Below are 72,089 nucleotides of genomic sequence, written 5' to 3' on the forward strand. Positions count from 1 at the left end.
ATTAATATTATTATTATATTATTATTATTATTATAACTATTATAATTATTATTATTACTACATAAGAATACATTATATCATTATAATACTTTATAACACAAATATAATACTTTAATTAACTAATAATGATTAATATAAACATAACCAACAAATAAAATTATTAATAATAATACATGCACAATTAAATGAATAAATTTACTATTTTAATATACACAATTAATTTACATGCACCATTAAATGAACTTAATATAATAATGTAGCATGCACAATAATAAGTAAAGAAATCCTCACATAAATGAATTTAAATAAACTAAACTCTTTAATAAAATACGGGGTATTACATTCTCCCCCCCTAATAAAGGAATTTCGTCCCCAAAATTCACTACATACCTGTATTAAAGAGCTCTGGATACTTGGCACGGATAATATCTTCCCGTTCCCAAGTAGACTCTGTAGCACTATGATGACTCCACTGTACACGTACTAATGGAATAGTCTTCGTGCGCAGTATCTGATTCCTACGATCGAGAATACAGTAAGGTTGTTCCAAATAGGTTGCATCGGGTTGCAACTCAATTTCACCCACATCAATGTGTTGATATCGATCTTCTTCCCGTAGAAATTTTCGCAGCATAGATACATGAAAAACATTATGTACCCTATGAAGATTATCTGGTAGAGCCAGACGATAAGCTACTTCCCCAATCCGATCTGTAATCATAAAAGGACCCACAAAACTAGGCGATAACTTACCCTTTGACCCAAACCGCATTACTCCCTTCAGGGGAGAAACCTTAAGCAAAACCTGATCTCCAACCTTAAACTCCAAAGCACGAGTTCGACGGTCAGCATAACTTTTCTGTCTGCTTTGAGCTGTACGCATCCGATCCCTAATGATAGCGATCTTTTCTGATGTGTCCTTAATAAATTCAGGACCCAAAAAGCTGTTCTCACCAACTCCAAGCCAACAGACATGAGACCGACACGGTCTGCCGTACAAAGCTTCAAATGGTGCCATACCAATAGTTTTCTAATAACTATTGTTATAAGCAAACTCTGAAAGCGGCAAATATTCCTCCCAATTGCCCTTAAAATCAAGAACACATGCCCGCAACATGTCTTCTAAAATCTGATTAACTAGCTCAGTCTGTCCATTTGTTTGAGGATGATAAGCAGTGCTAAGATAAAGTTCTGTACCCAAAGCCTGCTGAAAGCTCCTCCAAAATCCTGATACAAACTTCGGATCTCTATCTGATACGATGGACAATGGTACGCCATGAAGTTTCACCATTTCTGCAATATACAGCTTAGCATACTGTTCTGACGTAAAGTTTGAACGAACAGGCAGAAAATGAGCGGACTTGGTCAATCTATCAACAATGACCCAAATAGAGTTGTGATTATGCTGTGAAGTAGGTAATCCCTCTATGAAGTCCATGGAAATACTCTCCCATTTCCACTCTGGTATGGGAAGTGGCTGTAACGATCCTGGCGGTCTCTGATGATCAATCTTAATCATCTGACAAGTGCTACATTTAGAGACAAAGATAGCTATGTCTCTCTTCATGCCGGCCCACCAAAACTGGCGTTTCATGTCCTGATACATCTTGTCTCCCCCTGGATGTACAGAGAACTGAGAAGTGTGTGTCTCTCTCATCACAACATTTCTCAAATTGTCAGCTGAAGGCACAATTAAACGTCCTTTGTACCTCAATCCTCCATCAGTCCCTATAGAATAAAAAGGAACATCTCCGGAGGCTAACTCCGAAACCCGATCAATACACTGTTGATCTGAGAGTTGCGCTTGAATGACCTGATGAATGATAGAAGGAGTTACTACCACACATGCCATAAAAGCGTCTGCTAACTCATCAACAGTCTTCAAAGCATCCCACTCTGTTGCAAACAAAGCTGAAAGGCTGACATAGGGTCGGCGGCTGAGTGCGTCTGCTACAACATTCGCTTTCCCTGGATGATACTGTATAGAGAAATGATAGTCTTTCACGAACTCCAACCATTTGCGCCGTCTCATATTCAGTTCCCTCTGTGTGAACAAATACTGTAGACTTTTATGATCGCTAAACAATCAAAAAGTCTCCCCCAAAAGATAATGCCTCCAAATACGCAAGGCAAAAACCACTGCTGCGAGCTCTAGATCGTGAGTCGGGTAATTAAGCTCATGAGGCTTAAGCTTCCTAGACCCATAAGAAATGGGTCGCTCTTCTTGCATCAACACACAACCCAAACCCTTCAGAGAAGCGTCGGTAAATACTAAATACTCGATTCCACTCTGAGGTGTGGCTAAGACAGGTGCAGAAGTTAACTTACTCTTCAATTCAGCAAAAGCAGTCTGACAGGAATTATCCCATACAAATGGTACATTCTTCTTAGTCAGATGAGTAAGTGGACCCGCAATTTTGGAAAATCCCTGGATGAACCTGCGATAATACCCCGCCAATCCCAGAAAACTGCGAATCTCTGTCGGTAAGGTGGGCTGTCCCCACTCCATAACGGCAGCAACCTTGGCTGGATCTACTGCTAACCCTTCTTCTGACACTACATGACCCAGAAATTTGACCTCTTTCTGCCAAAATTCACACTTCTCAAACTTCGCAAACAACTGATGTTCTCGAAGTGTCTGCAATACCGTGCGTAAATGTCTGGCATGGTCCTTCACCGACTTAGAGTAAACCAGAATATCATCAATGAAAACAATGACAAACTGATCTAAGTATTCTCTGAATACTCTATTCATCAAGTCCATAAAGACAGCTGGAGCGTTCGTTAAACCGAAAGGCATAACACGAAACTCATAAGATCCGTACCTTGTGAGAAATGCTGTCTTTGGAACATCTTGTTCTCTGACTCGTAGCTGATGATAACCAGACCTCAAATCGATCTTTGAGAAGTAAGTAGCTCCCTTCAACTGATCAAACAGGTCATCAATTCTGGGCAACGGGTACTTGTTGCGAATAGTGACCTTGTTCAGTTCTCTGTAATCAATACAAAGACGAAGAGATCCATCCTTCTTCTTGACAAACAGTACTGGTGCTCCCCATGGGGAAGTACTCCTGCGAATAAATCCCTGGCTGAGCAACTGCTGAATTTGATCTTTCAACTCTCGCATTCTGTACGGCGCCTTAGCAATAGGCGTAGTGCCTGGAGCTAAATCAATGACGAAGTCTATCTCTCGACTCGGTGGCAAGCCTGGAATCTCCTGGAAGACATCCTAGAATTCCTGTACTACCGGAATACTGTCAAGAGATACCGCAGTCGCTTCCTGTGAGTCCTCCTCAAGAACGAATAAATAAGTGCTAGGCCCTCTATCAGGTTGTGGTACAACAAGAAGATACATTTCCTGTCCTGGTATAGAAAATACAATAGACTTTTCGTAACAGTTAACCTGAGCATGGTACTGAGATAACCAGTCCATCCCAAGTATAACATCATACGAATGCATATCTAACACTAACAAATTTACAAGAAATCGAAGCCGGCCCATATCTATAAGGATATCACCGCTACACTCTCGTAAAATTGCGCCAACTCCCAATGGTGTATAAATATTAAGAGGTTGGTCACATAACTGAGTCGTCATACCAGATAAGATAACAAAAGATCTAGACACAAAAGAATGTGATGCACCAGTGTCAAACAGTATACGAGCAGTTCTACCATGTATAGAAAACATACCCTCAATAGCCTGAGGAGCCTGCGCATTATGTGGCATGAAGTTATAAACTCTGCCGTGATGCAACTGCTGTGGAGGTTGTCCCGGAGGAAATGGTGGTGCTGGAAGTGCCGGAAAATTCTGAACTTGCCCACGTGGCATCGGTGGGGCCGGTAGAGGTAATGGCTGATTAGGTCTCGGCTGCCCAAACTGTCCCTGCTTAGCTTTGGGACACATCTTGGCCGGATGCCCAATCTCTCTACAGTGATAACAACGTCCCGTAAAAGGACCTGCCTGCCTCCTCTGTTGACTTCCCGACCACTGTTCCTGTCCGGTCTGAGGTACCCCACCTTATCTACCCTGATTAGGGACTACATCCCTCTGCACATCTGGGTTTCCTTTGTTTTTCTTCCAAGGTTGATGTCCTTGAAATCTGCCCCGATCATTGGACTTTGTACCACTGCTGCTTCCTTTCTCCACTGTCTGGTAGTCTCGGTTAGCCCGCTTATCTCTCTTGGACTTCCGGTAATCACTCCTCATCTGGCAGTGCTGTAAGGCGGCATTAACCACCTGGATATAAGTAGTATATGCAAGACTACCTATGATCACCACTTTAATCGGCCATATCAACCCTTTCACAAAGCGGTCTCTCTTCTTTTCTTCCGTATTGACCTCCTCTGGTGCAAATAATGACAAATTAATGAACTTCTGTTCATACTCAGCCACAGTCATATCCTCCTGTTGCAGATCCAGAAATTCAGTCTTCATCGCTGATCTTACTGACATAGGAAAATACTTGTCGTCAAAGCGAGTCTGAAATTCAGCATAAGTCAATCTGGTCCTCTCTTCGACAGTAGTAATAGACTCCCACCACTGCAATGCATTGCCTATCAGCATAAACGTAGCTAGCATCTGTTTCTGCACTTCGGTACAGATTACCATCCGAAGATGACGCTCGCTCTCCTGTTTCCACTGATATGCTAACAGGACATCTGTGGACCCTGCAAATGTCGGTGGATTCCCCCTGATAAACGAGTGACGAGTTTTGTCCCATGACATTGGCTATGCCACTGGTTCAGGAACAGGTACTATTGGAGGAGGTTGCTGGTTTCGTAGAGCAGATGCTACTCCTGCTGCTACAGCTCGTGCAATAATATCAGCAACTTGAGGGGAAAATTCCTGATTCTCATTTTGAGTTGGGGAAATACTGCGATGACGGTTCGCATTCCTTGTCCCACGCCGAGACATCCTTCTTTTGAATTCAAAAAAAAAAAAAAAAATCTAACGTCAGTACATTATAATGGACCGACTAAAAGAATACAAAGAACCCTAATACTTAGGCTCTAATTATCAGAATACACAACGCGGAAGTATAGTAATCACAGATCCCTAAGACACTCGAACCTGGAATGCTCTGATACCAACTGTAACACCCCCACATTTTCCACGCATAAGTTGATCAGGCTTATACATGAAAAACGAGGGATATCAAAAACAATTGGCAATATACAAGCATGGAATACAAAATGATGATAATAAAAGAATTTAGACAGGAAAGGAACACTAAATAATACAACATCCATCCATCCTTTATTTAATACAGTACTCCATTACAACTTGGAAATCCTATGTCAAGGATCCCTAAATATAACCCTGAGAGTTCAACGTCAAAAGTAAATAAAAACTGAAACTGAAGTAATACATAAAACTTCTACCCTGAACTGGATCGTAAGAGTAGATGAGTTCGGATGGTGGTCCCTCACTGCTAACCTCAACCTTGGAACGGGTACTGACCGTATCCTGAAATAACAACAATGGTGGGTCAACCCCACGAGCAAATCCTCTCTACTATGACCCAAATCAGGGAATCAAATAAATTAATCATTTATATTCGGATGAGTACTATATCTGTATACATCCTAAGGGAACCATCCAATGTATAACATGACCTCAACCAGAATAGACGGTGATCACTTAGACTCACACTAGGTGGTTAAGTGTCGCCTTTCCCTACCCGGGAAATCAGCTATTGTACATGGTGCACGGTACTGACAACACAGACTATAACGAACTACACAGTGATAACACCTCTCAAAGTACTGATGAATATACTGAGCATATAAATTAGGCAACACATGCCAATAATATTACTAAATATACTGGGCATGTCAATTAGGCAACACATGCCAATAATATTAAACCACATACCCCGACAGCCACACATCTGTCTATAGCAACGAATGCATAAGGTATAAATGAGTCTAAACTTATTAGCCAGCTCACATGGTTCTATATGGCAACACATCCATATAATATAAATGCGACATAATAAACAGTCCATTTATTCCCTGAAATGCACACAGCATAATAATCATGGTTGATATATGATTAACAGTATAAATATCCCATAATATAATGAATAATTTATATGACGATAACCGTGACATTATTATATTTGAACAGTAATAATGAATACCATTTAATAACATAATAATACCATCTATAGTAATGTGGTCAAATGAGTCACATTCATATACGTACGGTAAACGGGCCAATTAAGGTTTAGAAATATTAATCGGCCATAATAATACTTAACGGGTATTAAAATAATAATTTCGTGGCCCGTTAAACCCGTAAATACCAACGCAGTACCTAAAAATCCAAGTTTAAGGTTCTGGAATTTACAAAACAGGCCTTAGGGGTATTCTGGTAATTTCCAGTAGCTGTAGAGACCCCACACGCGCCCTCACGCGCCTCCCAGAGCCTCCCCACGCGCAGCCCAACCTTCCCCACTCTCTTACGCGCCTCCACGCGCGTCTGGCATCAGCCACGCGCGCGCACGCGCTCCCACGGCGTCTGGAGAGTTCCACGCGCGCACGCGCTCCCACGCGCGCGTTGATGGCTTCCTGCTGACGTGGCGTCCTCCGGTTGGTTGGCTGCATCAGCTTTCCTACATGCGCGCCACACAGGATCAATCCACCTTCTCATCACTCAATCCTATGCTCATAGATCCGGGTGTACCGCGGTAACATGGACCGCGGTGCACCGGATCAATCGCTGCTGTTTAATGGTCCAGATGCGCGCGCATACCCTCCTATGGTGCGCCGCATCACACCAGATCACTCCGGTCATCTCCCCCATTGCCAGCGACCGGAAAACTCGCCGGAAGGTCGCCGGAAATTGCAGAAACTTACCGGAAAATTCTAGAAAATTCTAAAAAAAATCCCAAAGGCCATAATAATTATTTTTAGCTATATTTTGATTACATAGGCCATAAAATAATTATCTACCACCTTTAATAATTAAAATTTCCTTTCTTTAATAAATTAAAAAATTAATTTAATAAATTTCCTAGCATGATCTCTAAGCTCTATAATTATTTAAATAATCTAAACAATTAATTTATGGATTCAAAGGGGAAAAGTAGATAATAACTTGCCTTTTTGGATTTAAAATAAATCCGCCGGTTGCGCGTAATCGGGTAAATTCCCTACACCGGTCCAGGCTCCTTTCTTTCTCTCTTTTCCTTTCGGTCTTATACAAGAACTCACTTTTATTATTTCCTTCTTCAACTTATGTGAATCCTCAACTAAAGGGCTAACTTCTATATATAGATAACTTATATAATTTAAATATTACAAATATCTATTTTTGCATTTAATTAACCACATTCCCAACCATCAGGCTTTAAGGCTAGCAAGCCAAGTCAAGCAAGATGTCCTAAGGTAAATCCTATCCTAAGATTTAATTTCTTCATCATTACATTGATTTAATACTATTATTATTTATTATAAATATTATTATTATTTTTATTATTAATAAACTATTATAATTAATATTATTATATTATTATTATTATTATTATTATTATTATAATTATTATTATTAGTACATAAGAATACATTATATCATTATAATACTTTATAACACAAATATAATACTTTAATTAACTAATAATGATTAATATAAACATAACCAACAAATAAAATTATTAATAATAATACATGCACAATTAAATGAATAAATTTACTATTTTAATATACACAATTAATTTACATGCACCATTAAATGAACTTAATATAATAATGTAGCATGCACAATAATAAGTAAAGAAATCCTCACATAAATGAATTTAAATAAACTAAACTCTTTAATAAAATACGGGGTATTACAGGCTCCCACAAGCCTAGTTTTCCAAGGTCATTCATGGAGGCTTATGAGTGATTCCTAAAGGCAAAACAATTACCAAGGAGATGGAGATCCAAGGAGAAGGCATCTTGCTAAGGGATTTACAATAAGTGAGAACATTCACTTTAGAGGAAAGATTTAAATGTTTACTCAGACCTTTGATGTAAGTATTCAATCCATTAATTGAATGATACATCATATTTTATTTTTACATAAAACTTGTCTCTATATGATGAATCAAGATCTGTGAAAGAAAATCAGAGCATGGTTTGATTCATTACTAGAGATCATGATTTTATGAAAATCATCATTCATGGATCCAAAATTATATTCATATATATTTTTATTGATGTATGTTAATGTATGATTTAATATGTTGATATATATTGATATATGATGATGTATGTATAATTGTGAATGAATGATGATGTCAGTTTGGGCCATGGTTGAAGCTTATAGGTTATTGAATGTAATTTTATCTTTGAATGAATGTAATTAAGGCTTTGATTTAACCGTTTGAAAATTCAATGATGTAATTTAATTTTTCCATTGTATTTCAAATTGTAAATTTATTTAAAGCCATGTAATCTTCATCAAAGGATGCTATGAAGCTTCAGGAAGGTTCAAGAGAGTTTATTTTGGCTTCAGGAATTTTCTGGAATTTTTTAGAATTTTCTAAAAAAAATTCGGAATATTTTGGGCCAAATAATATTTTTTTGAATTTTTTACTATTTTTCTGGTATTTTTCGGTGTTTTTCCGATGACCGGAGCATCGCCGGCGGCGAGACAAGGTGCTGGAGGAAGCTGCAATCAAGTGCAGCACAAAACAATTGCATCTGGCACGTGAGGAGCACGCGCCAGAGTGAGGATGCTTGCTGGCGCGTGCTCACGCGCCAGACCAAGCAAGGATCTCCATGCGCGTGGCAACGCGTGCCACGCGCCAATCTTCCTCCCTAGCGCGTGGCAGCGCGTGAAGGCGCGTGCCACTCGTCTAAACCTCTCCCCAGCGCGTGCAAGCGCGTGGGGATGAGCTGTAGCTCCTCCAGGCGCGTGCCAGCGCGTGTGGGGTCCTCCGGGAGTATTCCAAGCGTCGTTTTGCTTCTCCTAGCGCGTACCAGCTCCTACAGGTGTTTACAAGCAGTTGGTGGACGCACGTACAGCAAGAATAGTATTTAAATGTTAAAAGCTGAATCCATTGGCCATTTAAATTGTTTCTGTCTGTTATTTATTTATTTATCTAATGCATGGAATAATTAATTGTTTATTATTATTATTCATGCATTGGATCTATGATATTTATTTAAATGGCTTGATTTATATTAATTAAGTTATGGAAATTAATTGGATTTGATTACTAATTAATTAGAGGGCACTTAATGGGAAACGGAAAAATTATTTTTGTAAATTATTTTTAAGTGTGCCTCCAATTAAATATTAGTGAATCATTTAAAAGTCCAATTATTTTCTAAATTTAATTGGATTAAAATCAAGACGTTTTGCATTTATTATATCATGTAAATGAATAAAATGAAAACCCTAATTATGAATGATTAAAAAAAATTGAGTGGGAGCAGGAATTTTTATACATTGCCCCATGGCCTTCGTTATTAACACCATTATAATTAGATCTTAAAAAATAAGGCCCCACGCATGATTTGAAGAGTCTTAATATTACAAGAATGGTTGTCTCATGAAAATAAAAATATTAAATGTTCATTGTAATTAGATCTTTAAAAATAAGGCCTTACGCATGATTTAAAGAGTCTAGATTATAATGACAAGGTATTTAATGTTTTATTTTTCATTAGAGTTTTAATAACGTTATACACTCAATCTAAAATCAATAGTGTTAGCTCCCCAACGGAGTGGTCTATACTAGGTGATTTTAGAAAGGCTAAACATAATCGAGAATCATTTCATATAGATAGACAAGGCATTGTCTTAAAAGATGTGGAGATGATGGGATTTGCCCGCCAAAACTAATAATGAACTTCGCCAACCGAATAAGTTATTGGCGTATTGGTTATCCGATTTTTCATGCAGTGGTTAAGGGACCCACATATTATTATTTTAATGGAAGTGCTCACCTAATAGCAAATGAATCCCTACAATAGTAATAATGAACTCCTCCAACAGGATAAGTTATTGACATATTGATTGGGTGATTTATTATGCTACGAAGTTGAGGGACCCACATTAATTAAAAGGGATTGTTTCACCAATAATGATAATGATCTTTTATTTGAGATTTATTATATTATGTGGCTAACAAACTCATTTTAATTTTAAATATGCATGATAGTATTAATAATTCACCTTGCATATTGTATGAATGCATTTATATTCAGATTAATTATATCTAATCCATGTTATCTGCTTGCTAACATATTCAATGTATATGAACCTCTTTTATAATAACTGGAAAAAGAATTTAGATATTTTATTCACAACGTAAGGGTACAAAATGTATTTAATACTCCTATATCTAATTCCTTTATTTTAAGATACTTAATGAGATGTTTTAGTGAGATTAGATAGGGCATATGTCTAAGTACTGTGTCAAATTTAAATACCATCAAGATAGCCTGAGGAACTCCAGTTTGATATCGGATTTTGAAAAATGATTGTTTATTATTTAAAAATTGAACTGGAGGTCAATAGGGCTGACTTGAATAGTAAGTTTCAAATTAACATGATTATTGCCTTGTTACCAAATTCGTTCGGCTCTTTCAGAGTAGACTAAATAAGGAATCAATTTGAGTTCCCACTCGCTGATATTCTTATAGAATTAGTAATAGATAAAGGGATAATCAAAAGTATAGGTGTTCCTATTAATCTAACCTAGTCTATACCATCTTCTTCTAGGCCCAAGTGGAAAGGCAAAGTAAAGAAGAAGGATGATAATAGGACTAGGCTAGCACAAAACATGGGTATTCAAAAAAAGGTTAAAGGGAATAAGGCAGTGTATGTTGAGGGCGAAGGAAACTATTTCTTTTGCCGCTAACTAAGATACTCAAGGACGAACTGTCTAAGCAATGACGTGACATAGGAAAATATATATTTAATCATTGAGCCATGTTATGTGGTTGCATCTATTAATTCCTGATGGATAGATTCTGGAGCCACTAAACATGTTTGCAATTCATTGTAACGATTTCAGGAATCCAGAAGCCTTGATGATATGGATATATATTTATCTTTTGACCTGATGCTAAGGTTGTAGTTAAGTCAGTGGGAGTATTACATCTAAAATTAGAGAGTATGAGGATATTAGTATTAAAGAACTATCTTTATGCACAGAAGTTAGACGCAATCTAATTTTTGTTTCACTTGTGGTTTATAAAAACTGTGTTGTTATTTTGTAAAACTGGTTTTATAAAATTGAATAGATATGCGATTGCTTCTGGTGCATTGAAAAATGGTTAATATACTATAATCACAAACTCTTAGGATTTGCAGGATGTAGAAACTAATGTTGCATCTTCTAGATTGAGTGTTAAGAGAAAATTTGTTATTCAAGACTCATTGTATTTTTTTTTTGGTGTCTATTTTTGGGTTGTAATTAATCAAAATGAGATTCAAAGATTGGTCAAAGAAGGTTTATTACCTAGTAAGGCAGATGAGCCTAAACCAAACTTGTGAATCCTATTTTGAAGGATAGATAACTATAAGGGCTTAATCAGCCAAATGAAATAGACATAAAAGACAATTTGAGTCGGTACATACTGACACGTGTAGTCTTATGAACATCCAAGCAAGATTACTCACGTTTTGGATAAATTTATCTGATGCAACACGAGTTTTAAACTTTTGGTATATTCTGAAAGTGTCAAGATTGATGTAGAGCACAGATCAGGTAAACTTATCAAAACACTTCGATCTGATTGAAGGTATGAGTATTTCTTGGGATAGTGCAAATACTATATAGTCAATGAGGGTGTTGTGTACCAGTTTTCCGCAATTGACGCTCAATGAATTGAGGTGTCAAATAGGAATAACAGAATTCCACTTAACATGGTTAGCTCAATGAACAATTATGCCACATTATCTCTTTCATTTAAGAGTTTAGCGTTAATGATATCGATGCGCATTATGAACTGCATTCTATCTTAGTCTATCTCAAGGATACCGTTTGAGCTGTGTTTTTGACTAAATCTTAGTTTAAATCATATGCACATATGGGGTAGTCTTGCACATGTGCACTTGATATGGACAAGTAAGTTGGAAGCAGATCATAGGCATGCTTCATTTGATGGCTACTCTAAATGCACTAGGATGGATTATTTTATGATCTCAATGATAAAAGTTGATTGTTTACATTCACTATTAATCTATAGGAGTATCATATTATGAATCACATACCTAGTAGCATGATGTTAGAGATTATGGTATGAGTACCAAATGTACCTCAAGATGAACACACTTATTATAGAGATTAAGAATAATATATAAATTCCCTATTGATGCATCAACATCATCTAGTACACAGATTCCTGCATCGGTACATTGATGTAGTGGGAGAATTATCATCCAATCGACAGAATCATGTTTTTAGGTGAGACCGTTATGGACATCCCTGTTAAACATGAGTTGGACCTAGTAAGCTACACGGAAGCGTGAACCGATATGGATACAGATCGTTTTGGCGAGTTGCTATGAAATCAGAGTTGGAATCTACGAATTCTAATAAATTATGGGATCTTGTAGAACTTTCTAGTAGGGTGATACCTATGAAAGGCAAGTTAATCTATAAAAAGACAACAGAAGATTTCTTAGTGAATAAATCATGAGTGTCCGAGGGAATGTCATTATTTTTCTGATTCTATATATATTGATGACATCCTACTCATTTAGGATGATGTGGAAGTTTTGTCATCAATAAATAGGTAGTTGTTCAATTACTTTGAAATGAAGGATCTTCAAGATGTAAGCTATATTCCTAGGATCAAGCTTTTGCAAGATCAGGTTAAAAGGAAAATAGGCTTATCTTAATAATCCTACATTGATAAAGTTTTGACCAGGTTTGGTATGCATAACTCAAAGAATGAGTTCTTGCTTTATTGATATGGATTGCTCTCTCTAGTAAGTAGTTTTCCAAGACTAACAGAGGAGATTGAGCAAATGAGACTGGAACTATATGCTTTGGCATATGGAAGTCTCATATATGCCATGGTCTATACCAAATAGGACATCCGCTATATAGTAGGGATAGTCAAAAGATATCAATCCAATCCTGGACTTGATAACTGGTCTGTTGTGAAAAATATCATTAAGTACCTAAGGAGGACCAAGGATATCATACTCATTTATGGATGTGATGATATGGTCCTAGTCAGGTATGCTAGTTCTGATTTTCAATCAGAAGTAAATACTATGAGGTTCATGACTTAGTGTATGTTCACTTAATGGAAGGGAAATCAGTTGGTAGATTGTTAAGCAGATTTCAACTGCTGACTGAAACCTGCAGGTGGAATATATTACAGCCTTAAAGGCGGCAAAAGAAGCCTATTGGTTTGATCTCACTGATTTAGAGGTTGTGGAGTATACTAGCCTGCCTATTGAGCTATGTTGTGACAATAGTACAGAAGTAGTCCAAACCAATGACCCAAGGTTCCATAAAGGAACAAGGTACACTGAGAGGAAAGTATCATGTCGTACATGATATTGTTCGGCAAGAATATGTACTCATGGCTATGACATTGCATTGGAGCACAACTTTGTTGATCCATTTACAAAGGTGTCATCGATCAATAGTTTTGATCAACACCTGGATAACATTGGAGTTAGATGCAATTTGAATTGACTATGAGGGCAAGTGGGAGCTGTTGGGATTTATATGCCCTGGCATAGCAAATTCCTATTTGGATTAAAGTGACATATGTTTCTTACATATCTGAAATATTTATGATTTATATAATTGGTGGATTCAATGTATTATGTTTCAATTTATTTTGGAATTGATAGTGGTCATTTGATTACGAGAGATATTTATATATGTATGTGATGGCGATCAATACATGAATATAAATGGTAATCATAAATAGTTCATAGTCGGTAATTATGGATGGACTTATAATTAATTAAGACTTGAACTGGATCCGCGTTAGGTTGAGATATATTGCGAGAGCCGTCGTATACAATTGCTCCCTATCACCGTCATGACATTTGACTCTTAAGCATGAGAAAATTATAGACTCTTTTATTAATTAATAATTACTTTGATTTGTTCGGCGGATTCTTCGGGATCCTTAGACCGACACTTTGGGTAGTTATGTAATTAATAGTTAGAGGGTTATATTTTCAATATTTGTATCATTGCTACTTGTATTTATTTTGTATTGATTATGGTTGATCACAAAGTAAATTCGAAGGCCTTCGTGTGTTTTTAAACAAAATGTTTTATTATATATTTATTTATTTATTTAAATTATTATTTTTGTCAAACAAATGTTTTATTGTGATCGAGTCAGAAATAATCAATGGTACCAAAATAAATATATTAATTAAGTAGTCGGATTGATGGCTTTATTTATCCGATAACTAATTATGCATAGAGGGGTCAAAGTGCAATATTGACTTAGAAGTTATTTATTATTTAATTAGAGTTCAATTAATTTCTTTTAGTGGAGTAGAAATTAATTTATGAATTGATTGAATTGGGTCCATGGACCGGGCCAATTATTAATTCATTGTAGCCAATAAAATAATAAGTCAAAGAATTCTCACTCATAGCCCAACTTGATATTGGAATCGTATTAGATTTGAGACATGTGAATTAGAGATTGAGAAAGATTAGTTGTTTCCTTTTCTTTACCTTTATGTTGCCTATAAATATACATGGTTTATGTATATTTTAGGGGTGATTTTGAGTAGAAGGAAAAAAGGAATATGTTTTTTCTCTCTAGAAAATTAGGATTTATGTTCTCATCTAATGGAGGCTCCCACAAGCCTAGTTTTCCAAGGTCATTCATGGAGGCTTATGAGTGATTCCTAAAGGCAAAACAATTACCAAGGAGATGGAGATCCAAGGAGAAGGCATCTTACTAAGGGATTTACAATAAGTGAGAACATTCACTTTAGAGGAAAGATTTAAAGGTTTACTCAGACATTTGATGTAAGTATTCAATCCATTAATTGAATGATACATCATATTTTATTTTTGCATAAAACTTGTCTCTATGTGATGAATCAAGATCTGTGAAAGAAAATTCCTCGAAAAGTTTTATAACTAGCACGTTTCCCAACAAACGTACCTCTCTTAAGACTTTGTTTGCATGTGAAATGACCATTTTGCCCTTGAGAGCATACTAGGTCTATTTTTCACCTTTTGCTTTCGTATTTGTTTCTTTTTGATCGATTTTGTGTTTGTTTTCGCTTCCGCATTTCGGATCTATTATCGGATCAATTTTCGAGTCACATTGACTTATCCGGATCTGTGGAAATTCGGATCGTCATAGTTGTAAATATTTTAAGAAAAAATTACATGATTCTGATAGTTAAAAGAAGAAACTGCACAAGATTTTCAATTTCTATTTTCAAAGACAAAAAGCTGTCAAATGATGAACAAGATTTGACACCCTAGATTCCTCGAATAAATTAAATTAAACATATATATTTCTTTGTCTATGTTTGTTTAAAAATAAAAATACATTCGAACATTTATATATTTTAAAAAATTATTATAATATGTTATATAATCCCTCCGTCACAATATTTTTAATTTGTTTCTTGATTTATTGGTAAAATCAGATAATATGGGATGAAGTTGGGGAAAACGACACCGAAAGAAAAAGAATGCTTCTTGAGCTTGAACAAGACACGTAGACATCTCAACATTTTTTTAACATCGTAAATGCATTATGGATCACTGACCAGAATCGGATTTTAGGAGAAGTCTTTGATCGATTAAGCAAATTCTTGGCTTGATTTTTGAGATGAATTCTCACTGTCAGGAATTGTGGATCTTTTCCGGCTTGCAACTGGAGTTACAACTAATCTCTTTGTTTTAACTGTTACATTTAGTCTCTTCCCATATATCATCTTAAAATTAGAAATAAATTTGGTAAGATAACTGGAAAAAGAAAAAAATATTGTTGTAAACATTTATATAAAAAAAAAAAAAAAAAAAAAAAAAAAAAAAAAAAAAATCATGATTTTGTCTGTTAAAATTAAAAAGAAAATAGAATACATTTTATAAGACAAGAAAACTCCAAATGAATGAATATAGAAGTATTAATGAAAAACATATTTATATTCATAAAAATGACATGAAAAAGATAAATCATAAAAAGGATATGAAAAAGATAAAAACTAACGATTGATTTTTTAATTTGTTTAAAAAGGGCATTTTTCATGATTTTGGGGTTTGAAAATGTGATATTTTGCATTGAGCATATTTGGAGGTCATGAACCATTCTCTCATGTTTTAAAATACTTATTATGTTTGCGTGTACAATCATTTTAGCACACAACTTCTTATTTGACCATTTGAACACTTGAAGCAAAGTTGAATTTTTTGTTTTTGTCAAAGCTGAGCATAAGGGCATTTTGGGAATTTCATGTCTAAAATTAAATTTCCTTCCATCATAGTCAACTAAAAAACATGATTTTAAGGGGGGTTTATTCTTTGTGTTTTTTCAAAACAATTCGTTTAAGCCTTGAAAAATGCATTTTCCAGTAACTTCAGTCTAGTTTGGGTTATAACCGGTCGACCGGTTCCCCATTTTAGCCAATCGAAGCACATGGCTTTATTTCGGCAGCACCTCTCTCCCATTTCACCAGCACCTCTCTTCCATCTCGGCTTGCCAAAGTAACTAAGCACATTTCGGCCGACCAAAATGCCCCTGGTCCTCTACTCTCTCTTGTTTTGGGCCCGCCTTGTTACCCAAACTTCAATCAATCATATTTTTTTCATTTTTAACCCAAATGGGGTAACTCTTGAGTCTAAACTCAAGGATTTTGAGTTGGCTTTCCAATGGTATGCTCGGTAGCACCCATAACTTCTTGGAAATTATGATTTTGCCCCTAGGGCTGAACTGGTCCGTTTTTCAAACTTTGCTTCTGCATTTTGCTCTCTTTTAAGTTTCATGGCTTTACGGGAAGCCATGTTAGTGTCTTAGGGATGACGTACCTCCCTTTAGATTTTGTTTGCATGTGAAATGACCATCTTGCCTTTGGGGGCATACTTGGTCTACTTTTCACCTTTTGTTTTCGCATTTGTTTATTTTTTATCGATTTTGTGTTTGTTTTCACTTCCGCATTGCAGATCCGTTATCGGATCAATTTTCGGGTCACATTGACTTATCCGGATCTATGGAAATTCGGATCGTCACTGTTGTAAACTTTAATAAAAAATAAAAAAAAAATTACATAATTATGCCAATTAAAAAAATATATATGGACAAGATTTTCAATTTCTATTTTCAAAGACAGAAAGCTGTCGAATGATGAACAAGATTTGACATCCTATATTCCTTGAAGAAATTAAATTAAACATATATATTTCTTTGTCTATGTTTGTTTAAATATAAAAATACATTCTAAAATTTATATATTATAAAAAATTATTATAATATGTTATATACTCCCTCCGTCCCAATATTTTTAATTTGTTTCCTAATTTATTGGTAAAATCAGATAATATAGGATGATGTTGGGACAAACAACACCGAAATAGACAGAATGTTTCTTGAGCTTAAATAAGACACGTAGACATCTCGACATTTTTTTAACATCGTAAATGCATTATGGATCACTGACCAGAATCACATTTTAGGACAAGTCTTTGATTGATTAGAGTAGATTCTTGCTTTGATTTTTGAGATGAATCCTCACTGTCATGAATTGTGAATGTTTTCAGGCCTGCAACTAGAGTTACATCTAATCTCTTTGTTTTAACTATTATATTTAGTTTCCTCTCATATATCATCTTAAAATTAGAAATAAATTTGGAAAGATAAATGGAAAAAGTAAAAAACATTGTTGTAAACATTTATAAAAATAATAATAATAATAAAATAAAATAAAAAATTACAAGAGTCTATCTGTTAAAATTAAGAAGAAAATTGAATACATTTTATAAGACAAGAAAGCCCCAAATGAATGAATATAGAAGTATTCATGAAAAACATATTTTTATTCATAAAAAGGACATGAAAAAGATATAGACTAAAGATTGATTTTTTAATTTGTTTAAAAAGGGCATTTTTCATGATTTTGGGGTTTGGACATGTCATATTTTGCATTGGGCATATTTGGGGGTCATGTACCATTCTCTCATGATTTAAAACACTTATTATGTTTGTGTGCACAATCATTTTTGCACACAATTCATATTTGACCATTTGAACACTTGAAGCAAAGTTGTATTTTTTGTTTTTGTTAAAACTGAGTATAAGGGTATTTTGGGAATTTCATGTCTAAAATAAAATTTCTTTCTATCATAGTCAACTAGAAACGTGATTTTAAGGGGAGTTTTTTTCTTTGTGTTTTTTCAAAAAAAATCGTTTAAGCCTTGAAAAATGTGCAATCCTGTACAATCGGTATATTATCCAATGGCACAGTAATCCCCTCCTCATTTTCCTCCTCCACATGGAACAAATAGGTGCTACCGCCCCCTTTAGAACGTGGCATAGCTACTACATACATATCCTGACCAGGTATGGTAAAAATAATAGATCTATCAAAACAATTAACTTGGGCATGGTAGTGAGACAACCAATCCATCCCAAGTATCACATCATAAGTGTGCATGTCCAGGACCAATAGATTGGCTAGAATTCTGAGTCTGCCAATATCTAGTGTCACAAGCCCATCACTCTCATTTATAATAGCTGTATCACCCAATGGTGTAGAAATACCCTGAGGTCTAGTGCATACTCTCGTCCTCATCCCAGATAAAGCAACAAAAGTCCTAGCTACAAATGAGTGTGTAGCACCTGTATCAAATAAAACACGTCCATGCAAACATGAATAGGAAACTTACCCTCAATAGTCTGAGGTGCCTGAACATCCTGTGGCATGGGGTTATACACCCTGCCATAGTGCAACTGCTGTGGTGCCTGTCCCTGAGTCTGCGGCGGTGCCGGTAAAGTCAGATGTGTCTGTCCCTGAATCCGTGGAACCTGTGGAGCTGGTAGAGGCACTGACGCCCTCTGTCCCTGCTGCACATACTGTCCATGTCCCTGTCCCTGTCTTGCTTTAGGACACTGCCTGGTGGTATGACCATACTCTCCACAAGTGTAACAACTACCCTGGAAAGTACCAAATGGCCTCCTCTGTCGGTTAGCCTGTGGCTGACCCTGTCCTGCCTGTGGTCCCCCATTCTGTTGCCTCTGAATAGGTACCCCATTCCGATGAGCATCTGAACCACCCTTGTGCTTCTTCCAAGGTTGTTGTCCCTGGAACTTGCCTTTGTCATTTTGCCGGTGACCATTGCCATTCCCCTTTTCAGCTGACTGATTAGTAGAGTCTTTATCTCCCCGCTTCTCACCACAAGCCTGTATGATGTCCACAATCAACTGATACTGTTGTATAGCGGCGTCTACCACCTGAGCATAGGTAGTATAGGCTAGACTACCTGTAATAGCTCTCTTGATAGACCACATCAGTCCCTTGATGAAACTGTTATGCTTCTTCTCTTCTGTATCCACCTCCTCCGGTGCAAAGAGAGACAAGCGTGTGAACTGCTGCTCATACTTCGCCACTGTCATGTTTCCCTGTTGCAGACTTAGAAACTCGGTATTCATAGCTGCCTTGACTGCATAGGGAAAATATTTCTCATCAAAGCGAGCACTGAACTCATCATAAGGCAATGTCATCCTCTTCTCTGAGGTGGTAACTGACTCCCACCACTGTAGTGCATCCCCAACTAACTTGAAAGTAGCAAGCATCTGCTTCTGAACCTCCGTGCACTGAACCAAACGAAGATGACGCTCAATGTCCTGTTTCCACTGGTGAGCTGCTCTCGCATCGGTTGAGCCTGAGAACACAAGTGGACCCCCCTTTGTGAAAGAGCTCCTAACCTTTCCCCAAGAATCCGTCTGAACAACCGGTGCTGGTAGTGGTGCCGGCTGTATCTGAGGCTAATTCCGAAGTGCAGCTGTTACCCCAGCTTCTATAGCCCGAGCAACGAGGTCATTGAGGTGAGGAGGAATCTTTGGATCTCTGACCTGGTCCAGAGTCTGTTGAACATTCTCCTGTTCCTCCTGAAACTGATCCATGTCATTTTGAAACCCAAGCCTTTGCTGCTCTTCTTCCATTTGCTGACGCCGTAGGAGATATTGTTGCCTACGTACCGCTCTCCTTTCCTTCCTAGTTCCTTGCATGTTCTGTCCATTTCTAACGTTAACCATCTGTTAACACGAAAAGACAGACATCAGTACCATTTCTATATGAACTATAAGGAATACAATAAATCTTAACTTAAGCTCTATTCAAGAGAAAACGCTACGCGGAAGTCTTATACGATAGAATCCTAGAGACACTTGAACCTGGAGTGCTCTGATACCAACTGTGATACCCCTCGGATCCGAGACACGGGTTGATCAGGCCCAGGCCCAAACCCGAGGGAATATCTAACAATTAATATTTTATAATGAACACGGAATACAAAATGAATTAAGAAATGAAATTAAAGCTGAAAGGAACTAAAAATAGAATCCGCAAAATATTATAATTATTAAAATCCATCAAACCCAAACTCCAAAACTCTCTCAGTTTACAACTCGAGAATCCATCTCTAGTGGACCCCTATTAAACATCCAAACGGAAAATAAAACAACTGTAATAAACGTCCAGAAATACTATGGAGAGAGCCCTACATCGTCGAAAGAGTGAATAGAGACCTCTGCTCAGCACGAACATGTCTAAGCCCAGAACTGTCGTGTACCTGAAAAATAGAAGTGGGTCAGGCCCACGCGCAAGTTCTATACTACTACAATCCAAACAGAGGCCCGATACGCATGTACATCATAAACAATTCAACAATAACTAATAGTCCGTAATTATATATATAGTCACACTAAAGGACTCTCACTGGACGACAGGCCGGTCTCAACCTGAATAGAGGTAACATGCTAAAACGCACACGAAGTGGGCATGTGTACCTAAACCTAAACAGGGTACACCTCTAACCATCGTATCCAGCTATGCATCCCAATGCATATATGCTCCCTAACCATCGATCCTGAGACTCAAGCTCATATCGAGGTACCATAATAGTAATATATTTAAAATCCATTCAAAATCCATAGTTGTGCCGCTCAACTAGTTGTTGCCATGACACTACAAATCCATAGGATTTAACTTTTAGTTAATCCATTCATTAATCCAGAATAGGTAGGTTTTGGTATTTTGAAACCAAACCGTCCCTAGTATACCACCGTCCCATACCGGTGTATACTATCCAACCATCTAGCAGTTGATAATATCGGCAACTGAAGCGAATATCAACTAATTCCATACATCCAATAATTGATAACAACAGCAGTGATATGAGCATCAATAAGTAGAGTAAACATAGTCAGTACATACTGTTACACAAAATCCGATATAATACTAAGTTTAAATATTAATAGTATTCCACATCCAGTAGTTGATATCACAGACATTTGGGGTAAATATCAATAAGGTCCATGCTCCAAAAATTGATACTAGCAGTATTAATGAAAGCATCAAAACAAAACTTTAGCATATACATAGGCATGCTTAATCTCTAATGTTTCACAGACTCAGTAGAGTCCACACCCAGCAGTTGATATCACAGACATTAAGGGTAAATATCAACCAGATCCATGCTCTAAAAATTGATACTAGCAGTACTAATGAAAGCATCAAAACAAAACTTCAGCATATACATAGGCATGCTTAATCTCTAATGTTTCACACACTCAGTAGAGTGCTAAGTATGTTTAAATCTTAATATCACTCAACTCCAATGCATCCAAAACCAATATAATTCAGACACATGATCATGTTATATGGTGACACATGTATTAATTATATTATTTGTCTCTGAAGAATACAAAACATAAATAATTAAACCAATCTAACTCTTCCGACTCCAACTACAGTGTTTTAAATTGTTTAAAACATATACTGTTCAAGTGACAACCATAGTTAGGTTATTAACATGCCTCCTGAAGTCTTAGAATTGTCTCCAAGTACCATCCATACACCTCACACACAGCCCTAAAGCCAACTGGAACCACAGAGAACCTACCACTGCAACTAAAACTGCCTGAAAACGAAAAAAAAAATTAAAAATTGCATAAAGGAGCCGGCTCCCTAAAGTTGGAGCCGCCTCCTTTAGCATTGGAGCCGGCTCCAACTAAAAGGAGCCGCCTCCAAATTAAAAGGGAGCCGGCTCCCTCTTAGGGAGAGCCGGCTCTCTCCCTCTCTGCCCCTTCTTCTCCGATCCCGACGTCTTCTGCACCCTCTATATCCTTCTACTATGGTTTCCAGAGGTTGAAACTAAACCTCTAAACATTCCCAGTCTATGTTTAAGCCCTTATTGCATCACCAACAGGAATTTAAATAAACAATCATGCAAGTATAACTCATGTTTTAACAGGTTTCCATGCACAAAACACATACTGATATGTTTTAGTTTTTTTTTAGCACGAACAAAAACATCTTTTGTTTTAATTGATTCAATTTAATCCTAGAATTATTTAAGAATGCAAAGAACACGTAACCTAAGGGAGAGAGTAAGGATAGAACTTGCCTCCCACCGACGTTCGTTTATATTTTCCAGCGAAACTCTCCTCTGTTTGCTCTCTGTTTTCCTGCCGTCTCTAAAACTGCCTCAGACTTACGATGTTGTAATCCTCTTCTTAAAACCCTAGGCAGACCCATAAGTGAGTATTTATAGGCCACACAAATCCTAATTTCCCTCAACCCTAATCGGATTTGCTCGGCCCATACAGAAGTTTCAAGTTTATACCATGACGGCTACTGTGTATACCTAATGGAACGATACAACAGTCACGGTTACTTTAATTACCAATTAAACTTTATACCAATTAACCAAATAAAACTAAGTAAAACATTTAACAAATAATTAAAAATTAAATAACACACGTAAGAAAATAAAATTAAACAAAGTCAACAACCAGGTCAAACTATCAACGAATTATAATTAAACCAATTAACCAAATAAAACATTAAATAAAACAATTAATGAAAAGAAAACAATTAAACAAAATACCGAGATTATCCTTTTGAAAATTAGGGGTTTTACATTTTCCAACCGATAAAAAGCACCAACTTCATGACTAGTGTTAACCTTTCAAAAAATCAACTGAATCTGAGTAGAGTTAAATAGCCATAAACAAATATGGATCCACCTTACATTTCCAATTTTTTTTTTTTCAATTTTAATTCTGTATACCTACATTATGAAATTACAAAGTTGCCCTAGTAAATTATTTGGACTCCTAATAAAGGATGTGATAGAAATTAGAGCGTGGTAATATATTTTGGGCTAAAAATGATAGGGTGATTTTGAATTACAATGGTTTCATTTCAATTTTTTTCTTTTCTTCTTTTTCTTTTTTTTTTCATTATTTTTTTTTAAAAAAACAATAAAGTTTGGGGTAAAGTGCAATTAACCCCTCTGAACTTTACTATCTCTCTCTAAAACCTTTCTGAACTATTTTTTTAACAATTAAGCCCCTGAACTATCATTTTTTTTTTTTGCAAAAATTACCCACCGGTTGGATTTCGGCCATTTCTTACCGTTAAATATGCATGTGTTGATGAGGTGGCATACCAAAAATTTTAAAAAGACAAAATTTCCCTTATAACCATTATAATATATTATGCTTGTATTAATCCCCAATTCAAACTTGCATTTGGCATTTGGAACCCTAAGCCTTTCTATTGCAAATCGTCATCTCGCGCTCTATGTATAGACTAGTTCGGTTTTGATTCTCTGTAAGGCGATGAAGATTCACAAAGCAATTAACTGTAAGTGACCCACAAACCCTAATTTTGAATGCGAATATAGGTGAAATTTCTTCAATTTAAGGTGATAGAAAAGAAGGTGGTGTTGAACAGTGTTCAAGCTTTCTTGGTCTGTCCTCCTTTGTGTAGTTTTCACTTTATAGGTGGAATTTCTTCAATTTACTGTGAGAAATGAAGGAGTTGTTGAGCTTTGTTCAAGCTTTCTTAATCTCTCCTTTGTGTACTGGATTGGTGTAAGCTCTGTTACGTGAAGCTCTGTTACGTGAAGCTCTCTGTCTCTAAACTCACTCCATCTCTCTAAATTAGCATCAAATAATTCCTCACTTCTACTGAAACGGTAAACCTTCTCTCTCTATGTAAACCCACTCAAAACTAATTTTAGTTGGGTTCATGAGCTACTGTAGAGAAGACGCTCAAAACAAAAGACCAAGAAAATCAACACACACAAAGACACAAACAGGTGTTGTGTTTGCACTGAAGAACAAATACCCACCTTTTATAACTAGCCAATAAAGAATGAATTTTGAGTTTCTTATTTCAAATATTCAACAAAATTATTACTCTGGTTCATTGGTTGTCATGTGCTCAAGTTGTCCGTGGTTGTTGGGTTTGAAGATTTGGGTAAAAGGGGCTTTGTTTGGTGGTGATGATGGCTTGGTGGGGGGTCTAGGTTTATCATTCTTTATATGTGGGTGATAAATTTGCGGATTTGTTTGTTGGGACACTTTATGAATCATTTGTAAGTCTTGATTTGATTATTTTTCATTGATTATAAGGATTGTTTTGGTATTCTATTTTGTGTTCAGATTATAGTAGCCTAAAATTGTTTTCTTTTTTATGTGATTAATGATTTTGTCGTTCTCATTTTCCAAAACAAAAAAGAGCAAAAAAAAAAAAAAAAACCAATTGAGAGAGAGATTTGGAGGACAATTTTCAATCAATGAAACGAAAGAACAGATTGATAAAGATGAACGGAGACAAATAATAGATTATAATTTTACTAGGCGATCATTTACTGATACATACATGCATATGGTTAGATTTGTTGATGAACACAAATTCTCAAATATATAGATACTTGTATATGTATATATAATAGTAATGGGTTTACGTAAAATAAAATAAAAAAATAATTAAAAAAAAGCTTTTAATGGTCATAAGGTTGAGATGTGCTGTCAGCTTCTTATTGGTTCTTTAGATTTTTTTTTTTTTTTCGATACAAAAACAACATAATATCACATATACACCAAACAACATCGTAACACTAATGGGCAATTTGGTAATCTCATTTTTTAGGTACTGGAAAGCTTACTGTTGTCCTCATCTGGAACTTTTAAATAGTTTAGGGGGGCATTTGTTAAATCAGGGGTTTTTTTTTGCAATTGTCTAATAGTTCAAGAAGGTTAATTGCACTTTACCCTAAAGTTTGTGTACTTTTTTTCTGTTTTTTATTTATTTATTTATTTATTTTTTTATCTATCCTATTGTAGAGCAATGTAATAAAGTTGCTAGAGGTTACTAATTAATAGAAATGCATAATAACTTTCTTTTTTTCTTTTCTTTTCTTTTCTTTTTTTTTCCCAAAAGATCAAGCAAAAATATAGATGCGCTGTATATATATTCTATACCTGGAACACTCAACCTCTTCATTTGAAAAGGAGAGTATTGTTATGGGCCTTGTGGCTACAAACTACAAATAGTTCATCTTGGAGATAAAATGACAATTGGATCGGCTTTCTTATTTATTAGGGTAAAGTGCAAAAAAACCCCTTGAAGCATTAGCCATTTGCAATTAACTCCCCTGATCTACAATTTGCCCCTTGAACTATTGAATTTTTGCAATTAACCCCTGATGTGACATCTCCAGCCAATTGGTTATAATAGAATTACTGAAAGACAATTTTACCCCCTATATAAAACTACGTCGTTTCACTAAAAATTTCAGCAACCACCATTTGCTAAACAGCTCCTATGTGACATCTCCGGCCGGTGATGGAGAGGACACTATATCTATATATCGATCTCCATTTCCACCTCTATAGTAACTATTGACCGTTACAAGTTGTTGCCGCCGACGGCTGTATATACGCAACAAAACTCACTAGCAACCAAATTGCGTCACCACCACCATTCCACTCCCCAACCACCAACAACAATACCATATTCCAGCGAATTAACCACCGCCACAACTTGTGCCATCACCCCTGCCATCCTCACCGACAACCACTGCCTCAGACCACCACTGCGGCGGTCGCTGCAGATCGTTTAGGTAAATGACCACCACATCTACACAACAAAACCACCACAGCCAAATCAGCGTCGCCACCACATCTGCACAGCAAAACTAAACACAGACAAATCGGCGTCGTTGTCACATCTACACAACAAAACCCATCACAACCAGATCGGTGTCGCCACCACCATTGCCGTTCCACGACCTAGCAACAACGCTATATTCCGGCAATAGAATTATTTGGGTTTTACGCTATAAATTATTTGGGTTTCCAAGACGATAGAGAAGGTGGTAATTGAATTGGCAGTGGCGATGGCAATAAGCACATTGCTATGGTTGAGCACCAGAAGATGTGTCGATACAAAAATTAATACAGAGAGAGTGAAATTCCCCAAACTACCTAATGAAGCAAGCACTCGGAGTTGTGAAATTGGTGATGAAGCATGAACTTGCCGTGAGTTCACCATCACAGCAACCATGAGTTCACCATCACATCCCGCTGCTCACCGCCCCAAGCTCTCCACGGCCGAGCCAATAGCCAAGTTCTCCATAGCCGGCCGATTCTTGCCTGCCGTCTATCTCCACCAACCTCGCCGGTCAGAGCTCCACCATCCGAGCTCTCTGCCATCGTCTCCACCGGCCGATTTCTCCACAGCCTAGCCCTCCTTTGTTCGCCGGTCGCCGATTCAATCTAGCTGAGCTCACCGCCGCTGCATCACCATTCCGTGACTGATTTTGGGAAGAGAGTTTCAGTCAATCTAAGGCAAGTAATTATGAATTTTGATTACGATTTTCTAAAGGGTGTGTTTCAGCAAGAATTCTTTGTGTTTCTTGGTGGTATGTTGGTGGTGGTATCATTTTGCTAGACAGAGAGAGATTTGTTTAGTCAATATCAATGGAGAGAGACTTGATCGAGGAAGATAAAGAATGAGGAATTTAGGGTTCTGGCCTATTTGGGATTTAACGGTAATAAAAGGGGCATTGTGGTCTTTTAGCTTCACAAAGGATTGTATGGTCATTTAAAGAAATTTAGGTTGTCACGTGACCCGTCATGTGCTTCTTTACGGTCAAATTCAACCGGCGAATCACCGAATTGGGTTAATTGTAACAAATATGATTAGTTCAGGGGGTTATATGTCAAATTATTAGATCAGAGGATTTTTTGCTAAATAGCCAGTAGTTTAAGGGTTTTTTTTTTCTCTCATCGTAGAGCAATGTTGTAAAGCTCCTAGAGGTTACTAAATAATAGAAATACATAGTAACTTCTTCTTTTTTTTCAAAAGATCAAGCAAATATACAGATGCGCGATATATATATTCTATACCTTGAACACTCAACCTCTTCATTTGAATAGGAGAGTATTGTTACAGGCTTTGTGGTTATATTCTATACCTTGAACACTCAACCTCTTCATTTGAATAAAGTATTGTTTCGGGCCTTGTGGCTACAAACTAAAAATACTTCGTCTTAGAAGGTCCAAATAAAATGACAATTGGATCGACTTTCTTATTTATTATTATTGAAGCCACCAATTGTTGGGCTTGGGAGACCTGACTAGGCCTCCCTCCTAACCCAAGTTTTAATTCAACTTCAATCTAACTTTTAACACGGTCCAAGTTTTTTACATTAGGGCAAAAACATGGAGCTGAAAATCTGATTAATCTCTCTCATTATAAACATACAAAATTCTAAAATTAAATTATTCTAGAAAATTAAGTATGTACAGAAATTAAATCTAATACCCAATAGCCAATATTGTACACAACCTCCGTGATGAATATCTTAGCATTTCATTGTATTTGCTATTAGTATTCACTTCACTCTACCAACCGTTCACTCACTACGGATCGTACAAGGCATATGATTTGAAACCTTCACACACCCAACTATTTTCTCCTAAAGTCACATTTTTTTCACTCTCATTAATCTCAAATTCATGAGTTATAAGTATTTATTTATAAAGTGGTAACTCGTTTCCTTTTTGAACAAGGATTGTAATTCCTTGAAGCCAAAGAATACTCCCAACCCTAAATTTTTTAGTTAAGATAAAAACCTAATTAAACTAGAAATTTTGTACGCAATTTCTTACCTCGTTTATTTTTGTATTATTTAAGCGTATTAAACTGATTTTTATTTAAGTTACCAAGGCTACTTTTGTTTTCACAATCAGTCATTACACTCCGTAGTGTGTTTATATAATATACAGATGAGGAGATTACTGTTGAATTGTTAAATTAACTGGGAGTTTTGTGTATTTTGACTAAATCTCAAAAATAGTAAGTTTAATTTTTCTTTCGTTTCACTACGTATTATTTATATATGATCATTTCTAATGTAAAAATAGGTGGTATACGTCAAAAGACCTGAATGCAATTTCACTAAACCCAAGGGAAAATTGTCTAAATAGAGAAAGAAAGCGTATGCGTGGAACGAAAACCTGTTGTATATATCATATTCACAGCATACAGAACCACCCCACACAACACCCCCTCCCTCTCCTCTCTCTCTCTCTCACACACACACACACACACACACACACACCTCTTCTCCAACACCAGCTTTGCTTCTCTCTTGCACTCTCTCTCTCTCTCTCTCTCTCTCTCTCTCTCTCTATCACTTTAGGGTTTTTGTTTCTCTGTCTAAAGAAGGTTGCCGATTGTCTATTTTCTCTCTCTCTCTCAGGGATTTGGCTGGTTGATGGAGTAGTTTCTAATGGCGACTGCGCCGGCGAAGTCTCAGCCTCTGCACTACTTTTCTCTGCCGCTACTAAGATGGGGCCACAAAAATCAGATGAACAGCCACCACTGCCGCCGTAGACCTTCCGACTCCAACCACAACTCCCCGCCGCCGCCCCGCCGCCGCCGCTCTTCACCTTCAGAGAATGACTCCGACGGCGGTTCCAAAAACCGGAGCCTTCCGGTCGGATCGCGAACCGTGCGGTACAGGTTCTCATTCTCGTCCTGTTCTTCGCAGAAACATCAAGACGCAGTTTTAGAGAGAGAAGACAACCAAGTCGATGAGTCTGAACTCAAAGAATCGGAGGGGAAGCCGTGGAATCTGAGACCTAGGAAGGCTGGTGCGAGGGCTACGACTGAAATCGAAGGGGTTTCGAAGAACGATGAAATGCAGGAAGCGAGTCATGCCGTTGTTGCAATTCGTGCTGTTGATCAGACTGAGAACCTCCCGAGATCGGTGAGATTGAGGGGTTTTGGCGAAGGTCAGAGATCGGAGAAGAAGGAGAAGAGGAAGTTCTGGATTTCTCTTTCTCGGGAGGAAATTGAAGAAGATATGTATGCCATGACCGGAGGGAAGCCAGCTCGGAGGCCGAAGAAGAGGCCAAAGAATGTACAGAAGGAACTAGATGTAATCACTGTTCTATATGTGCTTATTTTGTGTTTTGGTGCGTTTAATTGTTGGTTTGGTTTTTGTTGAAAATTTGATGTTTGTTTGCAGAATGTTTTCCCTGGCATGTATTTAGCAGGAATTACAGCGGATGATTATGAAGTTAATGATGTATTGTTTCTGCCTCTCTCTATATAATCTATATATCTGTGTATATATGTATATATATATGTGTTTGTATGCTAATTGTTTTTGCTAATGCAGAGGTAGATATGTCTGAAACAACTTTGATCGTTAGAAGCTTGAAGAGGTTTGGTAGAGCTTGCCCATGCTGCATTGAGGTCTCAATTGGAGGTATTGCAAAGATGAAAGGAGAATACAAAATTGAAAGACATATACTTTCTTTTCTGCTAATTCGCACTGCACATTATCGGATCATGTAGGTATATACCCTAGTAGTTTTTCTTCTTGTTAATAGTTTGGGATGTAAGCATGAACATAAAGATGGATGAATAGAGAGAATTGTGTTGTTTTTGTTTCAATTTGTTGTCACTTGTTGAATTTTTTGGGTGATACTGTTGTTAGTTCAATATGATTTGTGATTTGTCAACTATCTTCGTAATGTTGATAGGCTACGGTACTCTGTTTGGGGGCAGAACTTATACATTGTTTTAGTTTGCAAATCCAAAATCAAATCAAGAAATATTAGGGGAGGCACTGCTTGCACCTTTGTCCTCGAAAGATGCTTCCCCCAATTCTACTTCCCCAAGAAGGAAATGATGAAGTTGAAATTATAAAAGCAGGCTACATGTTTTTCTTCTTTATGTTTGTTATTGGATTCTATATTTTCTTTCATTATCTTTACCAACTTAAAAGTATAATGAGAAAAGGTAATATATATAATAGCATCTTTTAAAAATACAAACTTGCCGTTGGTTTGAAATTTTGAGATGATTTTTCTTATAAAGCTGCAGTTTTAATTAATATATTGTATCCATTCCATATATATTGGAACTTGAATGCACATGAAAGTTTTGAAACATTCATTTATTCATTTTTGTTTAGGCGTGAAATGAGGTTTTGTATATGCTTACTGATTGGGACACCACATCCAGGCAGCAAATGTGTTTAGCTTACTAAATCTTTTTCATTGTGTGAACCGTTTATGGAGTCTATTGTGTTAGACTATTGGAGTAGAAAGACAAAGTAATCGATGCATAACCCAATTGCAATTACCTAGAGTGCACTACATGTAAATCCATCTGTATTACTTTCAATAAATACTGATTTGTTTGTATATACCCTGTTCATATTGTATTTTTCCACAACAAGAATGTAGCTACTACCTATAAGACATTCATTTAGATGAGATTCGTATGAAACTTCTAGTATCACTTTGTTTCCACAATTTTCATGCTGCTAGAGTGGAATGGTGTTGGCTGAATATGCGAAAATATTGTTCAATTTGCCTTCTCCATGTGAGTTGAGTTTATGCCAATCATAAAGCAAAAAAATTGAATATGTAGCTTTCGTAAAATTGAACTGTGATCCTTCAGCTATTCCATCTAATTAATTCAATTCAAACAATGCAAAACTGAATCCAGAAAACTTACTTTTTATCTTTATATTGATATATGAATACCTTTCCGGTTCTTTTACATTCTTACCAACTTACATAGATAGACCAAATACCATCATGAAGAAAATTGTATAATTAGATTCTGAATCAGAATGATAGGGATAAAGCATACACTTATTGTGGACAACCAGGTGATCTACCAATCCAACTCTATCCATGGGGTTCATAAAGTCTGACGAGCCATTGTGCATAATAGTCCTGCAAATTACAATGTTTGATACAGTCTGTTCTACAAATTTAGATTATAACAAACACAGTGGCTCCCAAATCAGGGGATATATTGTGCCACAAATGTTACTGGTGGCAATGATGATTAATTATGTCTCCTTATCAGGGCAATGGAAGTCAACTTGTGGAAGAAAGCTTCTTCCTTATATCTCTGAATTTTATTGAGCTCGGGACTGCTTCTGTTATAGTGCCTACAAATTAGAATGGTATTTGTTGATAGAACACAAGGTAAACATATCATGCATAATGTGAACGTAACGAAATTTATCTTATGTTACTTCTCACAATTTGAAAATATGGATTTTTAATTATTGCATTGTCATATCATTCAATATCGACATGTATAAATCATCAAGTATGAATGGGTTTATGTGGGTGTGCATGTTTTGTGAGACAAATAGTTGTGTACTTTTAGTTTTCCGTTGGTGGGGGAACCAGTAGGAAGGGTGTACAATTCTAGTCGTTACTGGAGATTTTTACCTTTAATATTAACAGCTTGTGAATGGGGAAAAAGAGGAGGCAGTGGGGATTACACTTATACGTCAATGGGTGCTAATGAATATAGCCAAAGTAGATCCCTTTAATTATGATAATTGTGCAAAAATGAGGAAATATTGTGTATAATGTGTGGCAAGCATGCACCAAGTAGATTCTGGTTTTTTTTTTTCTCTCTCTCTCTCTTCCACTGGCAAGAATTTTCTACTGGATCCTCTGAATTGATCTACAGTAAGAGATCCAAAGATTGATGTTGGAAGGTTGATGATTCAAGGTTCCGAAGCTTTATGCTTATGGGTAATTTTCTAGAACCTGATAATCTGATTATAGTTTCTCTTATTATTTCTTTGAGGATATTCTTTTTCTTTTTTTTTAATTATTATTATTATCAGAAAGTAGAGTCTTCGATTATAGTCTAAAAATTATGGTACTCTCTTGCAAGTAATTAGTCATTCGCATTACTTCACATAAACTCAGTTGATGCACAGCTCTTGCTGTTGTGACAATCTGCTTCGGTGTCATGCATGTTATGTGCTATGAGGCTGGACTTACTGTTTTTGCACAGCTTAGTGGCTTTGAATTTCTTTTAACACCTCACTAAAGATTAATAGAAGCCGAGAAGCTACAGTCCTTGAGCTTGTGTTTAGAAAACTGATTTTCTTGCTCTCACTGTTTCCTACTTGTTTAATCCAATGAAATCAACCAAAAAACTTTTCTAATATTGTTTTTGTTGCTTCCATTTTTTACTTTGGACCATGATAGTTGGCCATTTTTGGTCTTGTATCATTTTCCTTTTTCTTTTAGCTTTCTGTAAAATATGACTTGATCACTAACAAACAGCAAAAGACAGTCTTATCACCTAGTATTCCTCCACACTCGTGATTGGTGTGTTGTTTGAGTTGAGATGTATGATGCTTTTTGCTAATATTATCAATTCTGTTCCCTCCTTTGATTTGATTGGTTGGTTGTGTTTTTCCGTTGTCACTTGGGAGAGGAGAGGAATATGGTGAGATTGGGAGGGACTCTTCCCTCTGCTCCTCTACAAAATGCAGGGCCTTCCATGACTTTGCCTTTCCTCCTTACATGACTTGTGTCCGTGTAAGGTGATGCATAGTGAGCACTTTCTACCAGGAGCAGAGTATTTAGGTGTTTTGTCAGTAGTACCGAATTTTTTTATTGCAACTGTGTTTTTGCTAACCCTCCTACTCGCCTTGAAACAAACTCCTGGTATGTGAAAGTTGAGAGCCAAGTTCACAAAAGCTTTGCGTGACTGTTTGGGGGTGAATTTAGAAACAATGGTCTTATGGTTTTTGACAAAATTAATATATCAGGACTATCAATTTATAAAACACAAGTTTCACTGAAGTGTGCTGGAATCCAAACCGCCGATTCACTGCGCATTGCAAGTCCCAGTGGAGACAAAGAGAGGAACCTTCATATGCTCGGCAAATTTAAAGAGAAGATAGAATTTGAGAGAGAGAGAGTAAGAACGATGTCTTGTATTTGTATGGATTTTCTCCTATTCTAAATTCAAGTTGTTGATTTGGTTTTTCTAAAGACAGTAACAAAAATTTAAATTTAAAATATATAATAATTTCACTAATGTGAAATTTTTGGAGACTTGCTCAGGGAATTTACCTATAAAAAAAAAAAAAAAAAAAAAAAAAAAAAAAAAAAAAAAAAAAATTAGAAAAAAAAAATGGAGAAAATGGAAGCAGAGCTTTTGGAAGAAAAAAAAAATTAATGCGTTTCATCACCTGGGGGCATTCCCGCAACTTTGGTATATCTTGAAATTAAGAGGAACGTGGGTTTGTTTAGTGAAACAGCACAACTAACCGTATTAACCGCCACCATTAAAATCAATATCCCCCAAAAAAAAACAAAAAAAATAAAAATTTGAACAAAAATCCAAAACATTGCTCAAAACCATATTTTGAAAAGTAGTGCAAAATAAGCAGCAAAACAATCTGATTTGGGTTTTGGTCCATATACCAAGGAAGGAAGATATTCATTCAAATAACATCTCTATATTTCATCAAGAGAAACCCAATGGAAGAAATGATCAGAAAGGGACAGTGGACGGCTGAAGAAGATGAAGTACTCATAAATTTTGTGAAGAAATATGGTCCCAGAGATTGGAGCTCCATTCGATCCAAAGGTCTCTTGCCCCGGACCGGAAAATCTTGTCGTCTCCGATGGGTCAACAAGCTTAGACCCAACTTGAAAATGTAACACTTAATTACTTTTAATCTCTTGGAAATTTTAATTTTCTTTAGAATTTTTGAAGTTTGATAGTGAGGGCTCATTAGTGTTGAAATTTGCATCTATAACTTTAGTTTCTGTTCCTATAATTTGTCCACTCTATATATATAGAAAATGATTTTGAAATTTTGGCAAAAGTGGATGCAAATTTTCTGCAGAGGAAGAGAGAGTGGTGATAGAGTTGCAGGCAAGGTTTGGGAACAAATGGGCGACGATCGCGTCGAATTTGCCGGGGAGGACTGATAATGATGTCAAGAATTTCTGGAGTACTAGGCAGAAGAAGTTGGCAAGGATTCTAAAATCATCGTCTTCGCAGCGGAGCAAGTCGCGGAAGAACAAAGGAAAAGCCATGGATGTCAATGACATGCCAACATTGCAGGTAATGAGAAGTTTAACCTCAAAATTATGCCTTTAATTGAATTTTTTTTTTTTTTTTTTTTTTTTGACTAGTTAGTTTTCTTTGGCTAAAAAATTAGAGGGTGTTTAAAATGCTTAAGATAGGGTTAATGATTCATATTGTGTAGATTTATTTAATAGTTAAAATAATTATGTCTTGAGTTTTGTACGTTTGATAAAAGTAAAATCTAGAAATGCTGCAAAAAATAGTTGAATTGAGTGGAATTGAAATGATATAAGATTAATCTGGCAAAACTGTTAAAATAAAATGTTAGCATGATATCTAAAAAGGAATGATAGTGTTTAAGGTTCAATTTCTCATCCTTTATTGGCGCATTTGATTTTGACCTTTTTATCTTGTTATTCAGGTTTATATATAGCCATTAAAAGCACAATCTTATACTTATTTTCTGATGAGAAAGTACTTGTTCATTTTCAGGCTCCTAAATATAGTCCCACTCTAGTGAAAGAAGAATCAACTTCACACTGCTATTCTTGCTCCTCTTGTAGCATGCACAACACTGAAATGACCAAAATGACACTACCGGATTTAATGAGCACAAACATGGTCAATGTGAACACTAGCCTTCCTTTTGTTGATGTCGTAGAGACTGATGAAAGATCATCAACAAAAGCAGAGCTCTCACTTTTGCCAGAAAGCCATGATTTTGTCGAGGGAGTAGTACTTGATGAACCCAACTACTTGGATATGTTTACATGTCGAGAAGTTTCTGAACTCGGAAATGTACCACATCTCAGTTTTCAGTCACCATTTCTTGAATTGGAGAGCAGTTTCCGGGCTGATGGAAGAGCTGAAGATGATAAGCTTGAAACCCCGGATAGTTTCTTTGACGATTTCCCAGGTGACATGTTTGATTAATGGGCTTGAGCCAATTCCAAGCTCATCGGCACCAAGAAATGTGTTAAATTTGCTCATACTCTGGTTTGTTAATTTACTGTATAAATGTGCTGACATGTAATAATGGAATGTATTACTATAATACTGATTTCTGTTCTAATGATGCCCTTCTCTGTAGCACATTCCAGTGGTTGTTTGGATTGAGTTGGTCAAGCTTGTAAACCCAAAAAAAGAAAAAAAGAAAAAAAGGTTGAAATACTTTTTTGGATCCTCCCAATGTCGCCATTGGCACAAGATATAAAAGCTTGGGTGTACCATGTGCATCCCATGGACAATTATCGAGAAAATATTTTGGTAGTCACTGGAAAGGGATTGAAACTTTCGACTGCAAGATGTGGGTGAAAGTTTTTATCATTAGACTATTCTCTTAGTTAATTAGCAACTTTTTCTTGAATTCATCCCAAGAAATTTACAAATTTGATATTCAGCATAATTTAGTGTGACTGTTCTATAGTTGTCAAAATGTTCGGGCGATCCTAGGTGTAAGTAAGGCCAATGAATATTGTGATCCGAGGTCCATGGTCATTTGACTTGTTTTACTTCAAGTTGGTGAAACATGGTCTGCTCAATCGATAATGAAAACTAATTTTATAAAATCATATAGTTTGATTTGACTCTAATGGTCAATTTTTCCATCCCTATTTTAAAATAGTAAATTGGTTGATCCCTAATTCAGGTACTTTAAAGCCTAACCAAGCTAAATTGGGTTATTTACACACACATGATATAAGTATATGTGTTTTTATTTGATTGGTTTTAAATGTTAATTATGTTAGGCTTGCATACACCAAATCAAGGTGTTATTCAAAGTCCTAAATTCAGATGTGTTTTATGTAAGCTAAGACCAATGTCTTATAAAGCTTGGATTGATGCAATTTAGGAAGTTTTATTGGTTTGATATTTTGATGAAATTTAAGAAGAGTAATGACCAAAACTGAAATCAAATAAACATGCCTTCTTGTGAGTGAGATTTTGAGAAGAGTTGTTATATATTTTGGAGTGAGGAAGTCTTTTATTACATAATTTTACTTGTATTTTTTTACCAGTGAATTTTTTATCGTTTTATTCATGAAATATTTGCTATTAGAAAAATAAAATAATTTGGCACAAAAAACCTATTACATAAATCAGAACCTCATAAAAGATAAATAAAATTATGAAACATAAAAGAATATATGTGAAACATTGGCAAATTCCTTAAAAAAAATTTACCCAATTATAAAACCCCTTCCCTTTGCATCTATTCTATTCTCCATATGATCAAACCCCCTTCTAATCCCTCCACCACTACCATGTCTGCTGCCTCATCTCTCTCTCTCTCTCTCTCTCTCATCTAAAGGTCCACCACTTCCTGACGATAAGACCCATTTCCACCAATAAAGGAGGGATCCTTGACTTCTCCACCGCCCCTACTGCCGCCACCCTTCTTTCTCCGTTGCTGCAATTAAGGGCGAAATTGGCATTCCACTTAAAAAATTTAAACGACGATAACCACCAATTTATCAAATACCTCTTAATTCTAAAATTCTTGTTCCTTCTAGAGATACAACTCTATAGAAGATATAAATTTAATTCATTGTCTCTTTCAAATTCTCAAAACTACTCATTTGAATTGAATTTCTTTTTTTTTCTTTTTTTATAAATGATATTTTAAGAAAAATACCATATCGAACACAGTTTTTTTTCAAATGAAATGTAAAATTGGAAAAAAATTTTTTTTTTTTTTTTGCGTCTATTGCATCGTATAACGGGAAATTATTAGCGTGTATAATATACATGGACATGTATATTACGCAAACATATGTATTACGCGAACTATATATATTACGCGAATGATTTGGACGTGGTCAAAGGAACAAATTTTGGGACGGTAAGTAGAAAAGAAGTAAATGGTTTGCCCTTTGAACAAGCAAAGTCTTGTTTTGACCATTTAGTGGTCCAGATGTGGAAATTTCATCGGCTTTGGATAAATACGATGGATTTAGCTCTTGTATTATACTTTATCATGTACTAGATCATACGTAACTCTAAATAATATATTCTTTCTTCCCTAGTCCAACGTGGACTACCTTATTGTTATTTATTTATTATATATATATTTGTTAACCAGACAAACTTATGTATAATATTTCTAAATTTAAAAATTATTTTCAGCCAGTCAAAATAGTTAAAAAAGTTACGGAGTAAAACAATAAAAATGATCCATAATTTTATTTGAATCATGGCATGTGGTAACTTTGAATAGCAATTATTTTTAAATTTGATCACTACATATTACAAACATAAAAAATTTCAAGAAACAATATTCATAGTTGTGAATCGCTATGTTTGTTTGTAGCGTTGTTTAAAGACTTAGTAGAAGTCTGACGTTGGTCTAATTTTTAATTGAATACTTCTTTTTTTAGCTTTGTGATTTTTATGCATAAGCAGTGATTTCAAAGAATTGTCTTTTATAGTTATCTGAAAACAGTTTTATGTTCTTTGAATTCTTGATAACTGTTTTCAGAATTACAGATTGTTCTTAATTTCGAATCTAAAAGAATTAATTTTCTAATAATTATCACATTACGTGGATATTCAAATACAATTCGTTTCATTATAAAAATAATTTTTTATTTTTTATTTTTAATTTTTGAGAACTATTTTTAAAATTACAAATCGTTCTTAATTTAAAATTTAAAAAAGTTAATTTTCTAATAATACAGGTGGATATTCAAATACAATTGGAATATAATTCGGTTGGTTGTAAATTCCCTTGTAGCCACTGGTTTAAAGTAAAGGCATCCAACAATTCACTCAAATCTATGAAAATTTTAGTGTCCATTCAACAAGACTTTTGAGAATGACAATATCCAAATTAATTGGGGCATTGTCAATGACACTTACCAAACCCCACTGGTATATATCCCACATGTCTAGGACCGACTTTTTAGTGTCATTTCTCATGTGCCCACGTTATTTATTTTAGATTTAGTTTGAACAAAGAATGAAAATTTAGAAGGAATACAACGTTGGAGGGAATATAAGAGGCATCCTATAAAGAGAGAATTGTTGTTTAAGGAAGAGAAGTGATAGCATACCTAAAAAGTTTAAAGGGTAAAAATGTAAAAAGTGAAGTGATTATCTTTTTTCCATTTCCTTCCACTTATCACAAGAAGGAAAAGGAAAAGGGAAAGGAAAAACGAAGGAGGGAAGATCCTCTCATCCAAGGCAAATTATAATAATAATAATAATTGTCAAAATAAGAGAATAGGAGAGGAGACTTTTTTTTTTTTTTTTTTTTTTTTGAAAATGAAGGAGAGAGGGGGTTTCATTCTTTTATTTCTTTAAACTTTTTGAAAAGATCATTTAATATAAAAATGGTATAATTATTAAAAGACCCAATAAAGTTTGTTGGAATAAGTAGAAGAAAGAAAAGGAAAAGAAGAAATGTATTAGTTGTCTAGGAGAGAATAAAAAGGGAATGATAAATAGTAATGGTGATTGGTGACACTTTGTGTTTGGATAATTATGTAATTTGAAAGAATCCCTGTTTGTTAAAATAAGTAGTAATAATCGTGTTTAAGAGAGAGAATGGGAAAATATATATATATATATGAGTGAAAAGGGCAAAATTTAATATAATTTGTAATAAATATATAGGTAAAACTGGTAATCACTTATATTTTATGCTTTTCTTTGAAATCATTCCCCTTTTATAATATTAATATTAGGGTTAAATGCAAAAAAAACCTCTAAACTATTATCATATCTGCAACAAATCCCTCTGAATTATAAAAAATGCAATTAACTCCTTGAACTATGCAATTTTGTTGCAGATGACCCCATCGGCAAGTCTCCGGCAGGTTTTGACAGTAACAGTGTATAAGTTGAAAATAAATGATCATAGTGCCCTTATACACATGAAAGGACAAAAATACCCTTAATTGTTAAGGTTACAACCAAACAAGTCTATTACTTATAATAAGACAGCCAAACACCCCTCAACAGTACGTTTCTAGAACTTGGCACGAGCACCACACCCACCGAACTTCTTGGGCTCGCAGCGTCTGGGGTCGGCTACTAGGAGGGTGCGATCGTAGCGGACGAGGATGTCCTTAATCTCCTTCTTAGACTGCTCGTTGACGTACTTCTGGTAGTAGGCGACGAGGGCTTTGGCAATGGACTGACAGATGGCGTAGATCTGGGAGGTGTGACCACCGCCTTTGACTCTGATCCTCATGTCGATGCCGGCGAAGTGGTGGCAACCCAGGAGGTGTTGTCTGATACCGGTTAACTCCGCCGGGACGTTTTGTTTTGCCTTCACACCGATATCCTCGGCGTTGTCTATTATCAGTAACGTACAGCAGCAGGGGACACGTGTCAGTTATGACCTTAAAGGGTTATTAGGCTGTGTTTTGGAAAGATCGACAAATTTCTCTCTAGCACTCTGTTCAACGCCGGGATCTGGTCGTATCAATCTCCTTCTTTGTTTGTGTATGTTGTGTAAGGTTCAATATATGTATATATATGTGTGTGTGTGTGTTATATATATGTATACCTAACATAAATTTTTATTTATGTATTATTTGTAGAATATAGTATTAATTGTATGCAATCACAAAATTGAAGGCCCAGATCAACCTCATTTCTCTTAATACCTCTCAATATTGGTTCGTGCCGGACATACCTCCTTAATTTTGATTCGTGTTTGAACAATTTGTGTCACCCTTGTCATGATGTACCCACTCTGTGGGGATAATGGGGCAGGTTTGTGGGGTTCGATTGGGTTTGATGATTCTCTATAAATTACTCGAGTTTCTATAAAGTAAGATTGTGGTTAGTGAGGTGGCGGCCATGGTGGTGGCTAGATGGGGGTGGTGGTGGTGGTTTGATTCGGTTTGGCAGAAGTTTCCATCACGGTTGGATTGGTTAACGTTGTGGTGGCACTGATAGAAGTGATCGAGGTGGTGGTGATGGTGGTGGCGGAGGTGGGGTGATGGCAATGGGTGATTGGGTTTGACGGTGTGTGGTGGTGTAGGAACAATGAAGTTCCAGCCATATGAATTAGGTGTCGACTATGATAGTGGTGGCGGAGGTGGGGTGGAAACAGTGGGTTTGTGGTGTTGGTTTGGGGTTGATGTTAATGCCACCCCACCATTGCTTTGCCGCCCTTTGTTCACAGTCGCCTTGAATATAGCTTTCACAGTCCCTATGATGGTTCGATTATGTTGGCAGAGAACGAAGAACATACATGACCTCCACAAATGGCTTGTGTGTTTGTGTATGGCACAAATAAGTGGGTAGGTGGTATGATGGAGTAAAAAGAGATAATAGACCTTATCTCTTTGGTGTGGTGCCAATATCTCATTGGTTCCTAATATTTTCTTTGCCACGTCATCAAGTTAAGATGACAATATTTGAAGCTGCGTCATTTTATAGTAAGGGTAAAGCTGTCTTTTGCCTTTTTCGGTGACCTGATGGGGTAAATTGCAACAAAATGATAGTTCAGGAGAGTTTCTTGCAAAACCCCAATATTTTAGGAGGTTTTTTGCATTTAACCTTTAATATTATTATGGGTAATGTGCAAATACCCTAATGATTAAAAACCTTCATACACTTTGCAAATTGAGCAAATAAAGTCATTTTGTCAATTTAAAGACCGCAATACCTAAAACACTACAAAATAAAAGTACAAAACATTGATTTCAATTTTTAAGAGTATATTACAGGTATTTTGAAATTTTTATAAAAAATTTTGGTTAAATTTGTCCATCAACAATATTTGCACATATTTTCAAATATTAGAAATTTGTATGTATACTAGATAGATTAAGTGTTTTTTTTTCACATTTTTTATATAACAAGGTGTTTTTTTTTTTTACATTTTTTATATAACGTTTTTTTTTCACCACTATTATTATTTTAGAGGTTTTTTTTTCCCTATTTTTGCACCACAAATTTTATTTTAATTATTTTCAAATCTCATAAATTCAGTTCATTTTTATTATAACAATTTTTAAATAATTAAATATAAAATTTAATTATGGAATTTCCTATTCAAACCATCATAAATATAATAAAAATCCTATTATAAAATTTGAATCCATCAAAGATCATAATTTCCTTAAATAATAAAGTTCATGGTTTAAAATACTAAACTAAGTCACATAATTTACCCTAAGTAGTGTCGCTTTTATGCTCGGAACTCGTTCTTATTCTCACATTCTCCTTGTTTTTACTCCCATTGTCACTATTTATAATTTAATAATGTCTCTTTCGCACTTCGATTCTAACTTTCATTTTTGCTTCAAGTGACTTTAAAATCCATAAAATATCATAATTTCCTCCAACTGCCATAAAAAAGTATTACTCCTTTGTCTCATTTTGGATATCGGTTTTGATTGTGAGTTACAGTTTTTTAAATCCATATCTAAAATGAAACGGAGTAGTATTTTATAGTAGTAGTAAAAAAGAAAAAAGAAAAAAGAAAAAAGAAAATCATCTTCCAAAGTTTGTCTCTCCTCCTGGTCACACACAAATCAGCATATTCCTAAATCTTTTGAGACAATCCATCCCTACCTACACGTATGACTAAACCAACGGTAAATATCAAATGACCACCTTTCTTTATCATCTTTTATTTATTTATTTATTTTACTACTACATATTAATACAACCCAATTTATGGTTGGATTGTGTGATCCACGACACATGTTGTTGTGTTGACTCCCACCTCACTTTCTCTCTCTAATTCATTTTCTCCCTCTATATCTATATCTCTCTCCTCCACACATCTACATTTCTCTCCCTAGACTAGAGAGAGAAAAAAAAAGAAACAATTCAATCGAAAACCGACCAGCCGACTAAAAAACCCTAGAATTCTTGAACTCCACCTCCAATTAACCAAACCCTAACCTAATTTTTCTTTCTCGGATCATGTAAATTTCGTTCTCTGTATTAGGTTTTGATTCTCAGTTCTGCTTGGTTCGGTTTCTAGACCCGAGAAAGCGATCATGACGCGACGTTGCTCGCATTGCAGTCACAATGGCCACAATTCTCGGACCTGTCCGAATCGAGGAGTCAAGCTATTTGGGGTCCGATTGACCGATGGTTTGATCCGGAAGAGTGCCAGTATGGGTAACTTGACCCACTACACCGGATCTGGTAGCAATACCCCTCAGAACGGCGTCGGCGGCGGCAATCACGACTCTCCGGCGGACACTCCCGATCACGCCGCCGATGGTTATGCGTCGGAGGATTTTGTTACCGGGTCGTCGTCCAGCCGGGAAAGAAAGAAAGGTTCGACTCTTCTAGTTCACACATATGCATTTATGAATTTATGTCTTTGTTTATTTGGATACTTAGTAGATCCGTAATACTTTATTTCTGTTGGTGATTTTTGTAATGAATCAATTTTGGAATAGAAGCAGACAAATTCCTGCTCTGAAATTGATCTTCATTTGGTTCTTCTTTTACTCTAATTTTATGTGAACACACTCTGTTTGGTTGGTGAGAAATTGGAAAACAAAAGAGACTACAATTTTGGGTTTTGTAATTTAATTCTTTTAGTTTCTAGAAAAATGAAGATATCAACACAATTGAATATCAGGCTGACTTGAGTGGAGGGTTATGATTTCCAGTTCGGAATAGTAAAAATGATATGGAAATGTAATTATTTTTTTTTCCTACACCTTTACTCAGCAGATAGGTACCTTTTTGTTCTGCTTTTTTGGAAGGTACCAGTCTTAAGAGAAGAAAAATGGGTTTCCAAAGAGAGCTAGCTCTTGATGGATTGTGAGGACCGTGTGTGACCCTATAAGATAGGTAGGTACTTACCAATATTACGTGTGTACATTTCACGATCTATCATTGGAGTTAAAGAGAAATAAATTTTCTTAGTTATTTTGCTAATATTTGAACTTGGAATTTTATTCCTTTGGTTTGACATGATTTATGTTGCATTTTTCAGTGTAAAATAGTCAAAGACTAAAGTTAGTGCTGGTCACTTTTCTTCCTCTCAGGGGACCTGCATTTTTTTTATCCCCCTCTTTTGGGTCAATAAACAGTTATTGGCACTAAAATGCTAAGTGGTAGTCTTTCTTTTTCTTCTTCCTTTTGGTATTTTGGTAAGTAAGAGATACTGAATACACCCACAATGGCCCTTATGCAGACTTCATCCATCTACCTTCTAGATAAGAAGTAGAGTAGATACCACTAGAGTTAGGCTTTTGGTAAAGTGGTAGTCTTTCATGTATGGTATTGGGTTATATTTTTAATAGTTGATTAAAGTTTCACTTTTACAATATATTATGGTTTGATTAAGATGAGACCTGTGTTACTATTGAGGTTAATTGGTGGGGCAGAGCAAACTAGGTTTTAAGCATATGATGATGGGATCATTCCTGCATTTGGGCTATGGAGTCATGAAGTTTTTTTTAATCTGTAACTATAGAGATTGCTGGCAATTTTTGTTGTGGAGGCTATGAATAAAGGATTTGTGTTAGCGAACTTCCAATTCTTTTGTGGACTTGATTCTTTTGAGGCTAATTCTTATTTGGATAATGATTAAAATAGACATATTTTTGTTAGTATGCTTTAGTAAATTATGTGGGTTTGAGAATGGAAGATATTGGCTATTTTACAGTGTCTAGGTGTTTGAATGTATTGGTTTTGGCCGGAATGCGATACACATTCAAACTTCTTCATTGTCTTCAATGTTCTAGTTTTACCATTATATCAATGTTAATTGCGTTGTCCTTCTTTGTTTTAGGTAAATTATGTGTTATCTGCTTTGTTATGTGGATTAGGTTATTCTTGGTCAGCCACTTGGTGCATATTGTTTTTGTGACACATATATCTTATCTCCTATTCTGCACATGACTATATTTTAGCAGGTGTTCCGTGGACCGAAGAGGAACACAGGATGTTCTTACTTGGCTTGCAAAAGCTTGGCAAAGGTGATTGGCGAGGAATAGCACGTAATTATGTGATGACAAGAACCCCCACTCAGGTGGCCAGTCATGCCCAGAAATATTTTATCAGGCAAAGCAATGTTTCTAGGAGAAAGAGACGGTCCAGCCTGTTTGACATTGTAGCAGATGAAGTGAGTACTTCTATGTATATGCAGAACTGCATGATACAGGCATTTAATTATATATACATATATATTTGATATCAATGCGCATATCTCTAAAACGAGGATTATTTATGGGTATGGATAACTTTGTCAAGTGAGTTGTTGCTACTTGTTTTTGGCGAGATAAAATTATTATGGACTTTTCCAATCTCTATCCACATTACCATAAAGAACATTTATGGCACATGACGTGACGATTGTGAGGCAATTGACCCATCTCTCCATGATTGCCTCCCTGGGTGTGAAGAACCAACTTTATTGAACATTTTTGGTTTATTATCTATAGACTCCAATTTAAATAATAATCACTCGTTCCTTTATTTTTCTTAGACTTGCCTCAATACCTTCTGCTTCCTCTGGCTCAAATGTGCAATATGTGCACATGAATATATGCCTTTTCTGTTTTTAGCCATTAAGTTACAATGACGATGTTTCCTTCCGCTTGGATATGTTAATATATCTCTGTTTAACTTTGCGTTTCACTTTTATTGCAAATTTGTTATTTTAAAGTAATTATTAACTTATTATTTCTTTTTGTGTTTTTCTTTGTACTTGCTGCTTATGTATCATTGCTGTATCTTATATGTTTGTAGTCAGTCGACACCCCAATGGCATCACAAGATTTCTTTGCCAACCCTCAACAAGGTGAGACACAAAGCAACGACATGTTGTCTGCTCCTCCTGCTTTGGATGAAGAATGTGAATCAATGGATTCAGCCAACTCAAATGATGGTGAACCTGTCCTTCCAAAGCCAGATAGCTCGCAATTGCATTACCCAGTTGTATTTCCTGCTTATGTTCCTCCATTCTTCCCATATTCTTTTCCATTTTGGCCGGGGTACAGTACAGAGCCAGCTAAAACAGAGACTCATGAAGTGCTTAAGCCAACAGCAGTACATTCAAAGAGCCCAATCAATGTTGATGAGCTGGTTGGCATGTCGAAACTAACCTTGGGGGAATCACTTGGCGATGCAGGATCGTCCAATCTCTCGCTGAAATTGCTTGAAGGCTCCACTCGGCAGTCAGCTTTCCATGCTAATCCTGCCTCTGGAAGTTCAGGCATGAACTCGGGCAGCAACGCGATCCATGCAGTCTAGAAGTTAAAGAGAGTACTACATCAAATTGTAGGTTAGCTCAGATTTTGGTGGGCGCTGGACAAATTTATGTTAATACAAGACGCAATAATGTGCAGTCTGGTCTCAGTTATAGGTTTTTTTGGTTGAATCAGCTTAATATGTTTGGTTCTTAGGAATCCTCAGCTTAATGCCAGTTCTTGTAGACTCTGGCAACTTCTGTCAGAAATTATTTGAACCTTTTAAAAATTTGAGTTAATTTATTATGTATTTTTTTTTTTAATTATTAAGAATCATGCTCTGTTGTGCTGTTATAATTTCTAAATCAGAAGTTATGAAATTCAACATAAGATTTCTTAGTTTTTGTGCTTGGGAGCGGTTCTTCTATTACTTACTTGCAAAATGAGTTAGTTTGTTTAATTGTCAGTAGGAAATAAAAACCACTTTATTGTTTTGAGTTGTCAGCCGAAAAGGTAGAACCATCCCAAATTCAATACAAATTGTAGAAAGCTATGCTCCTGTAAATTAGCAAATTCAGGTGGAAAAGGTGAAAAAAGGGTCATTATTTTTTTTGCCTGTTTTTCTTGGTGCATGTTGGTCACAGATAGAAGAGAAATTGAGAAATGAGAGCTGCTCTGTTTAGCGCTCTGTTTGGTTAAACTTTTATTTTCTGTTTAATTTGTTTTGAAACTTTTTGAAAACAACTGTTGTCTTGTGGCAAAGATTAGTTGGACTTTTTGGATGTCAAGCTTTGTGACTACATCCATCATTTGAGAGACTTGAGACATGATCCATTCATTTCACTTTACTGAACAGCTTAATATTTCAATTCTTTCCGTTCTCAACATTTTCCCCCTCCAATTCTAAATTATTTTTCTAACACTGCTCATATATAAATTGGTTATATAATATATTGGTTAAGAACAATCTTTGGTGGTGAGTGACCTTAACTCATTTCTTTTTTTTTTTTACTTATCCCCCTAATACATTTAAGAATACATAATATGTCACCCAAATGTTTGCACCAACAGAGGTATGAACTCCCACCCAGAACACACTACAAAGTACAATTCACCTAAAATTACAGCCCATTGCTAACACGTACAGGCAATATATCATCGGAATTGTCTCTCCGATTCATCGAGTTCCACAGCGTTTGAAGCCGGGGACGCAGCAACCCACCTGGTATGAATAAGATGTACAACAAATATATGACTGGGGATATGTAAGGCGGGAAAAGAATTGATGCTAGAGATACCACCGCAAGCCATCCAAACACCATCATGCTGCAGTGGATAGTCCGAGTATAGTAAGTTGGAGAGAGATAGGTGGATGGAAATCTCATGTCAGCATCATTTGCCCAACAATACACGAGCAGACTCGTAACTGCAACGAACATGGTTTTGGGGTGTGTTTCGAATGGAGAAAAGCCCTTCCCTAGATACATCAATTGGAGAAAGTTGAGGAGCAAGGGGATGATGAAGGCGAAAGTTGTGTGCTGCTGGGAGGTGGCCGCCGGTGCACGGTGTTGTTGAGAGAAGTAGCAGCTTGTCGTGGCGATGAATGCAACATTGAACTGTTCCGGGTAGCTTCTCCGATGTTGCCGGTGGAAATAAAAGTGTGTTCTTGCAGTGTCGGCCATCGGAGTATGATCAGAAATCTGAAGAAGATAGATGAAGTTGAGTTATAACAAAATAAAAGTCTAGATCAAGAAAGAGTGGGGGAGAGAATATTGCATTACCAGAGGTTTTGGAAGAAGGTGTTTGTTTGGTTCAGTGTTTGCATTTGTAGCGTTGGTCTTTTATAGTGCAATTGACTATATAAAGAAATTTCCAAGCAAACAAAAGCTTCCGGAATGCTTAGTCATCTATTTGAGGCCATTTGTAATTGGGCATAAAGGTTCAGAGGGTTTTAAAGGTTCAGGGCTTGTTGTCTGAACTCTAAAGTGGCCGGGCTTGACGTTGACATTAATGTGTCCATGTCAACGTTTTTCCGGGAGAGAAGAGTTGGTAGTAGACTAGTAGTGTGGTGGAGAGGTATGTTGCTTGCTATATACAGTATAAGAATACAAGCACTCAAGGAATGCCACGTCGGCAAGAGCCTTGCGCGCCGTAAGCCTCTATTGCCTTAATTAATCTCCGTTACAAAGATACACTATCACAATTCTCTCCCACGCGCTTTCTACACTCCCCCACCTATATAAATTGTGTTTGGAAAGAGGAGGAAAGGATGTAGTATGCTTCCATTGATTAGTAGAGTAGGAAGGGATTCTTGAAATTACTTAGACTTTCAAATTATAACTAAAAAAAAAATCTATATATATATATATATATATATATATATATATATATATATATATATAAATCATTAACCCGTATAGGGCGCTCTAACAGTTAGGCTCAACACCACTATCATTCAAAAATAAATAAAATTTTCTATAAATATATTTGTCTCACATAATTCACATTCTTACATCTATTCACCCTTCAAGGACTAATTAGTAATTTTCATTTTTTTTAGTTGGTACTCACACACACATGTCTCTACTGAGACTCGAACCATTAACCTCTTTTGAGAAATAGGGGCTTGGTACTGTTAGGCCACTGGCTTGTTGATCAGCAGTGTTTGGTAAATAAAAAACAAGCTTCTAAGCATAGAGGTTTAATAAATAAATTATTAAAAAAAGTGTATTTTGAAAAAGTTGGAAATGGGATCGTGGTATCTAATATTTTTTTTTTGTACAATATAACCATCCTTTATTTTCATAATTAGAAAGCTATTCACGATAAGAGAAAAAAAAAATGTATATATATATATATATAAATAAATAAATAAATAAACTATCAAAATAATAACATACAAGTAAATAAAAAGTGTTTAGTTGGGACTCTGTCATCGTATAACACCTACCTTACCTATTATATATATATATATATATATATATATATATATTGAATATTTAAAAATAAGTATTGCAATATTATGAGGACTATTATTGCTAGCCTGATTTCATATTTGAATATTTATAATCCAATTTTCTATTTTTTACATTTATAACGCAATTTTACATTTAGCTTATAAGATTCTAAATTATAAACATTTTGTAAATTACATTTATCTAAAAAAATTTAGTTTGGATTTTTCAAAGATATTCGTAGTATCTGAAGATTTTGTATTTATTTATTTGTTAAGAATTCCCTATAAAAGTGTATAAGAGCATTTTTCGAACAACTGATTTAAGAGATTATTGTATAGGTAATTCAGTAAAATTAGTAATAAAAGTGTTTTAAGCAATAATGTTACCAAACAAATTTAACACTACTTTAAGTATAAAAAATATTTTATATAATGTATCACCAAATACCTAACATGTTTTACTAAAAGCACACTTATAGTTTTTTGACCGCTCTACTTAATTTTGTTAGGTGTAACAGGTGGGCGCTTACCCATTTACCCAAAAGCTCGAACTGTGGGACAAAATGACCCTTATTACATTCTTCCCCACCCAAACTCGCAACGCCCTCGTTGCGGTTGGGCTACCCTGCCTACCCGGGTGGACTCACCTGGGGCTACCCTGCCTACCCGGGTGGACTCACCTGGACGCCTTCCGGGCCGGGCGCTTGGCGTGGCACCGGATCAAAGATTGGGTTTGACTCTGATACCAACTGTAACAGGTGGGCGCTTACCCATTTACCCAAAAGCTCAAACTGTTAGGTAAGGCTACATACCCACCCATTTATACCCAATCTCTTTCCCATCCGATTCCGATGTGGGACAAAATAACCCTTGTTACACTAGGTCATAAGCTTGTTGATTCATACCTATACATTTGTGGGGTGGGTGTTGATCCCTTTTTTCCGGAAGTTTACAGAAATGATACCGCGTATATTGGTTCTTGTTGAGGTTGGGGGGCGTTTCGGGAAGATTATTACAAAACTTTGGGGGTTTACTTTTCTTTGACTAGCTCTAATAGAATCATGTGACCATCTCACGCTTCATGGAATAGGATGAACCTACGAAGAACCTTCAACGCTCCCGTTGAAAGAAAAAAAAGAAAAACCAAAAACCTTCAATATCTTATCCCTGGAATATATATATATGGTCCCACAGTTGTATGCTGTGACTTGGAAAGGCCTCATAGATTCACTCCTTCAACTTTATATATATATATATATATATATATATATATATATAATATAGAGAGAGAGAGAGACTGCTCTAAGAAAATTGATTGTGATTTGCTCAAACATTACTGTATTATATTAATTAAAAAGTTGAAATAAAAAAAAAAATTAAAATAATGGTAGATCTAATATTTTGAAATTTAATTTTAGTGAGTTAAGCAGATTTCATCTTTAATTTTAGGAGAGGAATTCTAAGATTAACCATTCAATTGCGGGTTCTTAGAACCCAAAAAGGTTAAACAAATTTGTTTTGCAAAATTAATGAACTAATGACCAACAATCATCTCAAGTACTCCCTAAACCTTTTTTTTTTTCTTTTTCAAATGATATGTATCCTCACACAAACTCAAACACTCCCAAAAATTAATCACTATGAGGTTTGAACCCTCACATTCCATTTGCGAAGTTTAATGGTCTACTGATAAAATACTTCCTAATTAAGTTGCATTGTGAAATTGAATCAACTCATTTATTTGCAATTTTCATTCTTATGGAATTTAAGGTAATGATGATATATAAAAAATAAACTTAAAAACAGAAAAGAAAAAAAATTGTTGCACAAAATGCTACTTTTTTTTTTCCAACTGACTTAGAGGAGTGTCCCACTCTTTTAATGAATCTTAATCCCTTCTCAATTAGCATCAAAGTTCAAAATAAATTTTTTACTTTACTCATTTAAAGACTCGAATTCTCACCATCTATTTTGAAAGGTAGAAAAAATATTACTGAACCAAAAGGCCCTTAATTTATTTTTATTTATTTATTTATTTTTTATGCACATTATATTTCAATCATTGCCGACTATTATTATTTTTTCATTCCGAAGTAAAATGAGGGAAATGACATTTATCACTTTATTTTGTTTCCCTCGGTATTAAGGTGTCATACTACACATAAAACTTGCTATGCCTCGTTGTATAAAATCCTACAATTTATTGCATCAATATAAAAATGCCACATTTTTCTCATACATACTTAAAAAATATATATTATCATTATCTGGTTTAGTGGGTTGACACTAGCTTGAATCGGTGTTATTTGTGGGAGTTCGAGTTTGAGAGTTGTCGCTTTTGTGAAACACTAATGGCTATAAGGGCATCTCCAATGGACTCTCCGAATTCGGGCTCTCTGAATTTGCCGCATCAGTATTTTCTCATAGCTACGTCAACATTTTCCATAGCCACGTCAGCGTTTTAGAATCTACAAATTTTAGCTATCGGATGTACTGCAATGGTGCATTTTCGCTCTTCAAAAATATTAATATTTTAATAATTTTAAAATTTAAAATATATATATATTTTTTAACTTTTTCCTAACGGCTATATTTGAACTAAACAATGAAAGGTTTCTAATATTATTTGAAATAAACAATGAAAGGTTTTTTTTTTTTTTTTTAAACAAAATAAAAAAAATAAATATGTATATAATTATTTTTAAATAAAAAAAAGATTTCAAAAAATAGGTTTTGTGCCAATATAGCCGTTAAGGCACTGTTTGGGTCAACCAAACAGTGCCTAAAATGGTTATATGTTAGTAGGAATATTTTGAAAAACAAATTTTTTTTTTTTAGAAAAACACTTTTATCTATTTTTTTTTTAAACTTTTTTTTGCCCAAAAAAGCCTTCAAGGCACTATTTGTGTCAGCCAAACAGTGCCTTAACGGCTTTTTGGTTCAATTATTTTGAAGGGAAAAAAAGAAAAAAAAAAAAAAGAAAAAAAAAAGAGAGAACAAAATCAGCCAAAAAACTGATATTTTCTTTTTTTTTTTCAGCCACACATGCCTTACCAAATAGTGTTTTGGGCTAAAATACTGTTTGGGCCAGAATTAAAAAAGAAAAAGAAAACTGATACGGGTCCGCATGTCAGGTCCGCAAATCGCCAACCCAATCTTGGTATTTGGCGACTTGGATCAAGAGCCTCAAAATGGGGCCCACTTTTTGAAGAGTCCATTGGAGCAGCCCACTCTTCAAATTTGGCCAAAAATCGCCGGAATCTACCCCATTGGACCTGCTCTAATGGGACTAAATTTGAATACTGTCTCTTACAAAGAAAAGGCAATTCTATACCAAAAGGCCCAGAAAAGACACCCCAACCAACCCAAACCATGAGTTATGTCAAGAGTCCTGCTGATTGGGCCAAATTCGGCCCACCTTTTGTATATCTATCAGGGTCAGATTCGTCCCATAAATAATCAGAGTGTGTTTTTGCCACATTGCAGTTTATGGGCCGAATTAGAAAGTTTTTTTGTCATGTTACATTGCAGTTTGTCGCCCATCTAACATCAACACAAGTAGAGAGGACAAACATCGTCAAAAACTTCAACCCAACCCAACAGATGATAAAAACTGGACCCCATCTGGTCAGGAACATTGCAGTTTCTTGCAATTTGCTTACGAAATTGGCTGTTAGAATGTGTTTTTGTCATGTTACAGGACCATCCTATTATGTCCCCATTCTCTTGCTCGCATATATAGACTCCAAATAATATATATATATATATATATATATATATATATAAACACTAGCAGTGACCACATGCTGAAATGGATTTCTTGATCAAGATTGAAGGAATAAGAAAATTAATAACTAATATCATGGCTAAAAGAACTTACAAAATCTTTTTAGGGGAAAGAAAAACCTGAAATAGGGAGAGCTAGTGGGATTAAACTTTTGTTTTTTGGGGTCACATAAGTATTCATACACACTTTATTTACATTAGATTCGAATTCTTTGATGACAAAGATGTTAGACCATTGAGTTAGAGGCCCTCTTATACACTATAAGAAAGGTTTGATACAACAAGAGGAATCACTTATGTGTATAAAGACCTCACAACATGTAAACGTAAAATAGATGAGGTGAAATAGGGGATAAAAATTGTCCGTGAGTTAAAATCACCCATACAATAAAGATGAAGAAGCTAGCAATATATAGATTTTCCTATGAACATTACTTTTTATGGTGTGCTATTTAGATGAGTTGGGATAAAACTTAGGTTGAAAATTTTGAGACATCTAGCTCAACATTGGTTACAAATTGAAAACAATAGTTTTATGAGTGGAAACTTCTAATAAATGAATAAATATAGGTAGGATTCCAAAAAATAAAAAAATAAAAAAAATAATCAAGTCCTCTTCTTGTCAATTTATTTAAAAATCTAAATTCAACCCTAGATTTGCCTTGACCCCTCCCCAGTTTACTTTTGCACCAAATCATGAACGGGATTATTGTAATCGGTGGGTATTATTTATTTATTTAAAAATTAAAATAGTTGGGTAGTGTTGTATGTCCATTCAATTATATGTAATTACTCTTCCATTCGAATTTGATGTGGGATAAATCTCCTCTTGTAACATTCTTTTCCATCCGAACTTACAACGCCCTTGTTGCGATCGGGCCACCCTATCTACCTTGATAGCTTGCTGAATGCCTTCCGAGCCGGGCACTTTGTGTGACACTAGATCAAAGGATTGGTTTTTTTGGGTTGAATCAGCTTAATATGTTTGGTTCTTAGGAATCCTCAGCTTAATGCCGTTCTTGTAGACTCTGGCAACTTCTGTCAGAAATTATTTGAACCTTTTAAAAATTTGTGTTAATTTATTATGTATATATTTTTTTAATTATTAAGAATCATGCTCCATTGTGATGTTATAATTTTTAAATCAGAAGTTATCAAATTCAACAGAAGATTTCTTATTTTTTGTGCTTGGGAGCGGTTGTTCTATTACTTACTTACAAAATGAGTAGTTTGTTTAATTGTCAGGAAGAAATAAAAACCACTTTTTTTTTTGAGTTGTCAGCAGAAAAGCTAGAACCATAAAAAATTCAATACAACTAGTAGAAAGCCTATGCTCCTGTAAATTAGCAAATTCATGTGGAAAAGGTGAAAGAAAGGGTCATTATTTTTTTCCCTGTTTTTCTTGGTGCATGTTGGTCACAGATGGAAGAGAAATTGAGAAATGAGAGCTGCTCTGTTTAGCGCTCTGTTTGGTTAAACTTTTATTTTCTGTTTAATTTGTTTTGAAACTTTTTTAAAACAACTGTTGTCTTGTGGCAAAGATTAGTTGGACTTTTTGGATATCAAGCTTTGTGACTACATCCATCATTTGAGAGACTTGAGACATGATCCATTCATTTCACTTTACTGAACAGCTTAATATTTCAATTCTTTCCCTTCTCAACATTTTCCCCCTCCAATTCTAAATTATTTTTCTAACACTGCTCATATATAAATTGATTATATAATATATTGGTTAAGAACAATCTTTGGTGGTGAGTGACCTTAACTCATTTCTTTTTTTTTTTTAACTTATCCCCCTAATACATTTAAGAATACATAATATGTCACCCAAATGTATGCACCAACAGAGGTACAAACTCCCACCCAGAACACATTACAAAGTACAATTCACCTAAAATTACAGCCCATTGCTAACACGTACAGGCAATATATCATCGGAATTGTCTCTCCGATTCATCAAGTTCCACAGCGTTTGAAGCCGGGGACGCAGCAACCCACCTGGTATGAATAAGATGTACAACAAATATATGATTGGGGTTATGTAAGGCGGGAAAAGAATTGATGCTAGAGATACCACCGCAAGCCATCCAAACACCGTCATGCTGCAGTGGATAGCCCGAGTGTAGTAAGTTGGAGAGAGATAGGTGGATGGAAATCTCATCTCAGCATCATTTGCCCAACAATACATGAGCAGACTCGTAACTGCAACGAACATGGTTTTGGGGTGTGTTTCGAATGGAGAGAAGCCCTTCCCTAGATACATCAATTGGAGAAAGTTGAGGAGCACGGGGATGATGAAGGCGAAAGTTGTGTGCTGCTGGGAGGTGGCCGCCGGTGCACGGTGTTGTTGAGAGAAGAAGTAGCTTGTCGTGGTGATGAATGCAACATTGAACTGTTCCGGGTAGCTTCTCCATTGCCGGTGGAAATAAAAGTTTGTTCTTGCAGTGTCGGCCATCGGAGTACGATCAGAAATCTGAAGAAGATAGATGAAGTTGAGTTAGTTATAACAAAATAATAATCTAGATCAAGAAAGAGGGGGAGAGAATATTGCATTACCAGTGGCTTTGAATGAAGGTTTGTTTGGTTCAGTGTTCATTTGGAACATTGGTCTTTTTATATATAGGTGGAATTGAGTGTGTAAAGAAATTTCCAAGCAAACAAAAGCTTCCAAAACTTGGTCGTCTATTTGAGTTGTTTGAGCCCATTTGTAATTGGGCGCAAAGGTTCAAAGGGTTTTAAAGGTTTGTTGTCTAAACTCTAAAGTGGCGGGGCTTGACGTTGACATTAATGTGTCCATGTGTTTTTTGGGGTCATTGTGGGACAGAAGATGTGAGACAAACTTAAATTACTAGATTGAGTCTAACATCAATGTTCTAACTTCCAACACTCACTTTTGTTTTTATTTCTGAAAACTATTGGAACAGCTTATAAATCATTACTAAACACAGAGCAATACAATCTACTGTTCCACCCAGCAATTATCGAGAATATCAATCGAGCTTTTACTGTTATACTATGCGTGTATGTATTTGTATGCATCTATATACGTATGTATATACATTATTATATATATACATTTGTGGGGTGGGTCAGGGTGTTGTTCCTCTTTTTTCAACCTGGGTTTCCTGGAAGTTTGCAGAAATGATACCGCGTATATTGGTGCTTGTTGAGGTTGGGGGGGCGTTTCGTGAAGATTTTTACAAAACTTTGGGGGTTTACCTTTGTTTGACTAGCTATAATAGAATCATGTGACCATCTCGCGCTTCATGGACTAGGATGAACCTATGAACCTTAAACGCTTACGTTAGGAAAAAAAAAAAAAACCAAAAACCTTCAATATCTTATACCTGGAATATATATATGTATATATATATATATATATATATGGTCCCACAGTTGTATGTTGTGACTTGGAAAGGCCTCATAGATCTGACATTTTGAAATTTAATTTCAGTGAGTTGAGCAGATTTCATCTTTAATTTTAGTAGAGGAGTTCTAAGATTAACCATTCAACTGCAGGTTCTTAGAACCCAAAAAAAGTTAAAAGAAAAAAAATATACTAATTTGTTTTGCAAAATTGATACTAATGACCAACAATCAACTCAAGTACTCCCTGAACCTTTTTTTTTTTTTTTTAAAAAATGATAAATACCCTTACACAAACTCAAACATTCCCAAAAATAACCACTATGAGGTTTGAACGATCACATTCCATTTGGGGAGTTCAATAGTTTACTGAAAAATACTTACTAATTAAGTTGCATTGTGAATTTGAATCAACTCATTTACTTGCAATTTTCATTCTTATGGAATTTAAGGTCATGATGATAAATACAAATATTTACTTCCAAAAAAAAAAAATGTTGCACAAAATGCTACTTTTTTTTTAAAAAATTCTTTTTCTACTGAATTAGAGGAGTGTCCCACTCTTTGGGTGGATCTTAATCCCTTCTCAATTAGCATCAAAGCTCAAAAGAAGTTTTTTTTTTTTTTTTTTTTTTTTTGTCCTTGAGGATTTAATCTCAATATAAAAATGCCACATTTTTGCTCATTCATACTTAAAATATATATATATTTGTCATTATATGGTTTAGTGGGTTAACGCTAACTTGAATTGGTGGAATTTATTTGTGCGAGTTCGAGTTTCAAAGTTGCTGCTTTGTGAAACACTTAGAGCCAGTCCAATGGTGTAAGTTTTGGAAACGTTGGAGTATCCAATTGGGGGGCCCAAAATTTTGGATCGCCAAAAACGGCGACCCAGTTAGCGATTGCGAGTTCATTTGGTTTTTTTTTTTGTAAATTTTTTTTTGTTAACATTTGTGGCTCAAAACCCATACTCAATTTAAGGGCGTGTTTGGCTGTGAAAAAAAATTCAAAAATTAGTTTTTTTGCATTTTTTTTCCTCAACATAATTGAACCAAATAGCCATTAAGGCAATGTTTGGCTATTGTATTGTATTGTTTTAATTTTTATAATCCATAGTAAATAGTGCATTGTTTAAATTTTGTGTATGATATATTAGGAAAAAGTTAAAAAAAAAAAAATTATTAACAATTTTAAAAATATTAATATTTTTTGAGAGTAAAAAATGTACTATTAGAGTACATGAAGTTTCCAAAACAGTAACGTGATTCTCGAAAATACTGACATAGATTTTAAAAAAAATACTATAACAAATCTTGAGAGCCAAAGACTATTGGAGTTGCTCTAATGGCTTAGATACGTCTTGAGTCAACTCTCACCAAGACCCAACTGTAATGGGACCAAATTTGAATAATGTCCCGAAAAGGCATTTCTATACCAAAAGGGCCAGAAAAGACACCCCAACCAACCCAAACCATGAGTTGTGTCAAGAGTCCTGCTGATTGGGCCAAATTCGGCCTACATTTTTTATATCTATGAGGGCCAGATTCGGCTCATAAATAATTAGAGTTTGTTTTTGTCACGTCACATTGCAGTTTATGGGCCGAATTAGAATGTGTTTTTGAAATGTTACAACTCACATGGCCGTTATCGACCCATCTAACATCAACACAAGTAGAGACAAAAATCGTCAAATACTTTGACCCAACAAGAGATGATAAAAGTGGACCCCCTCTGGTCAGGAACACTGCAGTTTCTTGCAATTTGGTTACGAAATTTTTTGTTTGAATGTGTTTTTGTCATGTTACATAACCATCCTATCATGTCCTCATTCTGTTGCACACATATATAGACTACAAATAATATATATAAACACTAGTACTAGCAGTGAACCCATGCTGAAATGGATTTCTTAATAAAGATTGAAGGAATAAGATAATTAATAACAAATATTATGGGCAAAAGAACTTATAAAATATTTTTGGGAGAAACAAAACCTGGAATAGGGAGGAGAGCTAGGGGGATTAAATTTTTTTTTTTTTTTTATCACGTTAGTATTTACACACTTTATTTACATTGGACTTGATCAAATTCTTTGATAATGAAAGAAGGGATCGGTCACGTGTGTAAAGATCTCAAAACATATAAACGTAAAATAATTGAGAGTGATCGAGATAAGAGATGTAAATTGCAACGAGTTAAAATCATAAAATTTAAATTGAAAATTTTGAGACGCCTAGCTCAACATTTGTTACGAATTGAAAACAATAGTTTTATGAGTGGAAACTTCTAATAAATGAATAAATATAGGTAGGATAAAAAAGAAAAAAAAAAAAAAAAAGAAAAAGAGAGAAGAAAAATCCTCTTCCAAAATGGCGACTAAATTCAACTCTAGATTTGCCTTGACCCCTCACCAATTTACTAACGGGACTATATAGATGAAAATGTTGACCCTGCGGTACTAAAAAATATATATATATATATAATATTTCTAAATGTGTCACTTCAACATCACCATACTCTTGATTCTTGAATAGAGATTGTTTGTAGTATGTTTCAAAAAGCATTTTGTAGTATAGTTTTCAAATGAGGCTCGTGCATGTTGATTTGTATGTTTCAAATCATTTTGTTGTATGGTTGGTCAATGATCAATAAAAGAGTTTGTAACTCTTGTCAAGAAAACAATCAATTAATAATATTATCCTATTAAAATTATATACATATTTTTGCATCACAATAAACTATAAAAACTATATAATAAGTTGATTATGTAACTTATCGTTTTCTTTTTTAATTACTCATCCCATTTCAGAATAAAAATCATTAATTTCTAGAATTTCATGTTTTTTTAAGGAAATATATATTGTGTTTCTATACTAATTCATAAATCAAACTCCACGAGGTTTAAACAATTATAATATTAATACATTCAAATTTTTGCATATGTAAAATGATCCTCGACATCAAATCATGGGAGACCCACGTGAATGTGTATTGATTAATTATTTATTTTTTCCATTATTTGCTATTAAATGTTCCAAGGCACTTATTTTGAAACAGCCAAATAAAAATAAATACTGTATAATTTTTTTTTTGGGGATAACAACAACATCAACAAGAAGAAAAACCATATTTGCAAATACATTTATTTGGGTTGGTGGAATTACGTATTTGAAAATGCATTAAATATATGCTTCTTTTTAAAATTTTAAAACTAACCTACCAAAATTTAAATATGAGTAATTTCGTAATACCTTTGGCTCTCAGCTTACCTTAAAAAGAAAAGATAATGACTTAATTGTCCTTAAAAACACACATTCACACTCTACAATTATTCCAAAATAAGCTCTTAATGTTTAAGGAATGTATTTGATAAGATATTTAATTTTATCTTATACACTTGCAAGATATTTAATATATATATATATATAACCTCACAATTTGAAGGTTAAAAATTCCAATTCCTTTTAGACCATCATCTCTAAAGTATTCTCTAAAGAATTTTTTCTATAATTGTCTAATGCCTGTAAAATAAGGGACTATATGTGCCTGGTAATAAATTATAGAATAAACTAAAAAGTCTGATATCACAATCGCCTATAAAAAAATATATATATTTAATTTTCTTTACAAAAAAATAAATTACAATTGTTTTTAAAAGAATCTCACCCTTTCTAGTTATTTCAATAAAAAGAATTCTTACAGTCCATTTTCAAATGATTCTTATGTTATTTTATTTACTAAAAACATATAAAAGGAAAGTGCGACAATTACTTAAAAAAATCAAAATTTTTATATCAAAAATAAAATTGTTGAGACTTGAGATACAATTTTTTTTTTTTTTTTCTTCTGAAATATCCAAAAAGAAAAGTAACTACATGCATTTAGGAGGAGTAGTTAGAAGGGTGCAAGCAGACCAGTGACGAACTCGATCACGTGTCAAACGCGTCATGATCTTCGTTGCCCAAAAGATGACGCCAATCATTCATTTATGTCCATATACATATATATACATATATATATATATAGATATATAAGAAACTTTCTCGGGAAAGTGAAACAAAACTTTACGTTAAGGTTCTTATCCATCAGGATCTCTGCTTCTTTTCCATACTATTTACTGACCGTTAGCTCCACCAAGTCTATTGCAAGAGCTCGACCAAGAGTAATTGAAATCACACACATATTACATATATACATACACACGCATATACATACGCATATTTTGTGTGAATTAGGGTTTGTGTAAGTTCTTATCTGACAGAAATGGAGGGAATGGATCACCTAGCTGATGAAAGAAAGAGGACTCAATTTGATGTTCAATCTATGAAGATCGTTTGGGCTGGTTCTCGCCAGGCATTCGAAGTCTCTGATCGCATTTCCAAACTCGTCGCTAGCGATCCGGTCTCTCTCTCTCTCTCACACACACACACACAATCTTTCGACCCATGCCACCGGGCATTCCATATATATATGACAATGCTCTCGAAGCTAGTCTATTTGAACTGACTTCTTCATTTGCTTATATATTGACTCTGTCGTGGCTTTATTTGTAGATTGTGACAGTATGTCCCTTCAAATATATTTCTGAATTTCAGAAGTAATTAAAGATTTTTGATTGATCAATTGTAGGGATTTGTAATTTCTTTTTATTTATTTATTTTTTTTGGATGCAACTTTGGTAATTTATGTTTTGATATTTTTCTCTTCAGAGGGGGGTTTGTTTAGCTGTTTAGAATCATCTGATTTGGGGGCAATAAGAAATAGAAATACAGTTTTTTTTTTTTTTTTGGGACGAAAATTTGATCTTTAACCCATAATTGTAATTATTAGGAACTAAATCAATGGATATGGATTAACTGTTCAAGCAATCGGAGATCTGATTTGGGGGCGTTAGTGGGAACTCTACAGTCAGTTTTAGTTTGTAGCTTAGACAATCTCTCTATTGATCTTATTAACGTACAGACATGGGTATATAGATAATTGATAGGTGGATGAGTATTGTTTCCTGCTCATTTTGACATTTAGGGCTTACATGAAATTGTGATTGGTCACATTATTGGGGAAGGAATTTGCTCATTTTTCCCTTAAAACATTTTTTTTCGTGATCTTGTTTGGTACTTGCACTGGGTTTTCACACTTTTTATTTCTCTAATGTTGTGGGATTTAGGCCTTCCGGAAGGATGAGAGACCTATGCTTGCGAGAAAGGAGTTGTTTAAGAACACTCTCAGAAAAGCGGCATATGCATGGAAGCGGATCATCGAGCTTCGTCTTTCTGGTATTCTTCATCCAGGGTTGTTGTGTTAATGTCACTTAACCCTTCTTCTTTTTCTTTCTTTTTTAGTAGTGGAGTGACTTGTTTTATGTTTTGCAGTAGATAGTACATGATTGATTTATATAATTTGATTAGCTTTGCTGCTGTGATTATTACAGAAGAGGAAGCAGCCAAATTAAGGTTTTTTGTTGATGAACCTTCTTATACGGATCTTCATTGGGTAACTTTATTGTTTTTTATTGTTATTTTTTCATTTGTTTATATTAAGGTTCATTGGCACACTTGTTGGAGGATAACAACTGAGCCCAGAGTCGATGTTGTATTTCTAGGCATGAGAAATGATAAAACTTGTAGGCTCCTTATTTTGTGTTTCATCTTTTTTTTCTGTTTATTTTGTTTACAGGGAATGTTTGTACCTGCTATAAAAGGACAAGGCACCGAGGAACAGCAAAAGAAATGGTTGCCACTAGCATACAAGATGAAAATAATTGGCTGCTATGCGCAAACTGAACTTGGTCATGGCTCAAATGTTCAAGGCCTTGAAACCACTGCAACATTTGATCCCAAAACGGATGAGTTTATAATTCATACCCCTACATTGACTTCAAGCAAGGTGAGTAAAATGGTTAATCAGAGTGTTTATGTAAAAAATTATATATCCGTAAGATAATAACATTTTAAGGTATCAATCAGACAGAAAAGTCATTTTACTGTGTTTTACTTTGGGATATCATGTGGAAAAGACCACTAGAGCATTTCCCTTTTTATTTATTTATTTATTTATTTTTATATATGTATGTGCCTTGTGTTATCCGATATGCTGTCAGTTGATTATGTATAGCAGTTATCAGACTGGTAATTTGGATTATTTATCATGTTTGCTTATATTGTTATCTGCTTTATTTTTATGTCTCCTTGATTGAAGTATCTCTGATTGTATTATCATAATTCTTGCTTTTTATTAACAGTGGTGGCCTGGTGGACTTGGTAAAGTTTCCACACATGCTGTTGTATATGCACGCCTTATAACAGATGGCCAAGAACATGGAGTGCATGGTATGTACCTAGTCCATTGTTTAATATTATATTGTGAAAGATGGTCTCGTAATTCTGTCTAGATACTTAATTTTTCCCCAGCAAAACTAGTGGAATTTTATTCTTTGTAAATAAATAATTTATAGGTTTTATCGTCCAACTGCGGAATTTAGATGATCACTCACCTCTTCCGGGCATAACTATTGGTGATATTGGAATGAAATTTGGAAATGGTGCATACAACACCATGGACAATGGGGTTTTAAAATTCGATCACATACGTATTCCAAGGAATCAAATGTTGATGAGGTATGTTCATATTAGATTTTTTTGCATATGCCACTTAATCTTATGTTTCCATAAGCTGCAATAGGTTTTCTGAATTAACCATCTTGTTGAGGGTTGGAAGGTTAAAATTCAATATGGTACCTCAAAAAAAGAAGGGACAATTTAAGAGATTGAAATAAGTTACGTCAGTTTTCATGCCCAATTCTGTAAACTTCAAAGAAACTTTAAAAGTGGCAAGAATATAATTGATGTTAAATTTTGACACCTTTATTATTTTTGTATACAACTCTCAAATGGAAAAATATGATCTGAATTTATTATTTCGTCAACTCAGTGAAATACTCGATTCCTGCTAACAATTATATTTATAAGCATTCAGGATCGGACAGTGAAGTTTGTTTGTTTGTTTCCTTCTTTTTTCTTTTTTTTTTTTTTTTTTTTTATCAGGGTTTCACAGATTTCAAGAGAAGGGAAAATTTCACAATCTAATGTTCCCCGCCAGCTAGTTTATGGGACTATGGTGTATGTGCGACAAACAATTGTAGCTGATGCTTCATGTGCTTTGTCGAAGGCAGTTTGTATTGCCACGAGGTACAGTGCCGTTCGTAGGCAATTTGGCTCTCAGAATGGTGGGCCTGAGACCCAGGTATTCTAGAAAACCTCCATAATCATTCCACACAGGGATATAACTTGTTTCGATAATAAAATATGCTCTGAATTACTGCCTTTGCACCACCAAGTGCTTAGCGTGTTATTACCTTCTCCTTTCAAATGGGGGTGTGTAATTTACTTTCCAAAATAATAATAATAATAAAGAAAGAAAGAAAGAAAAGACTGCTTTTGCCTGCACTGTTGTAGATTTTACTTTCATACTCCAGTCTAGGGCCTTATTTGATGGAAAATCATTATAGAGGTGATTTTAGTTACCAACATGCTGATTGCAAGAGAAATACTCGTGGTGGATCAATCACTTCTTAGAATCTCCTTGGTTATATATGAACCGGTCCTGGGTTCTTGGGACCTGGGTTCTTTCACTCGTAGGGTCACTTACCCTCTATTTACAATTTTTGTTACTCTAATTTTTAGGTGAGGAATGTGCCTTTCGAAAATATCTTTTTCTTTATTACTCCATTGTTCTTTTCCTCTTCCTTTAAGACCTTAAACCTAGTTACAACCTCTGTTCTTCAAACCTCATTGAACCCTGTGCTGTTGTTTACTCAACTTCCCTCTTCATATGTAATCTGACGTTCCTTATAAACTTGATAACGAATTTGAATTTACTTCTCAAATTTATCAAAAGATTAGGGTACCATTCATCACCCTGTTATGTTTAGAATACCAAAAGATCTAGATATTTGCACCAAGTAATTCAATCTTGTGATAGAGATCATTTGTTTTACATTTTATGTGCGCACTACGTTAAATGTTGGGGGAAAGAGGGATGGGTAGGGAAAGTATATGAAGCTGATTGTGTAATTGGATCTGAAAGACTTGAAACTTGCACTGCTTACTCTATCCATTTTCATTCCTCTCCTCTGGAAACAAGTGGAAACCTTGACTTTCACAGTTTTCAATAGTTCGACTTGTGAATCATGAAATGTATATAAATTCTACAACAATCGAAGGATATGGTATAGTTTCTAAAGGTCCCACATCCATGTATATTCGTTCTTATATTAAAATGGATACTTTTAGTTATCATTGATGGATACTGATGGAACAATTTATGACATTGAGATGATGCCTCGAAATGGATTTTGTTCATAAACTAATAGGGTTTATAGTCTAGGCCAATGTTTTTTTAATCAGCTCACATATTTTCGCAGGGATCTTGAAACATGCCATGTTATAAAAACAGAGGGAACCTACCTGATGGACCTGATGCTTGTCACCTGGTTCATTTCATGGTCCCTACTAACTTCCAAATCATTTCTTTAAGCAAACACTTTCTATTTTGCGAAATTTATTTGGAGATGACCTATTATGGGTTTTCAAGCATTGGGGAAGTTCCCATACATAGACAGAAGGCCATTGCCTAATACCGGTCCCATCAATGTTAGATGTTGGGAGGGAATATTGGAGACAGACCTTGATACCTAACCTTGTTTGTTTGGTTTGTTTGCATTTTTTTTTTTTTTTTTAAAGTTTGGATGGGGGCCATCACATATGCTGAACTTCAAACAGTAAGCCTTGTTTGTTTGTTGAACTATTGAACACTAGTCTGGTTAGTATAACTTTGAATATTGAGGTTACTTTAATCTGTAGAAAATATGGGAGATATAGAACACATATATGTTTGTGTTCCAGTTTCACAAGTAAATTTATTATTTTCTAGTACTTATTTTGTCATTGTGACATCACGGTTTGATCTAAATGGACTCCGCCTTTATATCATTGACCCTTAACCCAGGCCCTTTTCCAGTTAAGTGAACAGTCCAGATCACGATACATTGGCCTTGGTATGATTGTGTTCTATACTTTTTGTGCTTCTGGTGAATTATAGAAATTAATTCTCTCATTAAACTTGAAGAAGATGTGGTTTATTCTTTGCTATTTTCTTGGTCTTCAGGTGATTGATTACAAAACTCAGCAAAGTAGGCTCTTCCCTTTGCTGGCTTCTGCTTATGCTTTCAGATTTGTTGGTCAGTGGTTAAATTGGCTATATATGGATGTGACCCAAAGATTGCAAGCAAACGATTTCTCGACATTGCCTGAGGCTCATGCATGTACTGCAGGATTGAAGTCTCTGACCACTTCTGCTACTGCTGTAAGTAATAATTACTGATCATTATTATTATTTTGCTTGTCATATTTTGTTGAACTTTGTCACATTTCCTTTCTCTCTCTCTCTCTCTCTCTCTCTCACACACACACACACACACACACACACAAACACACATACTGACAGACATATGTTCGGTTCTAGACTGTACTATTGGGAAAAGCTAAATTTGTTAATATTCTTGTGACATGATGAAACACTTTGATTAGTATATTCAATTAGCCTTTCTTTTCTAGTCTGGAGAATAATAAATCACTAAGCATTTGCTTGTTATTCTTTTTTGACCTATGGATGTCAAATGGGGACAAGTTTATGTTTTCTTGATTTTTATTATCCATACTTTGATCTTTGATGTTTTGGTAAATCTAGTTGATTGCTTCTTATTCTCTCATGTGCTGAAACTAGAGGAGGAGTCGATACTAAATTGGAGGTTTGGAAGGAAGCTCTAGAATTATAAGATTTAAGATAGGTAGAAAGAAATTTGAATATATGGAGCGTAACTTTAGTAAATGTAGAAATACAAATGGGGATGTATTGATGTAATGAAGTTTGATTATCAAGAGATACAAAAAAGTTAACATCCTCCCACTTTGTTTTTCAGGAAGTTCATTTTTTCTCCTTGATTCAACTTTTCCTTTTAAAATATCAGTTGTGACCAATAGCTATAGACTTGTATTGATGCATGGGCAGTCTATTATTGTGCCTTGTATCTGACAAAATAGTAAATATGTAATTTATATCAAGGATATGTAATGTTTTCAATTTGGACCTATCCATTGAAGAGAGAGAGGGAACATATAATTAACTCATGCACTGTATCGTGTATTCTTCAAAAGGTATGACTATGCTATAATGCTAGTGAATACATCAATATTTTTTTACCTCCAAGGGCTGTAGCCAAGGGGTACTTCTCACCTTCCAAAGCAGAGGTCAAGAGTTCAAGTCCCCATAGGGGCAAAGTTGGTGTGAGTTTAAAAATAGGGTAAAAAATATATATCAATATTTTCTCAAACTTTTTGTTGCGTTGAATGCTTCTTAATTGAATACCACACACTTTCATTGCAGGATGGGATTGAAGAATGCCGTAAATTATGTGGTGGGCATGGTTACCTCTGTACCAGTGGGCTACCTGAATTATTTGCAGTATATGTTCCTGCCTGTACATATGAGGGGGATAACATTGTGCTTCTTCTACAGGTATGTCATTCGTGGCTATTAATATATAACCTTTTTTAATTTGCTTTTCTTATATACTTGCGTATGGTAGATTATTGAGATACAGACTGCTAATTTTACTCAACATGCTGCACTTGTGGTCATTTTTTTTTTTTTTGTCTGTGTTGTGTGTGTGTTTTATTTTGAGTAAGATTTGCCTCCTTTAAACAAAATTACTCCTGGAGACCTTTGGACTGCAATAGGTTGTTGATTAGATTGGACCAGTGGAATAGTTGTCTGTAAAGAGCTCCAAACTCGTCATATTATTGTTAATGATTTGTGCTACTTGTTTGGGCAAATTAAATTCTCTTCACTTTGCTTATTTTAATTTTAATTGTACAATTATCAGGTTGGACCTTGGTTTCAGAAATTGAAAAAATAAAGTTAACATATTTTTTTTTTTGACATTGATCACCTTGAAAATAAATTTTATTATAAAAAAGAAGGTACAAGTGGATATTTTTGGTTTTGGCTTAGAATTTGTTTGAGCTTTGGTTGATATAATCTAAATGTGGCCCAGCTTATGCTTATGCCTTATAACTTTATTATTGTGGCTTACCATTAATTCAAATAAATGTGAATAGTACTTCCACTTTAGCCTACTAGAAGATTTAAATGATACTGTAATTCACCTGTATCATTCCATCTTGTTGACTTGAATGTGTATATGTTAAGCTACATAATGGGTGGTGTGTACCAACTGAACATCCTAGTGCTAGTTTGGAGTTTAAACCAGAAACTTATTGACAGATAGGCTTGGCAACACACTATTTATGCAATTGCTTGTACCGCATTCTTTGCCTATAGTAGGCTGACATTCTTCCAAATATTCCTGCTGTAGGTTGCAAGGTTTCTCATGAAAACTGTTTCTCAGCTGGGATCTGGAAAAAAGCCTGTTGGGACGACAGCTTATATGGGACAAGTGGAACAATTGATGCAACGTCACTGTGATGTCCAAAATGGTATTATTTCCTCTTTCCTGGGTGCTGCTGTAATCTTTCCGATTGTGATTTTTTTTCATGTGTATAAAGGCTGAGAACATACATTGCTTGATACCACAATCTGGGCTTGGAAATTTACTTATAATCTTTGGCAGTCCTTATTGCTGCCTCAAGAATCTTTTCTGTTTAGGATTCATCATTATCTTACGGAATTATACGGAGTAATTCAGAACTAAATCAAGTCTAAGATAAACCTTATTGGTCAGTCTTCCAAGAATCTTGATGGCTGCTTGCACAGACATACATAGCTTAGTAATTTTTGCTTCTTTAACGACCTGCAGCTAAGGACTGGTTAAAGCCTAATGTAATACGGGAAGCATTTGAGGCAAGGTCTGCGAGGATGTCTGTTGCTTGTGCTCAAAATCTAAGCAAGTTTGATAATCAGGAAGAAGGTACTGCTCTTTATGCTTTGATTAATGTTGTGTGTTTTGACATCTTTCCATGTTCTTACTCTCCAAATTTTATTGAGCCTAATGGAGCAAGTGAGGAACATTGGATGGTGCACTGCCATCTTCTTTTAGGTTGAGACCACTAGCTGTTAAATTGAGCTGTATCTCCTGCTAGTCCGCATAAAGGAGAGTTGCAGGATCCCATTGATGGGGAGGCGGGTGTGTGTTGTACTAGTAAAAAAATTCGTATCTTGCTTGGTAAATTTGATATGCTTTACCGGCCTCTGGCCTAGTGTTATAACCTCCCCAGTCTCAAAGAGGGAGGGTGAGGGGTTTGAGCCTGGGCGTGGGCAAAAGTGTGTGTGAGTACTTATCTGATGGGGAAAAAAAAATGATATGCTTTCTGACCAATGATATTTGATAGGTTGTAGATAAATCATTAACAATTAAATTTACCAAGATGATACCCCTTAATGGTTACCACTTCTGGCATGCATGCTGTATGATGAGAATAAATTCTATCTAAAATTTCTATTGCAAGTTAATTCAGTTGGTATATATATATATGCTTCAAATAGATGTATTACCTACTAATTTTTACTCTCGATCAGGCTTTGCGGAACTCTCAGCTGATTTAGTGGAGGCAGCAGTTGCTCATTGTGAACTAATTGTTGTTTCCAAGTAAGCTTTTGTCTTCTCTTGCATTTGGCGCTCTTCTTGAGCATCGATAGTATACTCTTATGGCAGTAACAAAATTGATTGACATTAGTGACTCAATCTGTTAATGAGTCTTCAACAGCCTTGTGTTGCTGCATTCTGGTGGCAGTAACAAAATTCATTGACATTAGTGAGTCTTCAACGGCCTTGTGTGGATGCATTGAGTTGCTAATTGGACTGTTTCAATATCGTAATAGTGAAGGCAGAACTTTTTAAAATATTATTGCACTCGATGTTATTCCCATTCCCATTAAAATGGGGCCCTATTTACTAAGTATAATATGACAGTTCTTTATCTGGATAATAGTCGAGGTCACATCTCGATAAATTTTAGAGCTAGTGAATAAGCAGAGAAAATACAGCTAAAGCAAATCATCACTTGATCCATGTCTCAGCTTTCTCAGTCCAAGAAACACCCTTCTTTTTCAGGTTCATAGAGAAGTTACAACAAGACATTCCAGGAAAAGGGGTAAAACAACAGTTAGAGGTGCTCTGCAACATCTATGCCCTATCCCTACTTCACAAGCATCAGGGTGATTTCCTCTCCACGGGCTGCGTCACTCCTAAGCAGGCTTCCTTGGCAAATGATCAGCTCAGATCTTTGTATTCCCAGGTTTGTCCCAAATAATGATCTCCCTCTTCTTTCACTTGTGTGCTGGAAGTGCAACTGCCAATTCATCAATACTCACTTGAAATTCTTATTATGCATTAGGCTCGTCCAAACGCTATTGCTCTTGTGGATTCATTTAACTACACTGACCACTTCCTCGGTTCGATTCTCGGCCGGTACGACGGAAATGTGTATCCAAAATTATACGAGGCGGCGTGGAAAGATCCTTTAAATGACTCAGTTGTTCCTGATGGCTACCATGAATATATCCGGCCTCTGCTGAAGCAGCAACTCCGAAGTGCTAAACTCTGAAAAAAACACTCCACCATTGTTATACTTTGTAATGCTAATAAAGTCACCCCTACATGATGATGACTTCCAAAGTGAAGGTTGTTTGGACGTGGTAAATTAAGCCGTTATATTGACAATTTTATCCGCATGTCTTGTTATAGTGATTAGGTAATTTATGTTCTGAAACTCTTGCCGTCAGGCAGATTTAATCTGTTTAGACTTTATTGTCTATATTTGGATTTTCTGTCATGCACTTGGAATTAATAAATGAAAAGATGTTAGTCTTAATCTATATTTAATTGTTCCGACCATCGTCAACTGGCAAATTCTGTTTTCTCTGCGAGGAGAGAAAAATATGTTTTAGGAAAAGAAAAAAAAGGGGGTTTTTAACAAATGACATAATTGGTACTATAATCCCATAAGAATACATCATTTTTGTATTTTTAATTGTTCCGACCATGATCAACTCGCAAATTCTGTTTGCTCTGCGAGGAGAAGAGAAAAATGTGTTTTAGGAAAAGTACAAAAAAAATAAATAAATAACAAATGACATAATTCGGTTATTCTTCAACCCAGAGAATAAATTGGGTGAGTTATTCTTCAACCCAGAGAATAAATTGGGTGAGTCGGTTATATCACCCATCAAAATTAAACGTGCACACGGTTTGGATTGGACCGTTTGGAAATATTTTGGAACCAAATCATTCATAACGGTTTCATAAAAATCAGAATTGAACTGAACTGTGAAATCAATGAAACGAACCAAACAAAACCGTGAGAAAACGGTTTCGTTCGATTCGGTTCCACGATTCAAGGTTTTTATAATTCAATATATATATGTAAATTAAAAATATATATTGCATATAATATAATTTGTTATTATACATTATGATATATAGTTGAGTGGTTAAAAGACTACTCTTATTATTCTATTATTTATATAATACAAAATATATAAATTTGTATACTATTTATAAAATGGTTCCGGTTCGGTTCGATTTGATATTGTAGAATTTCAAGCCATAACCGAACCATTTATAAATGATTCCATGTTTTTGAAATCGTAACCAAACCGTAAAAATCCAAACCCAACCAAACTTACCAATTCGATTCGATTTAACCGGTTTTTTTACAACCCCTCATCAGAATACATCATTTCTGAGGGAAGGTTTTTATTTGGGGCGGACTTGAAAGAAATCACAACCCTTGTTAGCAAGCTGGTAGGCCAATGGGCCAACTTGATTTAATTGTTGTGATGTTTTTATTTATTTATTTATTTTTCTTCTTTTTCTTACTATTTCGTGATTGGTAAGCACTGAAGGCGCCAAAATGGATCACAATTGGCAAATGGCGCCAAAATGGATCGCAATTGGCAAATGACAAGAGACTGTAGAATTTAAATTACCAACGGGCTTTTACTGCACTTTCTCGCGCCAAAATATCACCTTATTTGGGATTCCAAAGAGTCACATAAAATGTCTAAATTCATTTGCATCCTCCGATTCCATGCCCCAAAATTTACACATGTGTCTGTTCAATTCAAGCTTTATTTCACTCTCTCTATATCTGTGAATCTATACACATATATATATATATATATATGTATGTATGTATGTAGTTATTCAACATTCCTTGGATGCACCACTTCACATTCCCATAACAAATCACTTCAATATTCTTTCAAAAGTGTGTTCAATTTCTTAGTCGCCAAACATGGCAGGAATAGGAAGCCTAGTCGATCTCTTGTTGTTCTACACACTTGAGAGAGTACTCTTCAATCGAATGGTTAGCCAAATGTGCAAGAACCCCCAATCGGTCAAGATGGCCATGTCCCTCTGGCTCATGCTAGAGGAAATTGGATACTATGACTTGACTCGAATGGTCAACTCATTTGATGACTCGACCATTGAAACCATTTTCAAAGAGTCCTTAGCTTGTCTTGAATGTATTCAACCAGATGCAGTAGAACCTACCGAATCAGATGACACACCGGTCTTCGTCAGCCTCTTCGACGAGCCCATGAGCCGGAGGTTCTTCTACTACAACCGCGAGTTCATGTATAGACGATATAATCATACAATGGACACGGTGTGTAACAAGATTTTTGGGGAGCGGAGTGCCATTGAAGTTTATGATCAGTGTAGTGCTGCTGAAGCAGTGGTCAGACCAGTTGGTGAGGGGACTAGTGGTGCAGCTGGGACGTTGTTGGCGGGTGGCTCTGGTGAAGAGTCGTGTTGCCGCGGTGGTGAGGCACCTAAGCAATCCACATTAAACCCTAATGCTAGTGATTTTGTTCCGGGACAAACTCGTGATGATACTAGGACGATGTTCTTGACCTTCTCCAGGGGCTTTCCATTAAGCCGCGAAGAAATCATCCACTTCTTCACTTCGTATGTGTACAATGTTGGTTCTTGGTTAATGATCAGGGAAAGACAATACTATTGTTTTTACATTAAATGGGTATTCAATATGCGTATATATGTGTGTAATGTAGTATGTTTATAATTTGTGAATTGTTGTGTTTGTAGGAGATGGGGGGATGTGGTTCAGGATGTGGTGGTGGAACAAGCCGGCGGAGGAGTGCCACCACTGTATGGGCGGATTATATTCAAGACGGCCATGATCATCCCAATCATCTTAAATGGACAAGCCAAGGCAAAGTTCTTGCTCGGACGAAAACATTTGTGGGCAAGGATTTATGTGCCACGTCATCAAAGATGAAATACCATCCTGGATGAAAATGGGAAACATTTTATCTTGTTCACATTTGATATATGAAGTTACAAGGTAAATTTTGAAATATGTGTAATCATTCGTAAACCACACATAACGTAGTAGACTACAAGATAAATTTTGAATATGTGCAATCATTTACAAATCATAGTAAA

General features: G+C 35.4%; 6 protein-coding genes across 7 annotated transcripts; 5 read left to right on the top strand and 1 right to left on the bottom strand.

The window, feature by feature from the left end:
* The first annotated feature begins 28,547 nt into the window (after nt 1–28,547).
* LOC132284417 (uncharacterized) lies at nt 28,548–29,941 on the top strand. The gene is made up of 3 exons (XM_059786534.1): nt 28,548–29,420; nt 29,511–29,570; nt 29,664–29,941. Exons 1-3 carry the CDS (start codon nt 28,770–28,772, stop codon nt 29,667–29,669), a joined length of 717 nt encoding a protein of 238 aa, XP_059642517.1. The 5' UTR covers nt 28,548–28,769; the 3' UTR covers nt 29,670–29,941.
* Nucleotides 29,942–30,160: 219 nt separating this feature from the next.
* On the top strand, nt 30,161–35,596 carry LOC132284418 (transcription factor DUO1-like). The gene is made up of 3 exons (XM_059786535.1): nt 30,161–33,989; nt 34,162–34,402; nt 34,859–35,596. The coding sequence occupies exons 1-3, from the start codon at nt 33,811–33,813 to the stop codon at nt 35,297–35,299; spliced, it is 861 nt and encodes a 286-aa protein (XP_059642518.1). The 5' UTR covers nt 30,161–33,810; the 3' UTR covers nt 35,300–35,596.
* Nucleotides 35,597–38,971: 3,375 nt separating this feature from the next.
* On the bottom strand, nt 38,972–39,701 carry LOC132281509 (small ribosomal subunit protein uS9-like; the record flags this gene model as incomplete). Its single annotated transcript, XM_059783213.1, has 1 exon — nt 38,972–39,701. A coding segment is annotated over one exon (366 nt), but the record flags the coding sequence as incomplete, so codon positions are not given.
* Nucleotides 39,702–42,018: 2,317 nt separating this feature from the next.
* Nucleotides 42,019–45,888, top strand: LOC132282465 (transcription factor KUA1-like). Of its 2 annotated transcripts, none has more exons than XM_059784154.1 (3): nt 42,019–42,619; nt 44,212–44,423; nt 45,050–45,888. In XM_059784154.1, the coding sequence occupies exons 1-3, from the start codon at nt 42,334–42,336 to the stop codon at nt 45,551–45,553; spliced, it is 1,002 nt and encodes a 333-aa protein (XP_059640137.1). In that variant the 5' UTR covers nt 42,019–42,333; the 3' UTR covers nt 45,554–45,888. The 2 variants fall into 2 exon arrangements, with proteins under 2 accessions (XP_059640137.1, XP_059640138.1); XM_059784155.1 differs by having other exon boundaries at nt 42,020–42,619; nt 44,215–44,423.
* A 13,747-nt stretch (nt 45,889–59,635) lies between these two features.
* On the top strand, nt 59,636–69,493 carry LOC132282300 (peroxisomal acyl-coenzyme A oxidase 1-like). The gene is made up of 14 exons (XM_059783918.1): nt 59,636–60,001; nt 60,768–60,876; nt 61,032–61,093; nt 61,277–61,486; nt 61,842–61,929; nt 62,055–62,217; nt 62,644–62,842; nt 64,766–64,963; nt 66,044–66,175; nt 67,035–67,155; nt 67,476–67,586; nt 68,195–68,264; nt 68,730–68,913; nt 69,013–69,493. Exons 1-14 carry the CDS (start codon nt 59,864–59,866, stop codon nt 69,220–69,222), a joined length of 1,995 nt encoding a protein of 664 aa, XP_059639901.1. The 5' UTR covers nt 59,636–59,863; the 3' UTR covers nt 69,223–69,493.
* Nucleotides 69,494–70,914: 1,421 nt separating this feature from the next.
* LOC132281510 (uncharacterized) lies at nt 70,915–71,922 on the top strand. Its single transcript, XM_059783214.1, has 2 exons — nt 70,915–71,615; nt 71,730–71,922. The coding sequence occupies exons 1-2, from the start codon at nt 70,915–70,917 to the stop codon at nt 71,920–71,922; spliced, it is 894 nt and encodes a 297-aa protein (XP_059639197.1).
* The last annotated feature ends 167 nt before the right edge of the window (nt 71,923–72,089 follow it).

Source organism: Cornus florida, unplaced genomic scaffold, assembly GCF_030987335.1.
Source record: "Cornus florida cultivar Cherokee Brave unplaced genomic scaffold, ASM3098733v1 CherokeeBrave_3.0.0_Hap2_Chr11, whole genome shotgun sequence".
Lineage (NCBI taxonomy): Eukaryota > Viridiplantae > Streptophyta > Magnoliopsida > Cornales > Cornaceae > Cornus > Cornus florida.

What these genes read in the sequence shown, in the direction of transcription:
- LOC132284418 (XM_059786535.1), top strand. Translation starts at nt 33,811, where the DNA reads ATGGAAGAAATGATCAGAAAGGGACAGTGGACGGCTGAAGAAGATGAA. An exon ending in CTTAGACCCAACTTGAAAAT is followed by an intron (nt 33,990 to 34,161) that starts GTAACACTTAAT and finishes TTTTGGCAAAAG; the next exon opens with TGGATGCAAATTTTCTGCAG. An exon ending in ATGACATGCCAACATTGCAG is followed by an intron (nt 34,403 to 34,858) that starts GTAATGAGAAGT and finishes GTTCATTTTCAG; the next exon opens with GCTCCTAAATATAGTCCCAC.
- LOC132281510 (XM_059783214.1), top strand. Translation starts at nt 70,915, where the DNA reads ATGGCAGGAATAGGAAGCCTAGTCGATCTCTTGTTGTTCTACACACTT. An exon ending in GTGTACAATGTTGGTTCTTG is followed by an intron (nt 71,616 to 71,729) that starts GTTAATGATCAG and finishes TTGTGTTTGTAG; the next exon opens with GAGATGGGGGGATGTGGTTC.
- LOC132284417 (XM_059786534.1), top strand. Translation starts at nt 28,770, where the DNA reads ATGGCGACTGCGCCGGCGAAGTCTCAGCCTCTGCACTACTTTTCTCTG. An exon ending in ATGTACAGAAGGAACTAGAT is followed by an intron (nt 29,421 to 29,510) that starts GTAATCACTGTT and finishes GTTTGTTTGCAG; the next exon opens with AATGTTTTCCCTGGCATGTA.
- LOC132282465 (XM_059784154.1), top strand. Translation starts at nt 42,334, where the DNA reads ATGACGCGACGTTGCTCGCATTGCAGTCACAATGGCCACAATTCTCGG. An exon ending in CAGCCGGGAAAGAAAGAAAG is followed by an intron (nt 42,620 to 44,211) that starts GTTCGACTCTTC and finishes ACTATATTTTAG; the next exon opens with CAGGTGTTCCGTGGACCGAA. An exon ending in TTGACATTGTAGCAGATGAA is followed by an intron (nt 44,424 to 45,049) that starts GTGAGTACTTCT and finishes ATATGTTTGTAG; the next exon opens with TCAGTCGACACCCCAATGGC.
- LOC132282300 (XM_059783918.1), top strand. Translation starts at nt 59,864, where the DNA reads ATGGAGGGAATGGATCACCTAGCTGATGAAAGAAAGAGGACTCAATTT. An exon ending in AACTCGTCGCTAGCGATCCG is followed by an intron (nt 60,002 to 60,767) that starts GTCTCTCTCTCT and finishes TGTGGGATTTAG; the next exon opens with GCCTTCCGGAAGGATGAGAG. An exon ending in AGGAATCAAATGTTGATGAG is followed by an intron (nt 62,218 to 62,643) that starts GTATGTTCATAT and finishes TTTTTTTATCAG; the next exon opens with GGTTTCACAGATTTCAAGAG.